The following is a 57860-nucleotide window of genomic DNA, read 5'->3' on the forward strand; positions in this document are numbered from 1 at the left end:
CTATCTATCTATCTATCTATCTATCTGTCTGTCTGTCTGTTTATCTATCTATCTATCTATCTATCTATCTATCTATCTATCTATCTATCTATCTATCTGTCTGTCTGTCTGTCTGTCTGTCTGTTTATCTATCTATCTATCTGTCTGTCTGTCTGTCTGTCTGTCTGTTTATCTATCTATCTATCTATCTATCTATCTGTCTGTCTGTCTGTCTGTCTGTCTATCTATCTATCTATCTATCTATCTGTCTGTCTGTTTATCTATCTATCTATCTATCTGTCTGTCTGTCTGTCTGTCTGTCTGTCTGTCTATCTATCTATCTATCTGTCTGTCTGTCTGTCTGTCTGTTTATCTATCTATCTATCTATCTATCTATCTATCTATCTATCTATCTATCTATCTGTCTTTCTGTCGGTCGGTCGGTCAGTCTGTCTGTTTGTCTATCTATCTATCTATCTATCTATCTATCTATCTATCTATCTGTCTGTCTGTCTGTCTGTCTGTTTATCTGTCTATTTATCTATCTGTCTGTCTGTCTGTCTATCTATCTATCTATCTATCTATCTATCTATCTGTCTGTCTGTCTGTCTGTCTGTCTGTCTGTCTGTCTGTCTATCTATCTATCATCTCTCTATCTATCTGTCTGTTTATCTATCTATCTATCTGTCAGTCTGTCTGTCTGTCTGTATGTCTATCTATCTATCTATCTATCTATCTATCTATCTATCTATCTATCTATCTGTCTGTGTGTCTGTTTATCTATCTATCTATCTATGCTGTAAAATTTGTTTTTTGAAGTTGAAAATAAAACAAAGATTATAGGAGTATGTTTTACCAAAAAAAAATACTATTTCAGTTTTTCTATTTCTAAATTTCATGTATAGTTCATTATGTTAATTGCCATTTTTTTAAAAATTATTTATGAAATTTACTAGTAATTTTTTAATAAAAATTTTTCAAAGTAAATCCTACATCATCCCCCCCCCCCCCCCCCCCAAATCTAATAAATAATGAATATTAAAAAGAAAATGTTGTTTCTTAGTGATTTCTTCTTTGATAATAGTCAGATATTCAATGAACCTGAAGGAAAGATCACAGGAAGAACTTAAAACACCTCGAACAGGAAGATTGAAAACCAGCAGATGCACCTGTTATAATGTGAATCTTTGTGTAACGTCGTACTTCATGATCATGTGTGTGGTGGAAATCAGGGCGCTTTTTGCATTTTGCAACACAGTAAAGGTGTGATTATGAAATGTGAGGCGAGGGTGCGCCTCACAACACTGTCAGTAGTGAAGGTGTTAGTTAATGCCACAGCAAGAAACATCTGCGGGGGAAAAAGTTCTATTTTTAAGAGATTTACTCAAGGAAAGGTACGGCATACGCTTCTTTCTCCAACACATCCTTCTTTTTTCTGCCTGTAAGATTCTCTGTGCCACCAGCAACTTCGAATCGGACCACCATTCAGAGTGTCACCTGTGATTCTGGCAGGCGGTTTGTCTCATCTCCGTCTCATTGTGAGAGTTCCAGCGCCTTCATTAGCAACTCGGCTCGTCACACTGCCTTTAAACGCTGATAATGTGATAATTAAAACAGCTGACGAGCACGAGCTGTCATCGCTGTGGCAACAAAAAGCCTCATTTACAGGTGGAAGAATAGCAATGCATCATCCAGGTTTACCATCCGCCTCCTATGGTATAGCTGATAAAAACCTGACAAAAAAAAAATACTGGGTGGTACCACGGTACAGCAGTTATCTCAGATGGAATAGTACTCTGATATATCCACTACTATTTAAAAGTTTGGGGTCAGTAAGAGCTCACCAATGCTGCATTTATTTGATCATAAATACAATAAAAACAGTAAAATATTTTTACAATATAAAATTGCTGTTTTCTACGTGAATATATAGTAAAATGTAATTTATTACTGTGATCAAAGCTGAATTTACAGCATCATTACTTCAATCTTCAGTGTCACATTATCCTTAAGGGGTTAGTTCACCCAAAAATGAAAATTCTGTCATTAATTATTCACCCTCATGTCGTTCCAACCCCGTAAGGCTTTTATTCATATATAAACATTGATCAGCGAACACAAATCAACCGAACCTGCTTGATGCGTGAGAACAAGCCTCTTGCTGAAGCTCAAACATGCTGCGTAACATCAGAATGAATCTCATTGGTTCTCGTGCATCAAGCAAACATGCTTGAGCTTTCGTTTACCACAACTGATGTGTGAGTTGATGAATGTTCATATGTGAATAAAAGCCTAAATTCAATCTGTTCATCATATAAACCAATCAAGTCTCTTCAGAAAATGTGGACTTAACCGCTCAATGCATATGGATTAGTTCTACAATCTCTTTATGAACTTTTTGAAGCATCAAAATGGTAGTTGCGTAGACTGTCAATGGAGGGACAGAAAGCTCTCAGATTTTATCAAAAAGTTATTCATTTGTGTTCTGAAGATGAATGAAAGTGTTATGGGTTTGGAATGGTATGAGGGTGAGTAATTAATAGGGCTGCACGATTTATCGCACGATACGAAAAATAACATTGAACTTAAAGAAGATTATGGCTTAAACGCGATTCTTAGTGTGATTATGAAATTGCAAAGGCTGCGATTATTTTTTTTATTTTTTTTTTTATGCGCAGCTTGTCAACGAACTATGGCTCCAAATGCTAATCCATCTGAAAGCACTGCGAGTTTGAGTCGCTTATAATGTACATTTGAAAAAGCAGCACGCGTCAAACATCTTTCCAGACATGAGAAGCATTTATTAACATCTTGTCCAACAAAAGACTACATTTAATAACATGTTTTTACTCCAAATTCACTTCATAACAACAGTTGAGCATCCTTCTGTGAGATGATGTGGCTTCTTACACAGAATAAGGCAGTCGTGTGATTATTAGTCATGTTTAAACAATCAAAGCTTTTCAATCTTCTGTTTATTCAGCTACAGCGATATAACGTGTGTTTTATTTTCTTCTGCGGCAGGGCATATTTAGAGTTTCTGCGGAAGAGCGCCCTCTGGCTTTCAGATGGAGCAGCATTTACTATTGATCACAGAGCCTTACAAGCTGCTCATAAAATAACAGCAGCCATTGCCAAATTGAGTGCAGTTTAATCACGATAAATCGTGCAGCCCTAGTAGGCCTAATTAATGACAGAATTTTCATTTTTGGGTGAACTGTCCCTTTAAGAAATCAATCTAATATGCTGATTTGCTGCTAAAGAAACATTTCTTATTATTATCAATGCTAAAAACAGTTGTGCTGCTTTTATGGAAACTGTGATACATTTTCTTTCAGGATTCTTTGCTGATTATCTTTTATAACATAATAAAAGTCTTTAATGTCATTTTTAATTAATTTAACGCATCCTTCTTGAATAAAAGTATTAATTTCTTTCAGAAAAAAATTAAAATAAAAAATCTTCCTGACCCTAAACTTTTGAATAGTAGTATGGTACCATGATATTTGCATGGTGCCATGCCAAAAAAAAATAAAATAAAATATATATATATATATATGATTCAAATGGTCAATAAAACACATCCTAAAGTCATTCCTGTTGGAATTCTTCCAAACTTTCTCCTCAGAGTGTAACAGGACCCATGTGGAGTGTGTGTGTGTGAATCACTATAAGAGTAGTAGGTGGCAGATAAATGCATTTCCCTTCTCTCTCCATCTCTTTCTTTCAACTACACAATGATTTATTACCTGAAAAGACCAGAGAACTAATTAGTGGAGTAATTAATTAATTTAAATTTGCATATTTGCATTTGCAATTAGTGCAGTCAACTGATTAGTCTGAAATGAGGAGTTTGACTCATCAGATGCTGGTGTGAACTGGACCAGAACGTGCAGAATGCCAGCTGAGGCGTTTTGGGGGGCAGAGTGTGAACTTGTGTGTGTGTGTCCAAATGTTGCCGTTTTGGGGACTGCCCTCTGCTGCACGGAGAAATATTTACTGGAAAAGTAGTAGTTTGTCTGCTATATGATTTAAAGACGATGAAGCGTAAACTAAACACAGCTGCACTTCTAACAGTCTTCTCGCAAGACTGCACTACAGAGATTCAGAGCTGTCATACACTGTGGGCCTGAGTTACTGTAGCACTTAACGCAACAATATCTAACACCAACAAAACCATGCTGCTACAATGTTTTATCTGTAAAATATGTGATATTTGTGCATGCTTTCATTCAAAATGCATTTTTCACCATGGAGTAAATCATTCGTTATAAGGAAGACCATGCAGGGTCTTTCAGTGAATATTTCTTAAGAAATAGTCAAAAAACACTTGCCTACAAAAATGTGATGAACAATTTCCACTATTGTTTAATGAAAAAAAAAATGCAGTTTGTTGAATAGGCTCAATAGCGGGGCAATGAAAACTGTTTTGCCATTGCTTCTTAAAAAAAAAAGTCATTAAACAGCAAAAATGTAAAATATAAAATAATACATGGTAATAAATAATAATTGTTGAATAAATAATGGTTTCATATGGAATTTATAACATTTAAAATAGTAAAACAATTATGGATGTCTAAACAATATGCCATTGCTTCTTAAAAAATCATTAAACAGCAATATATATATGTGTGTGTGTGTGTGTGTGTGTGTGTGTGTGTGTGTGTGTGTATAATGGTTTTTATATGGCAATAAATAATGTCAAGAAATATAATTTTACTTTTATTTTTTAATATTTTTAATAATATTTCTAATAACTGTTGAATAGATAATGGTTTCATAAGGAATTTATAACATTTAAAATATTATATAATATTATATATAAATAATGTTTTTATATCGCAATAAATATTTTTATTTTTTCATTAATTTTTATTTTTATTATTGTTGAATAAATAATGATTTCATAAGGAAATATAACATATTTGTAACATAAAATATTAAAACAATTATGGAAGACAAAACAATATGCCATTGCTTCTTAAAAAAGTCATTAAACAGAAAAAATGTAAAATATAACAATATATATATATATATATATATATATATCAAATATTTTTATAATAAATTTTTTTATTATTTTAAAAAAATATTTATAATAATTGTTGAATAAATAATGGTTTCATAAGGAATTTGTAACATTTATCATAGTAAAACAATTATGGAAGACAAAACAATACATTAAATAGCAAGAATAGCCAAAGGTAATATTTTAAAAAATGTGCATAAAAAAATAAATAAAACAAAACAAAATAAAAAACATACTGTATGAAACCATCATATTTGGCCAATGACACATAAAACACATATGACAACTTGTCCCAATGTGACAATGATAAAAAAAAAATGAAGACTTCTTTTGAGAACAAAGTTTGTTCAGCATTTCAGTTCAAATCTGTCTTCATTATATGATTCTTGTCTCTCAGTGTGGTTTTATAGTGTTCACATGTTTACCTAAATCCTGCAAAAATATGATTTCTTGAGAGAGCCATTGTGACAACTTGCCCTTATAGGGTGAATTCAGTTTGATTGGGACACTTTTTGCCATTGAGATGACTGGGAAAAAGTGTCCCAATCAACCAGAATTCACCCCTAATTATCTAAATATCACAGTTGATACCAAAGCAAGGGTTTGATATATTGCACAGTACATCATGACAGCACAATGAATTAATTCTTTGCTCTGTTTACCAACGGAATGCTTCTTAACATTTCTATGCACACAGGCTGTTATTCATATGTAGGTGCAGAGATTTGATGTAATATCTGAGCATTTATTATCCACCAGACGACTCTAACATGCATATGTGAAGACATCTCAACTGATTTGCTCTTGCCTGCAGCATCCGTCGCCCTATAATCAAATACACGCTTCACTTTAAAGTCTAAATCATTTAGTCGTTTCTACACTAGTATTGCCGCAGCAGTACTGGCATTAATCTCTTTTTTTTTTTACCCGGAGTTTTTTGACGGTAAATGAGAGCCTCCCGGTGCCCATTACCGTGCGCACCAGATGATGAGAGCGGAATGAAGGTCCCTAGAGACTGCATCATGTGACCAACAAAACGTCAGTGGCAGATGGCATGGGTACCAGCGCTGGTGCCTGGCATGGGTGTCATTTCTCTGTGAAAGAGAGAGAGAGAGGGAGAGGGAGATTAAAGGAATTCTTACAGCTCCACATCAAGCACATGGGAGGCAGCTCTGAACGTCGCAAGGAATTTGAACATGCAAGCTGAACACTGAACGAAACAGGTGAGCCGTGGAAAATCAGTCTGCTTTAGAGCATCAGTTTTGGCATGATTGTGTTATTGTTGTGGTTATTGTTAAAAAAAACGCTTAGCTTCAGGCTTTGCTAGCGTTATTTGTGTTGGTACAACAAGCAATGTGCCTAATGACATGGTTTTGAGCTTATCGTTCTTGCTGTTTTTTAAAATTGTTGTTTGTCTGAGTAGGACAGTACAGGGAGTAACATCGCCAGTTTAACCAATTAGAAATGAGCTACAGGACTGAAATCTCTATCAAACATGACCACCACCCTCCTGAGCTGACAATAGAAGCTGTAAATCTTTGTGGAGAACAACAATTTTGAGTTCATTTCACATCTTGTTAGTCATTTGATTTGTGATCATGTTAATGGATGTTAAAATGACAAAACGTGTGTCAAGTCTGAATCAGCAGGTTATCGTTTGATTTGACATATAACACCCACACAAGATTTATCGATATGCTTAAAAATAAAAACTAGAAATATCTTTCATGAGCAGAATGCGTACATTGTAACATTTTTGCACTGGAAACCTACACAAAGATTGAACAAAAACAAAATAAACATCACGCAGGCCTATAGAGTGACAAACATTCAAAAACTAACGTTTTTAGCCTTTTATATTTGTTAACAGTTTTGAATGAAAATGTTGATCATTTTAAAGCACATTTTGGGATGGCATAATTTAATCTGATTAACGTTAATGCACAAAATAGAAAATATGGGATAGATTGTACAAATGCCGCTCTTTTTACTTGCCGACACTTATTTACACCGTTTAAGGATAAGTTGTACATTTGTAAACTAATTTGTAGCAGACAAATGTCAAAGTTTAAAACATTTGAAACATTTTACATGCACGTTAGACCAACATAGTCTCGTTATGGCTTTAGCAAATTAAGTAAAAAAAACAATAGCAGCTTCAAAATTCACCACAGACCATAAATAGGCCTACAAAAGCACCATAAAAACAACAACTAAGAAACATATAAATTCTTTAGTAACCCATGGGCAGTTAGGCTTCCGGGTAATTGACGTCATGACTGTTTTATTTTGTTGTTAATTTTTTTGTTGTTATACAGGGACGATGCTAACCGTACCATTTGAAGACCCAGACATGATGCGCGAGTCTCAGTTTGGTGCGACATTCACGCGTCAAGAAGACGCCCGGACACTCAGTAGCGCCGAGCTCAAGGAGGCAGAGGACGACAACACGGACAGGGAAGAGGAGGAGAGAGAGGACGACGACGAGAACGGTCTCCCGAAGAAGAAAGGCGCGCGTAAAAAGAAATTCTCTGAGGGACGCGGCGAACGAGTTAAAATGCGCCGCCAAGAAGCGAACGCGCGCGAGCGCAGCCGCATGCACGGCCTCAATGACGCGCTCGAGAGCCTGCGCAAAGTCGTGCCGTGCTACTCCAAAACGCAAAAACTCTCCAAAATCGAGACTTTGAGGCTGGCTAAGAATTACATATGGGCTCTGTCTGAGACTCTGAGCGCGGGAAAGAGGCCCGACCTGCTCGCGTTCGTGCAGACCTTGTGCAAGGGCTTGTCGCAGCCCACCACCAACTTGGTTGCGGGTTGCTTGCAGCTGAACGCCAGAAATTTCCTCACAGATCACAACGGGGACGTGTCGTTCTCGAGCAGGCCTCATCAGTATGATTCTCTGTATCCGTATCCGAACGCTGAGATGGCCACGCCCACCGGCCTCAGCTCTGGGACCCGGGACAGCGTCAAGCCGTTCCGACCGTACAACTATTACGCGTCCTATGAGTCCTACTACGACAGCGCCTCTCCAGAGAGTAGCAGCCCTCGTTTTGACGGCCAAATGAGTCCCCCGAATAATTACAACGGGATTTTCTCACTTAAAAAACACGAGGACCAAGTCGAGTACAGTAAGAACTGCCATTATGGGATGAGATACTGTAACGTTCCCGGTCGGGGCTCCATGTACCGCGTTTCCCCAGACAGCCATTTTCCTTATGACTTACATCCCCGCGGCCAATCGTTCCAGAGCCAGGACGAATTAAATACGGGTTTCCATAATTAAAAGCGAACATAGGGGTTGGACGCCAGATACACTAATCTGTTAATTAATTAGTGCTTGTTGCTGATTGTTTTGCTTTGTTTTTGGCACGTTTGATTTCATCATACGATGTTTGAAAAATACTGTAAAATCAATTCTATTTATTTCAGACTGCATAGTTTGCTCATGCATTGACGCAGGCTGTGGTAGGCCTATTACAATCAATTAATAAAAATAAAACAATTCTCGTCTCGTATACTGTGGAAATGGATTTATTTGCGTGTTACATGAAACACAAAATCATGATAGCAATAATGGAACTATGCAACACAGTATATGACATATTATCGTGCAGACATGTAAATAACCTTATTGTGTGAATTTTATTATTTATAGACATCTGTGTCTTTGAACTATACTCACTCTTTTGACTGATTCCGCTTAATGTCAACAAAAAAACTATTGTGATTTTGCAATGTGGAAATGTTTTTCCTATTTATTTTGTTTATTCACAGAGGAACATCGGGTCTTGTGAATGATGTGAAGTTGAGGGGCTCATTTCGATCGGCTTGTCGAAAAATAAATCTTGAATGTGATCAACTGTGTTTGCTCTTTCTTGAGGAAGTCACCTAAAAATGAACATTAATATATAGCATTAATACCAGACGTGTTTGAGACAACATACATTAAAATACTATTATTTATATTCAGATGAATAAATAAATACGGCACCAGACTATAATCTCGACATTTGCGTCTTAAATGTATTATTTAGGCTATCAGATTCATATCTGATAAAACAGAAAATAAAAACGAATGTAGAACGTAAAAATGAAATCAGTTAAAAAATGTGAAGAACGCTTTTTTTTATTTTATTTTTTTATAATGTGGTTGTTTAAATATTGCTTGGTAAATACAAGAAAAATGCATTATGCACAACTAAATAACTGTATTAAAATTATTAGTTTATATATTGCAATACACCGCACGAATGAGTCTGACAGCTGACAGTCTGATCGAAAAACACTTATATTTGTTGTTTGTAATCTTTCTTTTGCTTGTTTTGTTTTGTTTTTTAAGTGAGGGTTAAGCAAAAAACTTGAAATAATAAATATTCAATTAGCAATTGTTTGGATTTGACCTTATGTTTATTCATATTTGGACATATAAGTGCTCCACTGGGGTTTCAGCATGAACACTTTGAATTCATTATGACCTTTTACAAGCTTGTTAATAATGTATGTCATCCAAATAACGAACTTTAATGCAATTTATTATTATTTAGATGATTTATTTATGTATTATTGTTATTATCTTCATTATTGTAGATATTAGATAAAACATCTAATGAATTTACACGCTTACAGCTTTCCTACAGATTTTTTCAGATCAACAAGATGTAGGAAAACACATGTCGCAGGATGACAGTTGCTGTAGATTGATTTAAAATTGAAACTACATTTTTTTTATTAAATTTTTAGTATATATATTTTAAATTATTATTAAATATTTTTCAAACACATTTTCAAACAAAGTTTGCTTCGCAGTTTGTAAAACGAGAGGAAATTCGAGATCACTGAAACAAGATCAGTGATTAATTCTGTGATTCTTCTGTTACTTCATTATTATTATCAACATCATCATCTTTATTATTATTATATGATTATAGCATTTTTCTTTTTCTTTTTGAGAGTCAATCGAATAGTTCTTGAGGTCGGACAGAATTGACTGAATGCAGACAGACTTTGACCGACTGTTACACAAATCGGGTTTTACGTATCCGACGATTAAAATATTTAATATTTTAAAACCGCAATTGCAAATTTGTTATTTTATTTTTTTACATAAATAAAATTTAAAATCCCATTTATCTGAAACCGAGCATTTGGAAAATATTGTCTGTCTTACAGTCTAATCTCGATAAATTTGTCAGTGAGATTTACAGCAATTTAAAGTTTCTATATATCTAACAGGTTAATCAGATACACATGTGAAAATTAAACATGACGCGTTATACATTTGTTATAAACATATTTTAATTCAGTCAGGCATAAAAGTAGCACTAGACTGTGCTGAAGCAGCGAAAGAGACATTTGCAGCTAGATAAAAGTAAACATCGTTTGTATATTTGGTTGGAAAATAAAATAAAAAATAAATCAAATCAAATCAAATTCGTTAATATTCATAAAATTGCTGTGAAGGAAAATAAAAACCCATGCTGGTTTTTGCTCCTCTGTGACATCATCTTGTCCTGCTCTGTTGCGGTTAGTGTGAAAATGTGTCTCTGTGTTTGGCATGTGAATCTCTGGAGCTGGAAACCTCCAGGCCAATGACACCATCCTTCCTCTCACACTCATCCTCTCCTTCAGTCAGCCTCTGACAGCTGCTCCCTGACAGGAGGAGTGTGTGTGCAAGTGAAAGAAAGAGAGAGAGAGGTCTGCAGGCAAACAGTCTCGGGGGTGAAGGTCTGAATGCTTGGCATGCATTTGCTCTCCTTTGACTGAGAGGTTAACCATGAATGTGCCCAGTCTCTCTCTCTCTCTCATAGGAGACTATAGAGGTAAAGTATAGCAGCATATGGCATATTCTGTGTGGGTGGCAGAGCTGGGGGCGTCAGTCTGGCTTTTATATGGACACAGTTTTCACATTCATATCTGTTTTTTATGAGTCCATGCGACCCATATTAAAATGCTATTCATAATGTATGCAACACATGCATATATGCATATACATAAACACATACAATCAACTTACTCTAAGTGAATCAATTAACGAGTGGCTCATAATTGCACCCCATGGCTTAATTGTCAATATGTCACAAGTAAATATGAATTGCATTTACAATAAATTATACCACTTCATGAAAATATACAATATGAGATGCAAGGTGAGATAGGCAAACAGATAGATAGATAGATACATAGATAGATAGATAGACAGATAGTAGGGATGTAACAGTTCGGTACGTACCTCGGTTTTAAAGTCACGGTTTGGTATGGGTTCGGTAAAAACTAAACATAAAATTGCTTTTTTATTATTAAAATGTGTGTTTTTCTTTTTAACAAATGTGCCTCTGTGTTTAAATAAATTAATTTATAATTAAAATTTTATTAAGGAAAAAAAAATCTATCTTAGCTAATGCTGTAAACTATAGGGAGCCCTTACTTGCACATTACTATAATATTAATTAACAACACAGCCCAAATTATTAAATTCAGTTTCTATTTATTTTTAGATATAATAATAAATTGATTTTTTATACATAATCAATTTATTTTTAGATATAATAATCAAAAAATTGTAAATTGTAAAGATTTTGCATTAATCTAAATCTAACTATAAAGGTAATGTTCTACTCCAATTCATTTTTGAAATATAATCATTTACACAGTGGCTGTCATAACTTGTGTTCATAACAAATTTATTTAAACATACATTATATAATCACGACATTACTAACAAGTTAAGTAGCTAAATATAAAGAATAGGCTAATATACTAGTGCATATACGAAACTTTCCTTTCTAGAGTTCATTTATCTAGCGAACTAACATGCTGTCGACACTAAATGCCTGAGGTAAATATAATGCTACGTGAGATATTATTCTCAAGCTGTTTTATTGATGTCTTTCCGCAGTTTAAACACTGGTTGAGAGATTACATGTAAACATACCGATCAACCGTCTCTTCTTCTTCTGCGCGTTTTACTGGTAGCAAACAGCGTTGCATTACCGCGCGCGCCCCCTTCTGGATTGGAGTGTGGATCGCCTGTGACTGACTATTCGTCGTCTGACTGTTTAAACCGAACCGTGACGCCCGTACCGTACAGGGGTGCGTTTCCCGAACAACGATGTAACTCGCTGCTTCACTACCATAGTATGATGCATCATTGAACAAATAAACTAGCTAGTCACCTAAACCCTATTGTTGCAAACCTGTCGTTCAGCCACGTTGGTGAATTACGTCACGCAGGTGGTGAGTAATAACTTCTTTAAATGAGTCCTTTTGACATTGAATTAATGCTAGATTTTTTGCTATAAATTACGGACATGGCATCAGAGGACTAATTCTCATTTTCCTCAGTTATTTTGCTTTATTTCCAGATTTAATCATATGCTTGTTCTTACGTACTAGAGGACGTACGCACATGCGCACTCTTCAAAAACGGTGCTTTAAATCTCTTGACAAACTAACAGGCTTGGGAGGGTTACTTTAAAAATGTATTCCGTTACAGTTACAAATTACTTCATAAAAAAGTATTCAGTAACGTAAATAACGTAACGTAAATTAATTGCATTTTTAAATTTAATTTTAATTATTACTTCTCAATTTCTGCAAGTTTTTAAAACACGTTCCATACTTTTGAATGGGTCTCAACAATAAAAATATTTTAAAAATCTGATAAATTATCTATTGCAATATTATTATCATTGTTGTTGTTTAGAGCTTAAAAATATAAAAGTCACATCAGATCATAACCAAACTGAACAAGCTCGGATCAAACATTTCTGTTCATGTTTGTTCTGCTTTAATTTTAATGTTTAGCATTTTGGTTACTTTTAAAAACTATTAAAACTAAGCAATCATGTCTAATTTCCACAACTTGGGGATACAAGGGATATATATATATATATTGGGAATATATATATATATATATATGTGTGTGTGTGCGTGTGTGTGTGACTATTCAGACATCTAGTGGCTACAGTATGGTATTACAGATTATTGTTTTAGTCCTTTGATAAAGAAAGTGTTTTCGTAGCTGGAAGGCAGAGTTTGCACTGTACAACCATGTCGTTTGCATTTTCTTCTTTGAAAACAAAATAGCAGCGAAATTTCCATGAATTGAAAGCGTTTTTCCCCGCGGGCAGCATCGTTTCAACTAGCAGCAGTGATTCAATCTGTGTCTGAGGTGATTGTAGACGGGTGTTATTTGCACTTGCACCAGCGGGTGGCTCACGTGAGTCATCACTGGCACCAGGAACCAGGAAATACTGTATAATCAAGCAGCACTTAATATGTGTTATTATGGCAAAATAATGATTTATTTAGTTTTAAATGAAACGATTGTAATCCTGATAGTATCCCCCCTTTTTTCACAATGTAACTGTAATCTGATTACTACGTTTTTTGACGTAACTGTAACGAATTACAGTTACTGGATTTTGGTATCCTGATTACGTAACGCCGTTACATGTATTCCGTTACTCCCCAACCCTGTAAACTAAAATATGTAAATTACACTTGTATATATTCGAAATAAAAGATACACATTGTACTTAATGTTAGCTTACTTATTTTGCTCAAGATAACGATTTATTAAGTCCACATGTCATAAAAAACAAGAAACTATGCTTCTAACCAAAGGTCGCTAGCTGTCGTTCCAACCACACAAGTTTGCGATGCAGTTTGCGAATGTTCGTTTGAACTAGGGTTTCGGGAAACACCAAATTGTTGAACTATGTAAGTAACGACGGAACTTGCGATGTTAGTTGGCTAACGATGCTTAAGGGAAATGCACCCCTTGAGTGGGACAAATACATGTAGCCTACTGTTAACTTACACCTCTAATAGATAGTACATTTCACAAAAAAATACTAAGAAACGCAAAGTAGCCTAACACATTGAATTAAACATGATATCTGAAGTAGAAAAACTGAAGTAGGCCATTTACTTGTAAAACGTACTCCAATAATCAGATAGCCTAGATAGATAGATAGATATCAGTAGCCTATGTGTGTAAATGTATATATGTTAAAACACTGTGTTGTCAAATGTTCGGACATGTTCTAATTTGTTACACTGTTTATTTAAGTTTAAGTTATGTTATAATATTTTCTTCTATTATTTTGATGTTTTTATTATTCTATGTAGGCTATATTTATTCCAAGCTTTGACAATATTGTATTATTTACAGTCATGCCAATAAATTGAATAGATAGATAGATAGATCACTGAGGATGAAAACATTTGTGAGATAAAAAAAAAAAATTTAAATGGTTATTTTACTGAATATAATGAAATGAAAAGACATCGAATTCCAGTTCTGATAAATAGCAATTATTTAAATGGACAAACAGTGTCTTGAATGGTTAAAGGGCACAATCCCTCTGAGTCTGGCATTGCCTAAAATAAATAGCCTGTTAGAAATAATCTTGGTGATTAAAAGTGAAAAATGCTCTGCCCCCACAATGGTGATTTACCACCTTAAACTTTGGCTGCAGAAGTGAATAATAATTCCCAGAGAGAGAGTGAGAGAGAGAGTGCGAAAGAGAGGGAAAAAAGGACAGCTCTAGTCACATCGTCAACCCTCCCCAAATTTCCAGCCTTCCCCGGGACACAGATGGCCTGGGACACAAAACTCTCCCTATTAAATTCCTAATAATCATTTCTCTTGTGGAATGGTGTGAGAGACTGAGGAGGGGAGGGGGTGAGGCCGAGGGATCTGCTGTTTTAATTAGATGCTTTAAGGAGCAGAGGCGGTGTGGGAAGCAGTGCATTCTGGGAGTGATGGGTGCAGGGCTGCCATAAAATGACACCACAGCAGAAGCCAGGAGCTCATTTGCATGTCAGATTGGCATCAGATTGGCACGAGGCCTGGGCACGGGGAAACACTTCTGAACTCAGCAGTCAGAGGTCTGAAGAGGAGAGAAAGACTGCAATTATGTTCCAGAGTGTGAGAGATATTCGGAGAAATGAGAACAAAATTACGTAACAGTAATGCATTAAATGGCATACGCAGACTCTGTAAACGGTCATTCCAAAATAAATATTTATACAAATCTTTGATTAATGTGATTGTTTTGCTCTCATACAATGCCTACACAAATTTGCTGCTTGTATATATATATATATATATATGTGTGTGTGTGTGTGTGTGTGTGTGTTATATATATCAAAACACATAAATACAAATATTATTATTCATATTTATATCAATATTAAAAAAAATCAATAATTTTAAATTTAGATAATATTTATATCAATAATAACAATATTACAAAAATTCTAAATACAAAAATATTACAATTTTATAGAATATTTTAATACCATATATTTTTTTGTTAAAATTTAATAGATAAAATCACACTGGCATACATTCTGACAAGAATCATGTATATAATGAAATATTTTTTTTTCAGCTCATTTAAATAAATTCATATTTGACATACACTTTCATATATATATATATATATATATATATATGAAAGTGACATATATATATATATATACACACACACGCACACACATAAAGTACTTATAATAGCCCTTTACCTACACAGTGAGCTTGATTGGATTTCATTAATGTGTGTGATAGCATTTACACTCTACACGGGGCTAACTTTACAGATCTATTTTCATACAGTATTAAGTCTTAATTTCATTGGAATGAACATGATACAGCCATTGATTAAACATGTATGAGTTCCTGTCATTTATATAAATCATAAGTTTATTGGAGCCCCAGAAAGACTAATAAGAGACATATTTAACTTCCATTAGTAAAAAGTGATGGCAGATCATTTATAATAACGTGCTCCTTGCTGAGAGGCTCAAAGCTATTAAAGAGTTCATCTCGAGGAACTTCATATTCTATTGACACTTGTCCAAAGTCACATTTTACAGACAACAGACAAAGCTACTGTGTAAAAGGCTTTAACAGACCATGCCTAAGGGACAATACAGCAGTTCATAGTGTGCTTTTCCTCTTCTTGCCATCAGCAATTTGAAATAAAAGTGATTTTAAAGTCTCGGCACAGAGAATAATCCTACATTAAATGTACATTAAACTGAGCAGCTTTCCATGTGTCAGATGTCTCCATGTCTGTGCTGTTTGTCTGTGAGCTAATGGGACACGTTCCAACTGCCATTACCCAGAAACACACCTGCTGTTCACAACTGATACCAAAATCTAAAATAAATCAGGCCGTGGAGTTGATGGGAAAATAAAATCTAAACTGTTCGAGTGTGAAACCTCTGCCAGCATCACAATCATTTCAAACTGTTCAAACGAAACTGCCTAAACTCTCAGAAAAAAAGGTACCAAAGCTGTCTCTTGGGCGGTATAGTCTTTCAAAAAAGAGTGCATTTTAGTAACCTAAAGAGGCTATATGTAGAATTCAGAAACCCTTGTTATTAGTGACACCGGTGGCTGTTAAGTGAACTGCAGCCAGCAACTTACTGCTTGCACTCGCACTCGCACTCATGCACATGTAACGTATGAGAGACTGCACATGATTAAAGGCCCCGAATCGATATACAGCAAAGTTCTTCTTTTGTTCCAGACTCCGTCGCTCCGTCCGCGCTGCTGGAGCGACGTGTAGATTAATGTGCTGTGTGATAACAAAATAATCACACAACAAAAATGACAGCGGTGAGAAAACAGAAGTTAAGAAAACATCTGATCACAGCGATGTGGATATGTTTTCAACAGCTCTGCAATTCACCGGCATCATGTCGACAGATGAGGTAATTAAAATTACACAGTTATGATAGTTTAAATATAAATATCTGAGACTATACAGACTATAGATCTGGCTATGTGAGATTATAGTTTAAAATGAATCCATTTTCTTTGCATGACACATTGATATGCATGACACGACTGAATGGCTTTTTCGGCACTATCCTCAACATTGCATTAGTTTAATGTGACATAGAGCGGGGGATCTCGTGAGCATAAACATCACATCCTTTTGATTTTCCTGGCAAAAACGTCCTTCACATAAAAAATACATCTACAGAAGTTTCATAGAAAAAGTAGGAAGACGAGGGAGGTCTCGTTTTTAAAGTTTAGTTACAAATTGCTCACGCATTGGCAATAAAAAAGCGATTAATAGGCTACATGAAAATTCTTAAAGGGTTAGTTCACCCAAAAATGAAAATTATGTCATTAATTACTCACCATCATGTTGTTCCACACCCGTAAAACCTTCGTTCATCTTCAGAACACAAATTAAGATATTTTTGATAAAATCCGATGGCTCAGTGAGGCCTCCATTGCCAGGAAGATAATTATCACTTTCAGATGCCCAGAAAGCTACTAAAGACATATTTAAAACAGTTCATGTGAGTACAGTGGTTCAACCTTAATGTTATGAATTGACAAAAATACTTTGTGTGTGCCAAAAAAAAATAAAAAAAAAATAGCGACTTTATTTAACAATATCTAGTGATAAGCGATTTCAAAACACTGCTTCATGAAGCTTCGAAGCTTTACGAATCTTTTGTTTGGAATCAGTGGTTCGGAGTGTGTATTAAACTGCCAAAGTCACATGATTTCAGTAAACGAGGCTTCGTTACGTCATAAGTGTTTCGAAATTTCAGTGGTTCACCACTGGGGGGTGTGACTTTGGCAGTTTGATACACGCTCCGAACCACTGATTAGAAACAAAAGATTCGTAAAGCTTCGAAGCTTCATGAAGCAGCGTTTTGAAATCGGCCATTACTAGATGTTGTTAAATAAAGTTATTTTGTTTTTTTGGTGCACAAAAAGTATTCTCGTCGCTTCATAACATTAAGGTTAAACCACTGTAGTCACATGAACTGTTTTAAATATGTCTTTAGTAGCTTTCTGGGCATCTGAAAGTGTTAATTATCTTGCTGGCAATGGAGGCCTCACTGAGCCATCGGATTTCATCAAAAATATCTTCATTTGTTTTCCAAAGATGAACGAAGGTCTCACGGGTGTGGAACGATATGAGGGTACGTATTAAATGACAGATTTTTCATTTTTGGGTGAACTAACCCTTTAAGTATAGCCCCTTTAACAGTTCATATTAGTAACTACAGTGGATATTAGTGCCTAAATGGTATATAGGCTATTAGTAGGCCTAGTGAAAGGGTTCTTTTTTTTTCTGAGAGCATAATAATGCAAACCATTTCTGTATTATTGTATATTGTCTGCTAATTTTGCATAACCAGGACCACTTAGAATTGATTTGGAAAATATAAACATACAGTTAATATTTTAATGGCAGTAAAAATTTTAATGTGTTGGTTACATAAGGTAGACAAAAACCTTGAAAACAATCCATGCATTCATTTCATGGCCTCTGAGTAAACAACACATCGGCAGGCTGAATTCATGAAGACTGGGGCATTTGCCCCGAAGGCTGCGAGTAATTTTTTCAAGGTGGAGGTGTACTTGACCCAGGGCTCCCGGAGCTTCAACACCAGATGTGTGATTGTGTGTTTACACTGCTGTTCGTTGAACTATGAACTGTTGAAGCGGCTCATTCAAAGTCATTTGCAGTTTTGTATTGCATGCTTCTTCTCACATGATGATCATACAATGCGTCTTGCATTAAGAGTATTTCTACATAGAGCTGTAAAAATATCATAAGATGCTGTATGGCATGGCTTCAAAACAAAATTCACAATTTTTTTGATGAAACCATCCAGGTAATTACAATGAAGGCGGAGCTTTGTGACTCGCTTCGTACTGGGCATCTTTTGATGTACATCTAGTATGCAAATTTATTCTGCACTATTGGGTTTTTACAAGCAAATGCAATGTTTACATTTCACACAAATTCAACAACAATGAATCGCAGGGCTGTTTTACACCATTTACATTTATTCACTTAGTAGCTTACATTTAAAATGACTGTGATTTGTAATAAGGAGAACATGGGAAATGCTGAAAAACAAAGTTAGAAATCTAGAAGTATACGAGCTAGTATAGAAATGAAAGTGTGACAAAACAGCAGTACAAAGCAGGTGCTATTTTAGTACCATTGATATACTGTTATAGTTTTTGTTTATATAATATGAAATAGATTTTATTTTTAATGTTTTCATTTTAATTTGAAAGTTTTAGAAGCCTAATTTTGTGGTGTTTTTGTCATTTGTATTATTTTTATATCTATAAATGTCTATATAGTTTTTAGTTTTAGTTTAATTATTTTAGTACTTCAGCTTCATCTTTAGTTTAAGTTTTTTTTTTAATATTTTATTTTATTTCAGTTAATGTTTATTTTATTTTAAGTAATGATTTTTTTTTTTTTTAATTTTTATTATTATTGTTTTAGTTTCAAGTAACATTAATAGCCCTGGTAAAATGTGCATTTATTATTATTAATTATTATTTATTTTAGTTCCAAAGTTTCTAAAAGAAAAGTTTGTTATCATTTGCTTATTTATAAGACCCACTGATGTGGAAAGAAAAATAATTTGGGTTTGAAATTACATGAGGGTGAATACAGTAAATGACAGATTTTTCATGATGCACTATTGCTTTAAGTACACATGTGGCCTAATAAACAGTACACTGATTTTTTGACAGTCACATTTCACCTCCTGTCCTCCTGTCCTGCACGCCGTTCTGTTGTTCAGCTCATGATGTTCCTCTGTTCCACCTGTCCACCGGGACAGCCCTGTTCTCCAGGACTCCGCCCCTGTCTCTTCCTGCCCTGCGATTGGATGGAAGTGAGCTATCTGACTGCAGAGGGGGGAAAAAACTTGGTTCTCATCCAACAAAGTGTCATTGGGGACACGCATGGCCTGCTGGAGGCAGAGACTCGGGCGCTAATGGGGCCCGCAGCGGCACCTGGGGATTTTGCAGAGAGGGCTGGAGGAGGAATTCAGAATGCCTCGATAACCAGAAGGACTGTTTCCTTCTTCCACTTTTTTATTACCTTACTTCGAAATGCCATGGTGTGGTAGTCTGCAATCTGTCATGTTTGTTTGTCATTAGCTGTTGGTTGACAGCTTGGTTTTGGATAGATGGATAGATAGATAGATAGATAGATAGATAGATAGATAGATAGATAGATAGATATCATATAACATAAACCCCGATTATATTGGTTTGAAATATTTTATGCAGATGGCATAATGAACCTGAACTCAGCTTTACGTATTTACAGCTTCTTTTTCTCTGTAAACTTCTTTTGACAAACTTGTGAAGAGGATCTCATATATGAAGCACATATGTTCACCTAAACAGGATAAGACTATATTTACACGAGCAAAGAAAAACATTTATTATTTCATTAAAAGCTTGTTTGAAAAAAATCAGTATGAGGGAGAGAATGAGAGAGAGAGAGTGAGAGAAGTGGTAAACAGGCAGGGCAGGTGTTGACGATGCTAATGAAACGGATGACAGATGGCGAGTTTCTCCGTCGCTCACTGTGCGGATAATGGATGAAGGTAATCAAATTCCTCTGTGGCTCTGTGACTTTCCTCACAACTTTCCCATCAATAGTGCCATCAAACGCCAGCGCCGCACCTCACGGCTGTCACACACTCTGTGTAGCTGTAAGAACCCTGTAAAACTCGACGCAGCCTTTAATGCAAAGATCTTTTAAAAAGTAAAGGTCCGTTCAAACGGGACCTATTTTTGCATCTGTTTTACCTTGTAAGCATGTGCTAGACATATATTTGATCATTGTTTGTGACACACCTTGCTGTCTTTTTAGCGTCTCACATCATGAGCGCTGTGTTTTTAAAGACAGTAAGAACCTCCATTCTGTTGTTTTTAAACACAAGAAGCTGCATCTGACAAAAAAACTCTAGAGTCCTCCTTTACATTAATGTGCATAAACACAGAAAGATGCATGGTACACTCTAAAAAATGCTGGGTTAAAAACAACCCAAGTTGGTTTGAAAGTGGACAAACCCAGCAATTGGATGGTTTTAACTCAGCGGTTGGGTTAAATGTTTGCCCAACCTGCTGGGTAGTTTTATTTAACTCAACTGTTGTTTAAAAATGACTGTATTGTTGCTTAAAATGAACACAAAATATGTTGGAAATTAACATTTATTACTAATAAATGAACATTTGTTAATAAGTTTAATGAAAAATAATTAAACAATAAACATTTATTATATTGCTTATTAATAAATGTTCACCTTTAGATTATTATTGTTGCCTCTAGTAATTATGTGTCTGATTTTAATTTCCAACCTATTTTGGGTTCATTTTAAGCCAGCCATATAGTCATTTTTAAACAATAGTTGAGTTAAATAAAACTACCCAGCAGGTTGGGCAAACATTTAACTCAACCTCGGGTTAAAACAACCCAATCGCTGGGTTTATCCATTTTTAACCCAACTTGGGTTGTTTTTAACCCAGCATTTTTTTAGAGTGTAGCATATAAAAAAAGAGAGATATAACAAAATAGATAGAGATATAGAAAATATATAGTTTAATTATGAAGCAAAACACTTTGCAGGACCCATAAAAAAAGCTGGGTTAAAAACAACCCAAGCTGGGTTGAAAATTGACAAACCCAGCGATTGGGTTGTTTTAACCCAGTGGTTGGGGTAAATGTTTGTTCAACGTGCTGGGCAGTTTTATTTAACCCAACTATTGTTTAAAAATGACTATATGGCTGGCTTAAAATGAACCCAAAATAGGTTGGAATTTAAAAATCAGACACATAGTTATAGAGGCAACTATAATAATCAAAAGGTGAACATTTATTAATAAGCATTTAATTATTATTCATTAAACTTAATAATAAATGTTCATTTATTAAACATATTTAATAATTTCAAACATACTTTGGGGTTCATTTTAAGCAAGCAATACAGTAACTTTTAAACAATAGTTAAGTTAAATAAAACTACCCAGCAGGTTGGGCAAACATTTAACCCAACCGCTGGGTTAAAACAACCCAATTGCTGGGTTTGTCCATTTTCAACCAAACTTGGGTTGTTTCAGCCCAAATTTGGATCAAATATGGACAAACCCAAACGTTGGGTTAATTTTTAAAATTTAATTTTTAACCCAGCAGTTGGGTTTGTCCATGTTTGATCCAAATTTGGGTTGAAACAACCAAGCATTTTTATAGAGATCATAGAGACCAGTCAGGGATTAGTCAAAAGATTGCATTCAGTGAAGAATTTGTCTTAATTATGCAGCAGCCATTTAATAAAAGCAATAAGACACTCTTTATTATGAATATTATAGTCACTCCAGAGTATCTTACTGACAAAATCTGCTGATGCAGGCTGCATCCGAAATTTGTAAAATGCTTTGTAGGCAGTATATCAAGCTGAAAATTTCATTTTTTTCCTTTAATTTATGATTCCACATCTTCTGAGAAAACATTGTAGAGAATTAACATAAAAACATAAAAATAGAAAAAGAATTGGAAACCTGTCTCCAAATCCCACAGAAATGCTGCCTGTTTAGTCATTGACTGACTAGGCAGCACGACAGCTGCCTTTGGTTTCAGACACAGCCAAATTTCACAATAAAGAACAGCCTCTTGTAACTTATTGCTTAATTATACTGATTTGAAATTTGATTACAGGTTTTAAGATTTGCTGACATGTGTAGAGAAAAACACTCCTCTAAAGTGCCACTTATCGACAAAAAAACAAACAAACAATATAAGCAAAAAATTTGGTTTCCATAGGCCTAATGCTGACATAAAATACATGAATAAAATCTATTTTTCAAAAAAAGGCAGCAACAACATATGAACACATACATGGGGAAGAATTAGTGAGTGAGACATTTTCACAGGTCTGTCTTTTAAAACAGATTTTCTCTTGTCAATCTTGCTTAGAGTAACAAGGTGCTAATTACGGCAGATGAATTTCCAGGGCGCCAAAACATATTGGATCTAAAAAGTGTAATTCCTTGTGTGGGAGGGGATGGTGTCAAATTGTGCATTTGTTTCATTTTTTTTTCAATGTATTTTTTCATTCCTTTCTTTGTTTTCTAATCCTGTTCTTTTGTGCTGGAATAAATTAAATCTTTGGTTAAAATGTAGTCTAGCAACTCTATAGGCCCCGAGAGAAAAACATAAACATGTAATTATTAGCAATAGTCATTATGGGTTTAGTGCATTGAACAAAGCCCCAACTAAAATATTAAACTATTTGTGCTCTGAGCATGTTTTAAATAGATGAGAATAAAAAGTGAATAAAAATAAATAATAAGAATAAAACAATAAAAACAATAAGAACAATAAAAAAAACAAAAAATATCTATCTATCTATCTATCTATCTATCTATCTATCTATCTATCTATCTATCATAGATATGACCGAACAGGACTTGCTACCTGTAGTTCACACAGTTCACACTGTACAGTGTGAATTGAACCGCAACAACTACTTGGCACGTCATACAACCCGCAGATGCATCTTGTGTTTTTCATGGTGGATTCTGGTGATTCACATAAAGGGGGGTGGAGGTGTAAAATCATCCGAAAGTTTTGGGTACAGTCGCTCGCTGTCTTCCACCAGACCGGAGGTGTTACCGTTAGTTTTGTGGTCTGTATGCAGTTCAAGTTCTACGCTCTCTACTTGGGTAAAAATAAAAATCTGTAATCAGATTTTGTGTAATCAGACAAGTGTTGTGGATGTCTTTGGAATTGGAATTATCTTGTCCTTTTAACAGTTAAGGGGTTTTCCCATTACTGACAAAGCTAGTCAAAGCATTTGTCAGTTGCGTCTTGTTCTGTGTTCACAACATTCAATCTTTTCAATGTAAAAGTCTTCGCTACTGACTGACACACTCATAAAGACAGTCTTTGCTTCCATCTAATGGCGTAATAATGTAACTTCTGTTGCTGTTCATGGTCAGGGACTATTTTTTCCAGCGGAAGGAAGGCTTTTAGTGAAAGTTTACTTCATGAAAGTTGCATTGATACATATTTTTGGCTTTAATATTTGTATTGTGTGGAAACCGTTTCATAAAAGCAACAAGGTATGAGAGGCTGTGCTGTATCGTGAATAAGTCACAGCTGAAGGGCGTTGTTAGGCACAACGCAAAGTGGAGTGCCTGCAACCCCTTCAGCCGTGACTTATTCACGATACAGCACAGCCTCTTGTACCTTATTGCTTATTTGTGGCTTGTAGTGTTATATGGTTGTCAGTTGCAAACTCTCATATCTCAACCCCTTATGAACATTTACTGTGGTTTTACTACATGGTTATTGTAGTTAAACCATGGTAACCACAAATTAACCAAGGTTTTGCTACACTAACGACAGTTTAACTCCATGGTATTTGTAGTAAAACTGGTTATATAAATGGTAATTCAAAATGATCTATACCTCAGTAGAACTTACATACGCTTACATTATTCATATCTATATTCTGAAGGTTTTTACAGAGGGCTCTATTCACATACATAAAATGATGGTGATTTTTTTCTGGCTGTTGACAGTATTTTCTGATTTATGGAGAGATATCTAAAAACCTCTCTGTAAAAACTAATTTAACTCTAAAATGTCAACATAATGAAACAAGAATTTTGAACCTGGTACTTTATCCAATGTTCAGATTCCTTTTCTGGAAATGTATGCAAATTAGTGCATATTCAATTAGATAATGCATAATTTACACGTTTAAACATAACATTTCAGAAAACTTGTAATACAAAACAATTGTCTTAATGTATTGCGATTAATCAACTGGAGAAGTATGGTGATATCTAGTTACAGTTTTTACCCTATTCACCTGTGGTGTCTTGCCTTAAAGAGATAGTTCACCCAAAAATGAAAATTCTGTCATAATTTACTCACCCTAATGTTGTTTCAAACCAGTAAGACTTTTGTTCATCTTCAGAATACAAATGAAGATCTTTCTGATGAAATTTGAGAGCTTTCTGTTCCTCCATACACAGCTACACAACTTTGACACTTCATATAAACACTCATCAACTCACACATCAGTTGTGGTAAACAGAAGCTCAAGTGCTTGATGTGCGAAAACCAATAAGGTTCATGTGTGACGCAGCACGTTTGAACTTCCGCAAGAGGTTTGTTCTTGTGTGTGAACCAGGTTCAGTTGAGCTTTTATGCTTGCTGATCAATGTTTATATTGCATAAAAGCCTAAATTCAATCTGTTCATCATATAAAGCGATTGAGTCTGTTCAGAAAATTTGTTTTATGATCTCTTTATGAACTTTTTGAAGTGGTAGTTGCGTAGCTGTCAATGGAGGGACAGAAATTTCTCAGATTACATCAAAAAAGATCTTCATTTGTGTTCAGAAGATGAATGAAAGTCTTAGGTTTGGAACGACATGAGGGAAAGTAATGAAGAATTTTCATTTTTGGGTGAACTAACCCTTTAAGAGTTAATGCCATCCAGGGCCATTGTCATAGGAATGTGAACCTGGTTTCATTATTTATGCATTTTAATGGCCTCTTTGTGCGTTGCAAACAAACTTATACGCTAATGGAAGCAAGAGCATATGGTTTTACATGCATAAAAAACCAATCACATTTGCACATAAGAGTGCCCATCCACGCATACACCCTCCGATGTTAATGTATAGATAGTTTGATGATCGCGATGGCGCCGGTTGATCCGCGTACGGCTCAGAGAGCTCTGATATCCTCGGGCACCGCTGCCAAGCTGCCAGTCGGTATCGTCACACCTTGCTGCCTTTAAAGATTGCCCTGCAGAGACAGCAGGGAACGCTGAACAGCCGGGCAGCCCTGGAGAGTTACGAGGTGGGAGCCATGCCAAGACGTGCCCACCAGAGAGAGAGAAAGAGGGGGTGAGGGAGGTATCCATCCACAGCTATCGTGAAGGACATAGAGGGGGAATTTTAACAGAACCGACACGGATCCTACATGTACCTGCACAGCCAATCAATTCTCAGAGTCTTAGCGACGATGCTGCGTGAGATATATGCGCAAACATGCAGGCCCGCGCCGCCGTAATCCACAGAAATGGCATTGGAAGACAGAATGTAAATGAGGCTGTTATTGCACAGTCGCGTTCATCAAACTGAGCTGGAGAGACTTCAATGGCCCTGATGAATATGCATGCAAATTTGTTAATTAAGTTAATTATTCTGCTGAAAATTCATTTGTCTTCCCAAGGACATTTCTGCAATGATTTTAACATGTTTCTACCATTAGTCATGCACAGTGCAGTTTAAAATCACTTTGTCCACTCTATTTATTTATTTATTTCTCGAAAAGTTTCACTCCCAGTGGGGGACAGTGTGCAAAACCTCCGAGGTCGGCAGGGGTTATGCATATGTGTGCATGTGTTTAAGAAAAGCAGGTTGGTGGTAGCATAAGTTTAAGAGGTCACTGGATGGCCAGTGTCATTTCCAGATAACTGGAATTACCGATTACTTGAGTTACGTAATCAGATTACTTTTTCAAGTAACTAGTAAAGTAATGCATTACTTTTTCAATTTACAACAAAATATCTAAGTTACTTTTTCAAATAAGTTACGCAAGTTACTTTTTCACATTTATTGACTGACAGTCTCCTGTTCCCATGCTGAGAGAAATAAAGCACAGAGGTGTTGTGTGTGCTGAACATGATGGTTATTGTAGTTCTAGACTAAATGTGAACATGCATTTACTCATCTCACTTGCACAAAAATATTCAGTATTTCTCAAAATGAATAAAAACAGTGAAATGGAATCTTAGAATTTTACGCATTAACTATATTAAATTACACCAATACTTTATGCATTTAATCTCACTTTATTAATTTCACCTTTGGTGTGAAAGGGCCTTTACATTCGCCAAAAATAGAACTTTTTTGTTGTTATTAAAAACAAACAAGCAAGCCCAGCCCAGGTGAGAAAAAGTAACGCTAAAGTATTGTAATGTGTTACTTTTCATAAAAAGTAACTAAGTAACACAATTAGTTACTTTTTTTAGGGAGTAATGCATTATTGTAATGCATTTTAAAAGTAACTTTCCCCAACACTGGTGATTTCGAAAAACAAAAAAGCTTATATCTTGATCCATAGAAGAAAGAGCATGAAGTACGTAAGGTGCGTCCCAATTTGCATGCTTGCGCACTATTCTATGCCATTTTGTACAAGTAGTGTGAGTAGAGTGAAAATTCCAATTCTTTAAATACTTGAATGATCCAATTAATTCACAGAAAAAATGAATTGTGGAATGTTGGACATCTCATGCACTCAACTGCCGCAGCTTTAAAGGGATAGTTAACCCAAAAATTAATTACTCACCCTCATGTCGTTCCACACCCGTAAGACCTTCGTTCATTTTCGGAACACAAATTAAGAAATTTTTAATAAAATCCGATGACTCAGTAAGGCCTGCATCACACTCCCTTTTTCAATGCCCAGAAAGCTACTAAAAACATATTTAAAACAGTTCATGTGACTACAGTAGTTGAACCTTAATATTATAAAACAACGAGAATACTTTTTGTGCGCCAAAAATAACAAAATAGCGACTTATTCCACAGTATCTAGTGATGGGCGATTTCAAAACACTGCTTCATGAAGCTTCAAAGCTTAATGAATCTTTTGTTTCGAATCAGTGGTTCGGAGCATGTATCAAACTTCCAAAATGTCATGTGTACTATTGAAGTTTTAAAACACTTATGACGTAACAAAGCCTTGTTTACTGAAATCATGTGATGTTGGTGCTCTGAACCACTGATTTGAAACAAAAGATTCATTAAGCTTCGAAGCTTCATGAAGCAGTGTTTTGAAATCACTCATCACTAGATGTTGTGGAATAAAGTTGCTATTTTGTTATTTTTGGCGTAATTTAACTCACCATATTGTGTTTTTAGTTTTGGAAGTATAATGATTCAAAGCGATTTAGATTGTTTATTCTTATCATGTAAGATATGAGAGTCAACGAATGAAAGTTTAGAGAGTTTCAGTAGGCTAACAGTACTAGATTAAACTACTATATTTAATGTTGAATATGTATAATGTATAATAACGCAATGGGACAACATTTGTGGGTCCTAATGTCAAATGTCTGATTTATCAGTAAAAAAGGCTTACATTATTCATATGTAGGCTATAGTATATTTCTGTATTTTCAGGTTTAGAATCATGAATATTTTTATTCTGGTGTCATCATTGTTTTACTGCTTTAAGAAGTTCTCTTAGGTTTCAATTCTAATTTCATGTTAAAATTCAGTTTTATTGTTCAGTGACACCTAGTCAATTGTTAATTAAGATTCAATAAAATCTTGAAATATTGTAAATTCATTATTAAGCTGTATGTACAACAACATTATTGAAAATTGTTAATGTTTTGGAATTAAATATGTTATTTGAATTTCAGTTTCATTTTTTAATTTTGTTCAAAATATCATGATACGTATCGTTTCGGGAACCCAGTATCGCGATACGTAGGCCTATCAAATAGTAAGCTGAGTGTATCTTTACACCCCTACCACGTAGTGTACATGAGTAAATTATGGGGTAATTTTAATTTTTGGGTGAACTATCCCATACTATTAGTATATGAATTTTCCTGTTCCTGATGATGTTTAACTCTTTTCCCCGCCAGCGTTTTTTAAAAAAGTTGCCTGGCACCCCCAGCGTTTTTTTTTAAAGTTGCATTTTGATAATTTTGATCATTTCATGGCCCCCAGGATATGTTGTTGTATGAATATTTGCACGTGCAATAGATCAAAATAGCCTCTGCTTTTAAAAAAACGTTTTGTTCCAGCTTCATGCATTTTTTTTTTTTTATCAATATTTGAATGTGGGTAAGTTTCATAAAAAAAGCAACATTTTGGACAAAAATCACAATCACATTTTTTTTTTTTTTCAAAGACTACAACGTACATAAGTAATGCTTGTATCACTTGTTGCTGCTCTATTTTGCCTGTATTTTGACCCAGAGATTCTCTACTCTTTCAGAAGATGCGTAATAGCGCCCCAACCGTATAACTGTGAAAATATGTCTCATAAATGACGGAAAATTCAGTAAATGGCGTGGAAAGAGTTAAGCTGTGTCCGAAATCGAATACGTCCCTACTATATAGCATGTAAAAAACAGTACGCCAACAGAGTAGTATGTCCGATTGCATAGTATTCGAAAAACAGTAGCCGAAAAGTCCCCGGATGACCTACTACTTCAGGCGAGATTCTGAAGTGTGCATTTCATGATGCACTGATGATTCTGATTTATGAATGGAGGTGAAGCGACGTAACTGACGCTGGTAAGTCACGTGATAATGACAACATGGCGCATGTAGTACGTCCAGATTACATTCATACTATCCACATACTATATAGAATGTACTTTTTTAAAGTTCAAATTCAAATGTAGTACCTGCTCAGTACGCGATTTCGGACGCACCGTTAATGACCCCGGGAACCTCTGTAGCCCCATTTAGCCATTTGTTAGCAACCACCTTTTACAAGACAAGTGAAAGCTTTTAAAAAACCACAAGAGGGTATTATGTATTTTATTCGTAGAATTAAACCTGTGAAAATATCTTGAGCTTGTTGAATGACAAAATAACCTTATAAAATTCATACACTACTACACTACACGGCTGAGTACATAGTGCATAAGTACATAGTGTATACCAGTGTTTAATGTGTCATTTGGAACACAACTGTATTTTAACTAACTCATAGTTTTCAATGTCTTCTTTCAATGTAAGTATTTGGGGTATATATATATATATATATATATATATATATAATGCATGAAGAAAAATATATATACAAAAAATACATTATATTATTATATGTGAAAAAAAAACAACAATTATAAATAGATTTAAAAATATGTTTACAGAGTCCTTATTGTATATGAGAGGGAAAGAGGTGCATATGCCTCAGGCAAACCTCGGAGGACATCAGGGTTAATTGAGAGCAGATTGGAGTGAAACACAGTGTTCAAATCATCCTTGATCAAACCAAAAACATGAGTCACACTGCACAGCTACTCGACAGGGTCAGAGAGCAGAACTATGGAATATAGGCTCAAACTATATTCATTTCTTCATGATTTTTTAATACCTATCATGATGTTCTGCACAACAGCAGCAACTCTTTATTTACATGATTTTAATTTAACTGCCAGGACAGAGAATTAGAGACTCATCTTACTAAAACAAAACTCTTCTGTTCTAAATATCAAAGGAATTATTCTCTGCTCACTCAAAGGTCTTGCTTATGAAACGATGCATTTTAATAACCAGGTGTGGCATCGATTGAAGCCGATAGACATCTGTTCTCTAAAGGATTTTTATACTAATCTCTTCCTCATTATAACCAGAACAGTCTAATTTATTAGCGCTTGCTAAGGCGTACTTAGGGTGGATTTGAACAAACCCCTAACGGTCCAGGACTTAAAACTCACACTGCACCATTTATGCTATGGATATTAAATATACCACATGTTTTACTGTTCTAAATGTTCGGACTTACAATTTTCTCCTGGTAAATATATAAACAGTGTTGTATATTATGTTCTATAAAATATAATTATGTTATTCTTTTCAGAATATGAAAATAAGATTTTTTTAATATTATATTTATATTATATTATACTTCTTAACATATCATTCATAATTAGACTTTTATATTATTATATTTTTATTATATTATTATATTTAGTAAATAATACGTATAATAATATAAAAAAATCATTTTTTATATCTATATATTTCTTATACATATATACATATATATATATGTATGTATGTATGTATGTATGTAGAAATTATATTAGCTATATAATATAAGTATGTGTTTATAAGTATTTGCAGAATATAAGAATAGGATTTTTATATTATATTTTTTTATTTTTTTATTTTTATAATTTCATTTTTATATCCATATATTTCTATATTTTTTATTATAAGACATATATATATATATATATATATATATACACACACACATACATACATAAATTATAATATTTATATAATATAACATAATTTTAATTTTTATATTATATTATAATTCTTAAGATATCATTCATAATAAGACTTTTATATTATATTTATATTATTATAAATATATAATACATATAATAATGTCAATGTCATATATATATATATATATATATATATATATACAGAAATTATATTATTTATATAATATAACAATTTTTATGGTATTATTTGCAGAATATGAGAATAAAGTTTTTAAAAATCGTATAAGAAAGCTACTTGTCACACTTTTTACTCCAGTGAACATCTCATCAAACTTAATGGTGGAACATGTTGTCACACTGTATGGGGTAAGTTGTCATAATGGGATCCTGCCATTAAATATCATGCAGTAGTATAGGTCGTGAAACATGAAGAAACATGAAAAATAAATAAATAAATAAATAAATAAATAAATAAATAAAAATAAAAAGCCATCAAACCCTTGTTTTTGCTAAGAGATATTATAATTTATCAATTCTATAAAATTTTCAATTTGTCAAATGTGACATTTTGCCCAGACCTAACATTTATGAAAAATAACATCAAGGAAGGAAGACAGGAATTTGCTTGTTATCTAAACTATAGACTTTCAGGAAACAAGGGCATTAAAAGGCAGTAAAAGAAACAAAAAATCAAACTCTGTTAAATAAAGACAGGAGGAAAGCAGGTAAGAACAAGAAGGTCTAATGAGACTCTATTGAGCAGAAAACAACATCTGTTTGGCTCCTGGCTATAATCTGAGCACACATTTGCCAGAGAGGTACAGTATGGTAAAGGACCGCGTCTTTCAAGAAACTTGTAAACAGATGCAGTGAACAGGTTTGTCTGTTCTCAACTTTTCCGACGATGAGAAACCATTTCCGTTCAAAGCTGAGAAGATTTCAAAGGTCTTTGATGGAAATAACATTATTTTGCACGCTGCATAGGTGAATAGCAGGTGCCTCTGCTTCTACATGAAGCTCTGAAAACACTGAGGAATGTAAAATATAACTCATGCTGTTATTTCTGTTATGAGCAAGAGCTCAATCACAGTTGTCCATGTTTGGTGAAACAGCACGATCAAGGACATTTAGCGAGGCATGTCAGAGCTATAAACAGACTGTCACTTTAACACTGCTGAAATGTCAAAGCAGACGTGTTGTCAGACTAGTGCTGGGTATTAGTACAGTATGCACATATCGTCTTATGGAAAGAGAAAAGATTATACACTTCCATTCAAAATTTTGAGATCGGTAAGATTTTTTAATGTTTTTAAAAGAAGTCTCTTATGCTTACAAAGGCTACATTTATACAGTGAAAACAGTAACATTATGTCCATTTAAAATAACTGTTTTCTATCTAAATATATATGCTAAAGGATTAATTCACTTCAGAATTAAAATTTCCTGATAATTTACTCACCCCCATGTCATCCAAGATGTTTATGTCTTTCTTCAGTCGAAAAGAAATTAAGGTTTTTGAGGAAAACATTCCAGGATTTTTCTGCATATAGTGGACTTCAACAGAGTTCAATGGGAAGGTGGAAGTACCACGGTAGGGCGAAAAACTCCATCTCATTTTCTCCTCCAACTTCAAAATCATTCGAAATCATTGTTTTACCTTTTTTGTAGGCATTTGACTTAGTCTTTGAATGTTTGTTTTGTAAATGCTTGCTCGGTACTTCCGCCTACATAATGCGTGACCTTTCCAATGTGATTACGTAATGCGTGGCACATCGCAGAGCAGTGCAAGACGAGCATTTGTGGTTAAAAAGTATATAATTATTATTTTTTTTAGAAAATGGCCGATCGTTTCGCTAGATAAGACCCTTATTCCTTGGTTGGGATCGTGTAGAGCCTTTTAAGCTGCGCTGAAACTGCAATTTGGACCTTCAACCCGTTGGTAACTGTTGAAGTTCACTATATGGAGAAAAATCCTGGAATGTTTTTCTCAAAAACCTTCATTTCTTTTCGAAAGACATAAACATCTTGGATGACATGGGGGTGAGTAAATTATCAGGAAATTTTAATTCTGAAGTGAACTAATCCTTTAACATATAATTTATTCCTGTGATCAAAGCTGAATTTTCAGCATCATTACTCCAGTCTTCAGTGTCACATGATGCTCAAGAAACATTTATGATTATTATCAATGTGGAACAGTTCTGCTGCTTCATATTTTTGTGGAAACCGTAATAGATAAGGCCTTAGTGAAATTATGACAGCTTTTATAAACGTGCCTTAGAAAAAAAACATTACTGGTGTACATCCTGAGACAAAACAAAGGCACTGATATATTTTAAGATTTGTCAGTGCAAGATACTTTCAGTTAAAACAGCTCAAACATGCAGTTTAGTCTGGGGCTAGGTTTAAGCCTTGTATGTGAAACCAGGCGATAATGTTCTGGTACAAAGACTTCATATACATATTCAGCTTGATTTGAATTTGTGGTAAATCACTCAAGTCTGTGTCTAGGAGAGCAATTGACTGCCGTCTGTTAGAGGTTTGTGGTTTGGGAGTTTTATGAGTCAGATCAGGACAGAGACGGTGTGGGAAACTGAGTTGTGCTGAATGAGATATATCAGGCTATATTAGACGGATATCACACATAATCACGTTAGGTGTTATATTAAAGATGCCTTGGAGTATATCTGTGATATTCAGAATGCAGAGACACATTCATATGAAATACTCCATTGATCATATCTGAAGCAGAGAGCTGTCAGTCATGCTCTTGTCATCTGGGCTGGACGGTTTACTGGCAAATAATCCAAACTACATTTATTCACTGTGAATTGAAATGATTCCAGGCGTCTGCAGCAGGGGGTCCACCAGTTATTGCTTGATTTCAAACTATTTTTTTTTTTTTTTTGGTAACAAAAAATATCCATTAAACAAAAATACAATATTAACTTTGATGTTAAGAAGCTAAAGTTCAGCTAAATTACACAATAAAATGTAAAGATCTTGCTCAAGTTCAGCCTCATGTAATTCAAAGCATGACTTCCTTTTTTCTGTGGTATACAATGTCCAAGATGCTCTGTTTTGATACAGTCAAAGTGAATGGTAACCATAAGAGTGAAGCAGGATTTTTAAGGCAAGATTTACAGTGAATAACTTTTGGCCTGTTTTTCATACAAACCTATATATGACTTCAGATTTAGTGCACAAGTATTTTAATGGTGCTTTTATGTTGCTTTCTGTCTCTGCTGCTATTCTTTTAACATTTCTGCAAAATTAATTATGAAAAAAGAAGTGTGTCCAAATGGTATTGGACAAAATAACACTGTAATAAAACTTACATTTGAAGAATGTAAGTCAAAATGCCAAATGTCTCACTTGTTGACCACTATTGCCACCTTCTGGATACTAAAAGGAATTAACCACAGTTATTTTGCATACCAGAGACCTACTAAAACCTTCTCATAAGACATTTCTTTCTTTTTTTAGTTTTTTCTTTTTTTACTCAATAGTGGAAAATGATCCATTTCAATATTCTGCTGTCACACTTGGTTTTCCATCTGCTTTTTTTTCTCTGTTCCTCTTTCAGAAAATGTTTGACACATTACAGTCACGTAAATAAGCACTTCTCCAAACTCAACAAACTCAAGCATACACATATTACTGTAATACTTGTAATTCATTGACACTCTTTTCTATTTTCCAGACCTATTATGTTATTCAAAATACATTACATTCATAAAGACAGTTACTTCAATACACATATGATAAATATGTTTTCATTTGAGTTTTGGGGGACTTAAAGGCAAATATGTGTAGGTGGTGTAACTATCCAGAAAAAAAAATCTTGGGGAAAAAAAAGACTAAGAAGTTTGGTATAATGGCTATTTTGTGATATCTTCTTTAAAAAAAAATAAGCAGTGAAGCCATTTTGTTTTTGAATAACCAACATTCAGAAAGCCATTTTGTGACCATATGACAAGAAAACCATAAAACATGCATTGCATGCTATCTGTGTCAAGTATTTTTATAGATATTTTATGATTTTAAGGTTAATTCAAACTGTTTTATGTCAACATAAAAAAAAAAAAATAAATAAAAAAAATTATAAAGCAACATTTACATTGCATTTCTAAGAATTTGGTCCATGCTTAAGTTTTAATCTGTGACATTCAGGTAACACTTTACAAGTGTTTAGGTTTTATTTGTTAACATTAGTTAACATGAACCAACAATGAAAAATACTTCTAAGCGTTTAATAATCTCAGTTAATGTTAATTTCAACCTTTACTAATACATATAATACTTATATTTAACATGAACTAAAAAAAAACAGTGTATTTTTATTAACTAACATTAGCAAAGATTAATAAATAGGCTACTGCAAAAATTGTCCTGCTCATTGTTAGTTAATGTTTGATCGCATACTTTTTATACTAAACTATATAGTGGGCAAAAAAAAAGTAGGCCTATGTGACAAAAGAATATGTCAGAATTCACAGTACTCATATGAGTAGGCAAAAAGTACCCAGATGAGCTACCACTTCCGGCGAGATTCTGAAGAGTGCATACTATGGACACTTTACTATCCCATGAGGCCACGGGAGAGGATTTTGTGAATGGCAGTGAAGTGACGCAACTGACGCTGGTAGGTCACGTGATAATGACAACATGGCGGATGTAGTGCATCCAGAATGCATTCAATAGAGCAATATTTGTTAAATACACACGTTTCAAACCTTTTCACTTCTCATTCAGTAGTTTATGTACTGCATAATATGTATGAGAATAAAGTTCAACATAAGCCTATAATATTTATAAGTTAGGTCTATATTTTTTCAGTTTTATTTTGATAAACATGACACAATGTAACATTAAGATTACAAAGAGTTTTTAGCTGTTATAATGCTGATAGCCCACACTAAATAAAGTGTTCACCCAAAAATTTAAATTTTGTCATCATTTACTCACCCCCCAAACTAAAAAGAAGATATTTTGAAGAATGTTGGTAATCAACAGTTGATGGTAGCCATTGACTTCCATAGTAGGAAAAAATACTATGGAAGTCATTGGCTACCGTCAACTGTCTGGCTACCAACATTCTTCAAAATATCTTCTTTTGTGTTCAACAGAAGAAAGAAACTCATATAGGTTTGGAACAACTTGAGGGTGAGTAAATGATGACAGAATTTATATTTTTTTGGGAGAACTATTCCTTTAAGAACTGTTCGTTGAAAGTTTCTTTGGGGAACCAAAAATGGTTCTTCTGTGGCATCACTGCAAACCCCCCTTTTGGAAGTGTATCATGACGTGGCATTGGCACCATCTCAAGTCGGACAAAAAATCTAACCAGCATGCGCCTCATGAAGTCGAACACACCTCATGATATCATGACACTTGACCTTGACTTCAGAGATGAAACTGCCCTGAGAAGCTGCTCTGATTGCTGAACGTTTGAGTGCTGAACCTCTGTGGGAGCCGACGAAAGCCTCTGGTCCATGGCAGGAAGCTCCTGAACTTCTTCCCTCCAAAGATGTGGACGAGCGGGTTCAGACAGCAGTGGGAATACGCTAGAATATGCGTGATACTGTAGGTGTTCTCCCCAGCGTTTTCCCACACTGTCTGCCTGAATGCAGGGACGCCTAAAGACTTCAAGGAAAAGAGGAAGAGGAAGATGTTATATGGCGCCCAGCAGATGAAGAATCCCACGGCGATGCTTAGGGTGATACATGCAGCATGGTTTCTGCTTCTGATGCGGCTCTGATGGATTGTAAATCCCATTCGGGTGTAGCAGAACGCGATAACCAAGAATGGCAGCAGGAAAAACAGAATTATCTGAGTGAAATATCCAAATAACTCCATAAAAATTGAGTTGTAAATGTGAATGCAAAAGACACCATTAGAACTGTCCTTCGTATCAGAGAAGATCATTTCAGGCAGGCTGAAGCCCACCGAGATCAACCACACCGCAGCAGATGAGACGTGCGTGTACAGTCTGCTACGACTGCCTACAGACGAAGCGAACACCGGATACACGACCGCCACATATCGATGGACAGTCATAACTGTGAGGAACATCATGTAACTGTAAAGGCCCAAGAAGATGAACCAGCTGAACAGCCTGCAGGCCATTTTCCCAAAGATCCATCCCCAGATGTGAGTAATGGTCCAGGGCACCAATGTGAAGGTGAAGATGAAGTTGGACACTGTCAGATGGAGGAGCAAGCAGTCAGCAGAGCTGCTCAAACCCACCTTCTTCAAGACCACCCAAAGCAAAAAGCTATTTCCTGGTAGACTGATGCAGATGATGAGACTGTAGCAAATGGCATTGATCATCGCCAGTGAAAAATTCTCTTCCTCTAATGTAATCAAAGGATAATCCACATATGTGTAGTTCATGTCATAATCATAGCTGGAATTAAAGTCCTTGTGGAAAGTCTCTCCATACATCATATCGTCTGTACACTGTAAAAAAAGTTTTTATTGAAGTTGTAAATAAAGATTATTGGAGTACAATACTATTTCAGTCTTTGTAGTTCAATTTCGCACTGTGTTATTTGTCATTTCATTGTAATTATTTGTGAAATTTACAAGCAATTTCTTAGTGAAAATTGTATAAAGGGTTAGTTCACCCAAAAATGAAATTCCTGTCATTAATTACTCACCATCATGTCGTTCCACACCCGTAATACCTTTGCTCAACTTCAGAACATAAATTAAGATATTTTTGATGAAATCTGAGAGGTTTCTGGTCCCCAAAAGAAAGCAACGTAATTGCCACATTCAAGGTCCAGAAAGGTAGTAAAGACATTGTTAAAATAGTCCATGTGACTACAGTGGTTCAACCTTAAAGTTTCTGTCGAAATTACGTCAACACATTGAATAATGCTGCGCATTCTAAGGCACTTCATTGGGCCTTTAATGTTATGAAGTGATGAGAATACTTTTTGTGCATAAAAACAAAACATTAATAACGACTTTATTACGCTTTACTATGCTGTTGATGTAGTAAACACAGTGCAGCACTTCCGGGTTCTACGTCAGAACGCCGACTCCTTATTGGCCGGCTCCTGCGTCAGCATCACACGCATGTGAAAGGGTAGAGAAGAAATTGTTGAATAAAGTTGTTATTTTTGTTTTGTTTTTGTGCACAAAAAGTATTCTCATCGCTTCATAACATTAAGGTTGTACCACTGTAGTCACGTTGACTACTTTAACGATGTCTTTACTACTTTTCTGGACCTTGAATGTAGTAATTACGTTGCTTACTCTCGGGGATCAGAAACCTCTCGTATTTCATCAAAAATATCTTAATTTGTGTTCCGAAGATGAACGAAGGTCTTACGGGTGTGGAACGGCATGAGGGTGAGCAATTAATGACAGAAATTTCATTTCATTTTGGGTGACCTAACCCTTTAAAGGCCATTTCTTTCGGGGTAAAGTGACAATAATAATGTAACTAATAAAATATTATGCAAAAAGATCATATCAAAAACCATATACAAATGGTCATTATTCACTTATTTATTCACTAATGAACTGTATGTAATGTTAATGCTGTTTTTTTTTTTTACAAGAATCAAAAAAATTATACGTTTTGTAGAATCTTTACACAATTCTCTTCCATGCACTGACTATTTATAATGATCAAAAAGCACTATAAAATACAACTAAATTGCAAATCTTTTAAAGCCATCCGGAACAGAAAATATACACTGATTTTGTGAAAAATACAAACTAAGTACTTATACAAAGCTATAGATTGTCTTCAGAGGATTTGTTGTGGTACTCCAATGCTGTGGTACTTCTGAGAAACTAAATAATGACAGAATTTTTTAAATGAACATTTTCTTTAAAGCTATTGGAAATACAAGCAAAGAGAGAATGAAATAAAGTTGTAAAACAAGAAATACCTCGATTGTTGTGGTGATTGATCCTTAAAATATATGACTTGTCTGTCATAGAGACACTGAAGAAATCAATGTTCTGCATGTTTCACCCTTCAGTCACATGAGCGCCCAGCCCACTCTTTACCACCAAACGCATTAACACACATCTTCTTTAACAGATAAATTCATCTTAAAGTAAATCCCTGAACACAGTAGGGATAACACAAATAATTTCCACTACAATTCTTTACATTTCTAATAGAAAGAGTGCAAAAGTTTGTTTTGCTTTTTCAAATAATATAAAAATGTAAATAAATTTAAATAAACATTAATACACATCCATAAGAGTTTCGCTCTTTCAAATATGATAAAAAAAGATTATTTTTAATAAAATATGTAAATATATATTTTTTATTATTAAATATACATATTAATTATTATTATAATCATTATAATTAAATATTTAATAAAATAATAATTAGTTTCAATAATAATTTGTTAGTTTTAATAATCATATATATATATATATATATATATATACAGATTACTTAATGGTTATACCAAATTCAACAAATTTGAATATATTTTACTTCTCTAAAGTCATTTTAGGGGGGGAAAAAGTTACACATAACTAAATGTACTAAAATGTTTCTCTGGGTATAAATAGATCCAATGTTGTATAAATGTTCGCATTCTGCATTTTTACAGCGTTACCAGCTCTGTGGCGTTTGTTTGTCTCACTACACAGTTTTCAATAGCTTCTTCATTCATGTACGGATGAATCCTGGAGTCGCTGGGATCCGTGGGTCCTCTGTAGGGCCCCGAATGCCTGAGTTCAGGAGAGCAGAACAAAAAGCTGGACAAGAGATTTCTGTACTTCCCTCTGAGAATATACAGAGCTGGGTTCATGCAGCAGTGAGAAAATGCCAGAATTCTGCAGACAACAAACGTGACATGCAGATGATAATGTTTGCAGGCATCAAATTCATAAATGGACATCAACACGATGATGATATGATACGGCCCCCAGCATATAAAGAAAGCTATAACAATACACAGCACCAATATCACAGTCCTGTGTTTCTGCCTGGTCGACGTTGACATGAGAGTTAGAATGATTTTGGTATAACAGAAAACAATGATGGCAAATGGTATGAGGAACAGCAGAATGAGTTGTGAATAATATCCCACTTTATCATCTTCCGTATTTGTGCTTTTACAAGCATAGGTGTGGATATGCTCATTTTGTGCCTTTGAGGCTATTGAATCTCTCAGACAAGCAATCAAACTTATGATCCATGCACCAACACAGGCAGCTTTTGAACATTTGAGCCTTCGACTTCGTGTTAGCCAATAACTTCTCACTACCACAACAACAAAACGGTCAAGGGTCATGGCTGTAAGAAGAATAAGACTTCCGTAGATTCCCACAAAATAGGCACCAATCATGATCTTGCAGGCGACGTCACCAAAAACCCAGTGATGAAGAAACTCCACACACCAGAAAGGCAGCGTCAGTGTGAACAGAAGATCGAAAAGGGCTAAACAGAACATGAAAAGGTTAGTGGCCCTTTTCAGGTCTTCGTAGCAGGTGAGTGCACAAATGAGGAAGCCATTTCCAAGGATGCTGAGGCAGAAAACCACGGCGTAGCAGACGGCTGTGGTCAGTTTATAGTCATCAACTTCACACATTTTGATTAAGTTATCTTCAGTATCGTTGTAATCATAATAGTCCTCATAGCTGCTGGTTGAGTTGGACAGCTCCATCTAGCATAAATATAAATGAGCATGCAGTTCACACCGTGCAATTTTTTATTTCAAAAACTTCAAATCAAACTATTACAGTCATGCATAACATGACACAGTCATGTGCAACTGTTTCTTGCACCTTCAGTATATCAAGAATGAAAGAACACGAAATGCCTACCTCAAGGTCTGATTGAAGAGGTTGTATAACTGTTAAATGAAAATGGTCTAAGTGACAATAGAGATCACACTTCTGTACATGTAGTCATTTCCTTTTGCTAACGCAAGCAGTTTCACAATGAGTGGCTGGGCATTGAAGCATGAGTCTTCTGGGAAGTTTTAAACCCTTTTGGGACATTGGTCTACAGATCTTAATAGATATTAATAAACATTAAAAAAAATGATGTAAATAAAAAGATTATTGGAGTAAGAAAATTCCATTTCAGTCTTTCTATTTCAAAATTTTACATTTAATTCAATGTGTTACATGCCATTTCTATACTATTTATTAAATTTACTAGTAACTTCAAGGTGAAAATTGTTTAAATTTAAATGTACGTTTATATTAATTTAGCAGAATTTTAGTAATTCCAGTTCCTTAACAATTATTTTCCTTTAAGGATATACATTCTTGGGGTGAAATGCAATTGCATTGCTTCTTTTTCAGATTGTGATAATTTCAGTAACAGTTCTTGCAAAAGGTATGTTTACAGACTTTTAATGACTTTTCATAGTCTTTTTAGAGGCAGCATGAATGCAATCCAATAAACTTTTATATTAATATTTAAATAAGTATTAAAATGCAATTGCATTGCTTCTTTTTACATTAATATAATTTCAATAATATAAATTGGCCTCAGACAATTATTAAAGGGGACTTCTAATGCACCTTTCACAAGATGTAATATAAGTCTCTGGTGTCCCCAGAATGTGTCTGTGAAGTTTCAGCTCAAAATACCCCACAGATCATTTATTATAGCTTGTCAAATTTTCCCCTTTTTGTGTGTCCCTTTAAATGCAAATGAGCTGCTGCTCCCCCCGCTTTTTTTTGGAGCTTTAACTGCTTGCACTTCAGTTGCTCAACAACAACAAAGCTGGAGAATCTCACGCAGCCAAAATGAGGATTGTCAGTAACGGTGTTCAGCCTTACATTGTTCAAACCGGAGTCGACACTGATGGAGAGACTCAGGAAGAAGTTACAACATTTAGAATACATCTGGACGTTTCTGAATGGTTAGTGGATAAATTTATGTAGTTGCTGTTAAGTTGATTCAACTCATCGACTAGCATGAGCCGTCATGTTAATCTTTTGTGCAAATCCAGCGTTGAATTGATCATCATTTGTAAAGCAATCTGCCGTAAAATGATGGCATGGCAACAACACTCTACTACAACAACTCTTCCTCTTCTCTAAAGCAGCCCAACATGGTGTTCTCGGGGGCAGGGTTTATGTAAATTTTAGTTTAACCCGGGAAGAAGCTTGTTTAGTCCATACCAGCCATTTGTTGTAGACGTTAAAAAGCGATTTCTGTAAAATAAAATATCTCCCTTTGCATTGAACTTTGAGCTTCGTAACTTTGCAGATGTTGTTTATGCTCAAACAGCAACATTACACACTAACTAAAGTTTAAAAGGTGAAATCATAATCAACCACCCCTTTAAACAAAAAAATAACTGTGGAAATTCACTTATTTCATTAATAATGTTAAAAATACTATTGACAAAATGCCTATACTGCATCTTTGAGACATTGTCATATGAAGAACTAGTCACTAACTTGTCAGTTTTGTAGCCTATACATTATCTTGCCATTACCAGTGCCATGCTTAAATATATAAACGTGGTGTAGTTCAGGGTACATGTACACATCAACGAGGTACTAAAAACGGAAAACCAAAACCTGAGTGTTGGGGAAACCTATTTAAAAACAGCCTCATTTTGCAATTCTGTTTAAGGTCACTAATAGCCCAGACAACATTAGTCTAGACAACTTTTTAGCAACGCTGCATAGTATTTCCATATCAGAGCACACGCATTAAAGTACAGTAAGTTCCCTGAGTAAAGTTTACGCTCGTCATTTGTTTTTTCCTGTACTAATAACCAAAACCATACCAGGGGCCCACATTGAAGCAGCTAACCACATATGACTGCTAGTGTTAAAGCTGCGTTGAACTGAAACATCAGAGCTCCTGCACGTACAAGAAAAATAAGCTACAGTGTTGTCAGGTAAAATTAATTTGGTAACCCTTTATTTTAATGGTCCCTTTTGAACATTCTGTTGACTATAAGTAACTACATGTCTACTAACTCTCATTAGAGTATTAGTAAACTGTCTCCTTAAAGTTGCAGTCCGTAACTTTTTTGGTTAAAAATGATCCAAAATCAATTTTTGAGCAAGTACATAACCAGCCAGTGTTCAAACTATCTCCTTACCTTAGCCCGATTCACAACGGTAAGCTTGTAACAGTGGTGGACGAAGTACACAAATCAAGTACTTGAGTAAAAGTACAGATACGTGTCATAAAATATTACTAAGTGAAAGTTATAATATAAGTGAAAGTATTTAGTGCTCCTTTTCAATTTTACTTGAGTGAAAGTACAAAAGTATTTGATTTTTAATGTACTTAAGTAAAAAAGTACTGATTGATGAATGTTTATTTTGTAATTTTATATAGGCTACTTATATAATTTAATTTTATATTATATATTTTATATAATCCTATTGCTCAAAATGATTATGAATGATAATGAATTGTCAAATAGCCAGCAATAGTCAGTATGGATGGAAGATTAGTGGATGCAGATACATAATATGTAATGTGTGTTAACAAACAATATAAAAACAGACAAAACATATAGGGCTTAATACATAACATTTTTAAAAATTGCAACAGCAGCGGGGAACATGAACGTGCATGTGTTATTTTAATTAAAAGATAAAAGGATAAAATGAGAATCAAGATTTATTTTGTTTGTTTCAAATAGAGATCATGATTCTCCCATGATTCTGAATAGACAACTAAACAAAATTGCGTATAATTATTTACTAGAGGACAAAATATTAATTGCTGCAGTCTATTTAAAAATATTTAATTAATTCATTTAATGAAATGGGTTTGAATGAATGATTTAATGACTCACTCATAACTACTTCACTTGTTTCATTACTGGATGAATCAATGTTTTTGAACAAATCCTTTAAATGAATCATTCAATGTCAAATACATTTTAACAGACACTTGTCGCCTCCTAGTGTAATCGATACAACCGTTATTTGAAGCGGCAAGTTAGGCTACGTCCACACGAAGCCAGATCTTTACCCATCCGATCTTTTTTTTTCTTCCTCGCCTCAAGAAATATCTGCGTACACATGAAACCACTGAAACGACTCAAAACGATGTAGTATACATACCAGATCAGTATGTGGCGCTGTAATTCTGCAATAGAGATACACTAAAAACAAAGAATAAGACTTGGAGCATGTGCATAAACCTTGCGCGCTGTATACACACTTTAGTAATACTTAGAAATAAAGCTTTATTTTAATAAAGCTTTAGGTGCGGTAGCTTCTGCAGCACGAACACACGCATGTAGTACGCTATTATTGTTGTTGTTGCTGTTTTGTGCTGTTAGCGGTGACTGACTAGGGTTGACACGTGGGGTGATAACATCATCCTTTCACAACATATACGGATTGGCTGTACAAGGGCGCCGTTTTCAGATTTATCCACTCTGGGACCTGGTTTCAAAAAACAGCGGTTTTACCTTCCGAAAACGCCGGATCCGTGTGGATGAAACGCCCATAGACATTATAATAAACACTAGACGCCCTATTGGCCTCTGGACTGTACGTCAACGGCGTCGCCATATTGTGTGGGGCAACGTTCCCATAACACTCATAACCAGTGTTGCCAGACGTACGATAATTATCGTATTTGTACGATAATTTTGACCTTTGTACGATGTACGATCAATAATGAAAAAAATGTACGATAATTTCAGAATTTTGTTACACTTCAAATGATGGTCGTTATAATCAGCTTATACTCATTGATCTAGCTGTGGATCCTCTACGTCATGATTGTAAGGAGAACGTGAACGTTGTACGGCATGTCTTCCATCTCATCTCACGTTACGTCTTCTCGGCCAATCATCGTGGAGAATGACAGAATGACTCTCTCTCACGAGCACGAGTTAACATTCCTGCCGCAGCGCTTTTAGGTCAGTTGTTTCCCACTGAGGTACGCCTAGTTATTTATCTATTGTGGTAATTATTGTGGTAATTTGCAGGTCATGTCAAAAAGTTGTTGGTCTAGATAAATAGTTGTATTCTGTACGTTTGACTCGTCATGTCACCTTTATTTAGGCTATATAGTGCTTTTTACAATGCCGATTGTGTCAAAGTAGGCTATAGCTTTACAGAGATAGAGGGAACATCATTTTGGCTGTACAGCAGCTAAAATAGTGTGATTGTCCACCCTAAGTAAGTTCAGTATTGATTCATTCTGTTGTAAAAATCGTTAGTTAGTTCATTTACCTATACTAAAAACTCGTGTACGATCATTTTCTTCCAAATACGATAATTTTGAGCTTCTGGTACGATACTTGGACATTTCCAATCTGGCAACACTGCTCAAAACTGGAATTAAGAAAAATGCCTGCCTCGTGTGCTGCTTGGGGGTGTACAAATCGCTGCACAGTTGAAAAAAGGTCTCAGGGAATGACCTTTCACAGGTAAGACTGTGTTTTGTTTCTGGTTGTATTTGGTCATTATATAATTATATTGATAGTAGTTGGCCACCGGAGTCAGTCAGACTAAAATAGCTAGCGATGTCGCTGTGAAAGTTCAGACATGAGTTTACATGATTTCTAATATAGTTTTAGCTTATATATAATATCTTATTTTATAAACTAAATTTCCTGCATCTTTATTTTCTTAAAACCGACTTAAAACCGAATGACAAGTACTCGTTTCGGCTAGGTGACTGACATTTTGTGAATCTTACTGTAACGTTAGTTAGTTGGCTAGCTTCTCACACATTTAAGGTTTCCCAAAGACAACGAGTTGAGGAGACAGTGGGAAGTAGCTAGAAGGGAAGTTTCCCGATTAATCTACAAAGAATAGGTTTGTCTTTTTAGATTATTTAATAGTTTGCCATTAAATGGTGATTTGTTTATATTTTTATTTCCTTTTTAGCCCGTTGCAACCAGAGCTACACAAGCCACAAGGAAAGCTGAGGAGAGCCTGTCAGTGCACTGTTCTTACCATTTCCAAGAGATTGATGGAAAATATATAGCCTGTTGTTGTTGTTATTATTATTATACCAATACTATATTATTATTGTACTAGTCACTATTTATTTTACTATTTTTATTATTGTCTATATTATTCTGCAATTGATATTACATTGTATTTGCGATTATTATTATTATACCAATACTATTATATTATACCACTTGAGATTATCAATCTTATGCTGTTATATTATTGTCTGTATTCTGTAAATGATACTACATATTCTTATTGTTATTATTATAGTATTATTATACTATATGCTATTATCAATATATTATTATGATATTATATTATTGTACTTATACTATTATATAATCGTTCTATTCATTACTATTTTATTTGCTGTACACTGTTTGTTTATTGACAAAATTATATACTTTATTATTGACTATATTACTATATACTACATAAACTATTTCTTATATATAGTGTATAACAAACTATTTACTATTCTCACTTTCTTATATTTACTATTTGCATTGCACTGTAGTCGTACCATGTCATATGTATTACCATAAAGGATCCATCAGTTATTGGTGTTGTTGTATGTTTTTGGAGTATCTTTCTGTTAATATCTGTAACATTTTAGTGCTATAAAAATACAGAAAGCAGCCTGTGTGATTTGTATTTGATGATTTGTTTAATTTTATCAATGGTGGTCAATTCCTAGCTCAAGAAAAGCTAAAATTGGGTTAAAGACAGAAAATGCCTTTTCCACATCAAACATTAAACATCAAACATTAAATTCCACATTAAATAATTTACAGATTAACAAAACGAAAGAAAAACTTTGCGACAAGTCTGTGCTGCTGAATTTATTTTTGTTGCAAGGTGCGGCGCTACACAAGTCAGGAAACCGAGATGAGAAAGCGCATCCTGTAGTTTCATTTACATTCTGTTTTCATAGTGAACGCACAAATAAAAGTAAACACTTTGTGGCTGCGAACATTGTCTTACTTTGTGATCAAAAATGATGGAGTAGGCCATTTAACAATGTTTGATCTCGCCGGCGCCACACACACACACACATTTTAGCATTGCAAACTTGATTTTGCAGCCTGATTATTATCAAAATAAAACAGTCAATCTAAACATCTAAACATCAAGTAGGCTAATCTAAACATCTTGGCCTAATTAACTGGTTCAGTCAAGAAGGGAAAAAAACAAGGACTCAAAAAATCAACCTATATGAATTAATTTATAAACAAAACTAATTTTATCCATTAACTCGCTCTATTTAATGTAAAAATTGCAATTCACTTTGTACAGTGTATTTATGGGTTTTTTTCTTCATTATTATTATTGTTATTTTATTTAAAGAAAATAGCCTCACCTATACTTTACATGGACAGTGATTAAAGTCTGTGTTTGTTTTAAAGCTGTATTGTTATTGCATTTTGCAGTTAGATGATGAAATAATCTGAGCATAAGCAATTCCACAAGATTCCACAGGGCCTGTTAGTTGCAGCATTTTATCTTTCTCCGCGGAAGATGTGAAGCGATGATGTGTTAAAATGTTATATACGCGCTCCTGTGAGTTTCTTGATTGCACAATAATTAATAAAAAATTTCACTTCTCTGATGTGTCTAACAACCTGTAAATTGCCCTGCAAACATGATTTTTTATTTAGTCTCAGAGAACATATCTTTTCCGTATAGGCAGACTTTCCTATGCATTGTTTAACGTTTTTGAGGGGCGCAGAAATACGTTAAACATCAAATAGCTATGTATTTGAAAATGTATGCAAATATATAGTATTTTATTAATGGTGCTTGCCAAAGGCAAAGCATCATTATTGTTATTGTGCATACTTATCCTTCTTCTTCTTCTTCTTCCACTAAAATTTCTGTGCGCTACTCCTCCCGCAGCATTTGTCATAGACCCATGAATGAGGTGTCAAATCGACCGAGGAGAGGTGTGCTGTGACTTTTCTAAGCGATCGGGTGTACGATGTTCGTCCGGCGGGCGAAAAATTGGTTGAAAAATCCCATAGATTTAACATTGCAATGAACTTTGACGAGTCATAGCTCCTAACGAGGATTTCGTAGAAACATGTGGGTTACCACGTTTGAAGAGGCTTGCAGGCTCTGTCAGACCATACCTCAAAATGGGGTGTAAGTTGTACCCCTGGGGCGCAAGAGCTGCCCAAAGTTGCCCCATACACATACTATGGTGAAGCCGTGCCCATGAAACTGTGTTTTTCCTACTATGGAAAATTACATAGGGATTTTGTATTGAACATAACTCTGGATCACAATGTCATCGAGACAAGGGGGTGGGCTCATTTTACTCAGGCAACCAATCAGTCTCTCAGGATCATTGTGAAGATATCAAGCCACGCCCTAGCAACCATATAGAGCACCATAGCAACAAGTTCCATAGACTTCCATTGCACCATTCACATTTTCTTCAGGAAATGTACATTCTAGTTATTATTATTATTATTATTATTTTAAGTCTTTCTTTTAATTAGCTCCCGAATTATATTTGTTATATCTGTGGAAGGAAAACAGTTACAGTGTTTGTTTTAACGGCACAAACCAGCACAAATCGAGCACAAACGAATGGCACCGGTTTGAAGCGATTTGAAAGACATGGGGTGGAGAATGATGTCACACGACCAAAAAAATAATGGGGATTATTATTTGGGGATTATTTCGTTTCATGGGGTGCCAACTTCACAGAGGTAACTAAGTACCTCAGTGGGAAACAACTGACTAAAAGCGCTGCGGCAGGAAAGTTAACTCGTGCTCGTGAGAGAGAGTCATTCTGTCATTCTCCACGATGATTGGCCGAGAAGACGTAACGTGAGATGAGATGGAAGACATGCCGTACAACGTTCACGTTCTCCTTACAATCATGACGTAGAGGATCCACAGCTAGATCAATGAGTATAAGCTGATTATAACGACCATCATTTGAAGTGTAACAAAATTCTGAAATTATCATACAAGTAAAGTACAGATACTTAAGTACAGTAACGAAGTAAAAATACTTCGCTACTGTCCACCACTGGCTTGTAATAATTTTTTCTAATTCGGGTGGTACTGGTAGGTTTCCGCGGGAAATTCGAGCATGCCATCAGGTCTGTTTACTTGAAGAACGAGTCCCAGTAGGCTATATCGCATGTAAGGATCTATACAGTCTATGGTGAGGATGCTGCAGGTGGCGGATCATTTATAGACTTTTCTCACAGCAGCTGCAATAATTAAACATCATTTTGATGGCGGATTATATATGACAAATGGACAATTAGAGATTAGGTAATGCTAATACACACTGTATACACATAGTCACGCAATGCTGATGTTGTTAACATTAACAATTTGAGAACAAAGTATAACAATAATAATAATTTGCACAGTTTGATGTGATATGACTGGTAGCACGATTTATTGTAGCCTAATGCTTTTTTTTCTCAGTTGGTCACAACAAAAGTGGTAGAATTGTTACTTGTTCAGATGACATTTTCCGGTGAAAATTCTTATTTTGGTCATACTTCCAAGACTACAGTCTGTGATTCTGAAGTACCTGTACAGTATCCAACGGTGTGGTGACTGACAGCCACACATTCTCCTCAAAACATTAGATTCATCCACGCTAAGGAGCAGTGCCGATGCACAGCCCACGTAAAGATGATAATTTGGCAAATAAATGCAATTGCAGGTTTCAAACAGAGATGGCGACAAAAAGACAAAACTTAAAGACTGCAGCTTTAATATCTGCCATCTCTTTAAGCCCTGGGTATACTTCATTTTTTTACGCGTACGCTAGTGTACGCACACAGTTTAACACACAGCCTTGCAAAACATACACAGGCGTTGTTGTAGAACACAGTTTTGAGCAATCTCTCGCCACAAGTTAGAACCCATGTAAATATCTTTGTATTCTTTCATGCTAGAGTTGTACAAATGAGGATACTTTCTAACCTCTCGCATATTGAATCGAATATTTTATTATACTGACTATAAGTAACTTTGTAACTACATGTCAACTTATTCTAACCCTAACTGTACCAGTCAACTAATACTCTATTAATTCTCTAATGAGGCGACAACTTTGTCAAAACGATCCCTATTCACATCGATCCGTGAAAATGACTAAAAACGCTGTTTTATGCTGCCAGGCCAGTAGATGGCGATGTTACTTTGCAAAGAAGCACTACACACCTATATTCACAAATTCGTGTTTTTGTAGTTTACACTTTTGTAGTTTAACAGTTGTCCTGTTAATGAATGGCCAAAACACATTAAAAATGATTTCCATTTTTAGATGAAAATGGTGTTCTGTTAATGCTGCCTTAGTCACATTGCTTTGCTGCATTTGCATCCCTGAAACAGCTGATTCTGCTTTTCAACCAGTGGCAGACGGGAAGTGTTGGGGAAATTTGTTTGAAAAATCATCATTTTTTCAATTCTTTTTGAGAATGGCAAAGACACAACATACTACACACAAAAGACATTGGACTATTAGTCTAGACAATTTATTAACAATGCTGCATAGTATTTCCATGTCAAAGCACACACGTCAAGGTAGAGTAAGTCCCCTGAGAAAAGTTTACACTCATTTGTTTTTCCTGGAATAATAACCAGAATGCATGCCAGGGGACCACACTGAATCAGCTAACCACATATGACTGCTAGTGTTAAATTTGTGGTGAACTGAACTATAGCTCAGAATCCCTGCATGTACGAGAAACAAGCTGCAATTATCTTTATTCTTTGTGACTCAACACATTGTAGACAGAAAAGGCCCAGGTACATTCTGCAGTGAAAGCTTTCAAAAGAATTCAGCTTATAAAGAACAGTATTGAACAATACATGCTAATGTTCAAGTTTAGCCTTTCCAAGTGTGTAGATATATCAATTTATGAACTTAATTCCAGGAGAATTTGATGCATTGACTTATTTCACTATTATTGTAAAAATTTTATTGAAAAAAATAATTTGTTTTTCAAAGTTGCTTGCCAAAAACACCCAAAGAAACCTGAGTTTAAGTCCATAGCTAACATGCAAACATTTTACATTGCATTAATTTAGTTTCAAAACAGAAATCACGCTATATTTGCATAATTTTAAGATCATGGGTTAGGGTTAGATTAGTCCTCACGAAATATGTTACCCATAGTGGCAGTACATCCTGACAGGTGTTTCCTGACAAGTGCACAATGTACCCATGTTATAATTGTTTTAATTTAATTTATACATATTTTACTCCAAAAAGCTTAGAAATGTGGTTGGGTGCAAAATATTTTTACTGTTTGTGGCTCATAAATGACATTTGTGACAGAAGTGCAGGGAAATATTTATTCCAAAAACATTAATAAATCAGAACTATATTGAAGTATAAATGATAATGATTCACTCAGTTTGAGACTGGTTCCAAGTGTAAAAGAGGAGAAACTGCAAATGTTTCAATTTCTTTTTAAACTGCATATTTATTTTAGTAAAGCTATTTAAAGTAAATCTAATTGGGAAAATGTGAATAATGTGAAACATGCATAATGACAAATGTAGTTAAGAACATGTGATCACAGCTAACATGTTTATTATATACACCCTTATATTATTTGTTCATCATTTGTTGCATCAAGTATTAATGTGTAAAAGAACGCAAATATATATTGCAAATGAATTTAACACAATAAATGTACATAAGCTCTTGTAAAATTGCATCAGATTTTTAGAGCTTTTTTTACATGCAATTTTAGTAATATAATTGATTGGAACATTTTTAAAAGTTTGTTCAATTACAGTACAGACACTTCACATTGCTTTCATTTTGTTGCTGAAAATCAGTTGTAAACTTATTGTTTTGGAGTTATTTTTAGGCATAGATGTCTAATACATTGATTTTTCTTCGCCGTTGGAGTAAATAAGCCTGCTGTTTCGATTCTGAGGCTCATTGTTCTTCTTACAGAAAGTCCATTAACATTTTTAGTGGTTTCTAAATTTTATCCCCATAAAAACATAAAACACAGGATTCAGGCAGCAGTGTGAGAAAGCCATCATCCGAGAGATGTAGATCCAATAGTCTATAGATTTACTGATGTCACACTCAATAAAAGGAGAGATTCCCCATGCAATAAGAGAGTCCAGAAATATGGCCACGTTGTATGGCCCCCATCCCAAGAAAAAAAACACCACTATGAAGAGGATGAGCTGCACTGTCTTCTTACGAGTGTGAGATGTTGGTCGAAGCAGCCGTGCCAGGATCACAGTGTAGCAAAATGTAATGATCACAAATGCAACAACGAAAATGAAATTTTGCAGGTATATAGTTTCAAGCTTCCAATTAATTTCACCATCAAAATCACAAAGCTGCAGAACATTGGTGCTGTTATTTTGATCCTCTATTATTAGTTCAACAGGGCTGTACACTACAGAGTTGAACATGGCTTGTGGGACGGCAGCGAAAAGACTGATGATCCAGATGACAACTGATGTTACGTAGCAGTGCAGGCTCTTCCTAGACATGACCACCGACAAGGGGTGAACCACGGCCATGTAGCGGTGGACAGTCAAAACTGTCAGGAAGATGATGCTGCTGTAATATCCCGTGTAGAACACATAGTTAACTGCTTTGCAAGCAAAATCTCCAAGAGTCCAGCCATACATGTAGTAGTAGGCCCAGAAAGGCAGGCCAAAGGTGAAAATCAGATCAGAGAGAGCCAGATTTAACAGAAATGTGTTGGTGAGGGATTTCAGATTTTCATACTTCACAAGGACATACAGGACCAATGAGTTTCCCACACAGCTGAACAGAACAACGATGATAAAAATGACTGGAGTGACGGCTCTTCCAAACTGGTCAACTTTTGTCTTGGTACAGACTTCATCTCCTATGATTCCACTGGTCGAACTGTAATCAGGATAATCATACTCTTCAGTGGTAGATGTTCCAAGCTGACTTTCAATTATTGATTGGTTTGTCATCTTGATGCATAAATGAAAAAAAAAAGGGATATTTAATACAACATGGACCTGAAGAATAAAGAAATATTTTGTCAACTTTTGTCTTGATACAGACTTTGTCTTCTATGCTTCCATTGAAATAATCAAGATAATAGTCTTCAGCAGTAGATATTTCAGGCTGACTTTCAGTTATTGATTGGCGTGTCATCTTGATGCATAAGTGAAAAAAAAAAAAAAAAATGTATATTTAATGCTATGGGATATTTAATAAACTAAGGTGATAACAGACCCTCTAAAAAGGTGTAAAACATGGACCTGAAGAATAAAGAAATATTTTGTTATATCACTAACCTTTATGAAATTCTTCTGAGAAAAGTTTAATGGAATCGGGTGATGGCAAGCTGATCGAGTGTAGAAACCTAAAAACTACGAAACTTTCTAAATATGTGATTGTTCCTATTAGAGTATCAGTAAAGAGTAGGCTTACAACCCACCTAATAAATTATGCTCAGATACCCCACAAACACAAAACTCAACAGGTTCATGCCCTATTTTTGTTCCTGTAGTTATAGCATAAATTTGCAAAATTTGCTATTTGTCAAAACATTGAAATGAATCACGAAACATGGGGGAAAAAAATCATTCACATTGAGTTGGCCTATATTAAATATAGATTATGTTGAACATATTAAAATAATACATAAAATGACTCTAAAGAAGAAATTGATAAAACTTACATTTAATGATTACTGGTTTTGATCTTTCTCCTGGTGTAAAATATGTATGTGGCTATCATCGCCGTTGCTGGTTGCAGCACCAAGGAAAGTTGTCAGAAACTTGATGCAGCAGCTTCTTTTATTCAACAAACTCAAAAACTTTACAAAACACTCAAAGAATCTTGAAAGCAGGAACTAAACAACCAACGTATCAATGGCAAGGACAGACAGAGAACTGAAAGAAACACAGAGTTTAAATACAAGGGCATACAGATGAGCTGATTAGATAATTAATTAAACACACCTGAACTAAACCAAACAGGTGAGGAACGAAGGAGAACTGAACTGAACTAATAAACAGATTAGAAGATAACAGAAAGTCAAACATAAACAGAACTCAAAACGCGACAGTACTCTCCTTCCGGAAGGCGTGTCCTCACTCCGTAATAACTTCATAGGGTTGGGGGTGGCTGGCAGTTTCCTCCTCGGACTAAGCCACCCCTTGTTGGCCTCCAGGGAAGTACCGGTGAAACAAGGAGCCAAAGCTCCACTAGTTCTGGAAGCCAGAAAGATGCTGGCAGTTCAGGGGGCCAGGGCGGAGCCGACAGTTAAGGGATGGCCTCCTTGGCCGTGGATGGTTAGTCTTCACAAGATGTATTATACGTAGTAGTACATCTCAACATGTTTTTCATGCTATGTGCCCATGTTATAATTGTTTTATTTTTATTTATTTATTTGTGCATATTTTACTCTAAAAATTTGAAGGAAAGCTTAGAAACGTGAATTCTGGACCCCTGAATTGGATCATAGAACCACTGTAAGTTTGAGAAACTGGCAGCCATGTGGTTGGGTGCAATTTATTTTTACTGTTTGTGGCTCATAAATGACATTTGTGACAGAAGTGCAGGGAAATATTGATTGCACATGTTTTCAAAAACAAGAACAAATCAGAACTATACTGAAGGATAAATGATAATGATTCACTCAGTTTGAGTTTGTAGAAGTTTTAAGTGTAAAAGAGGAAACATTGCATACTTTGTGCAATTTCTTTTTTAAAACTTTTAATTTTTTTAGTAAAGCTATTTAAAGTTATTAAATGTAATTGGAAAAATGTGAATAATTTGAAACATGCATAATGACAAATGCAGTTAATTGCATGTGATCACAGCTAACATGTTTACTATATACACTCCATATTATTTGTACATTGTTGCATCAAGTATGAATGTATAAAAGAAAGCAAATTAATTTAACACAGTATATAAAATACTCTTGTAAAAAGGCAAAAGGCAGATTTTTAGAGATTTTTTTTTACATGCTATTTTAGTAATATTATAAGTTGGAACATTTTTCAAAGGTTTGTTCAATTACAGTACAGACACTTTACATTGCATTTATTTTGTTGCTGAAAATCAGTTGTAAACTTATTGTTTTGGAGTTATTTTTAAGCATAGTGAGCTAATACATTGATTTTTCTTCGCCGTTGGAGTAAATAAGCCTGCTGCTTCGATTCTGAGGCTCATTGTTCTTCTTACGGAAAGTCCATTAACATTTTCTTTAAGTGGTTTCTGAATTTTATCCCCATAAAAACATAAAACACAGGATTCAGGCAGCAGTGTGAGAAAGCCATCATCCGAGAGATGTAGAGCCAATAGTCTATAGATTTACTGACGTCACACTCATTAAAAGGAGAGATTCCCCATGTAATAAGAGAGTCCAGAAATATGGCCACGTTGTATGGCCCCCATCCCAAGAAAAAAAACACCACTATGAAGAGGATGAGCTGCACTGTCTTCTTACGAGTGTGAGCTGTTGGTCGAAGCAGCCGTACCAGGATCACAGTGTAGCAAAAAGCAATGATCACAAATGCAACAATGAAAAAGAAATTTTGCAAGTATATAGTTTTAAGCTTCCAATTAATTTCACCATCAAAATCACAAAGCTGCAGAACATTGGTGCTGTCAGTTTGACCCTCTATCATTACTTCAACAGGGCTGTACACTACAGAGTTGAACATGGCTTGTGGGACGGCAGCGAAAAGACTGATGATCCAGATGACAACTGATGTTACGTAGCAGTGCAGGCTCTTCCTAGACATGACCACCGACAAGGGGTGAACCACGGCCATGTAGCGGTGGACAGTCAAAACTGTCAGGAAGATGATGCTGCTGTAATATCCTGTGTAGAACACATAGTTAACTGCTTTGCAAGCAAAATCTCCAAGAGTCCAGCCATACATGTAGTAGTAGGCCCAGAAAGGCAAGCCAAATGTGAAAATCAGATCAGAGAGAGCCAGATTTAACAGATATGTGTTGGTGAGGGATTTCAGATTTTCATACTTCACAAGGACATACAGGACCAATGAGTTTCCCACACAGCTGAACAGAACAACGATGATAAAAATGACCGGAGTGACGACTCTTCCAAACTGGTCAACTTTTGTCTTGGTACAGACTGCATCTCCTATGATTCCACTGGTCGAACTGTAATCAGGATAATCATACTCTTCAGTGGTAGATGTTTCAGGCTGACTTTCAGTTATTGATTGGTGTGTCATCTTGATGCATAAATGAAAAAAAGGATATTTAATACAATATGGATCTGAAGAATAAAGAAATATTTTGTCAACTTTTGTCTTGATACAGACTTTGTCTTCTATGCTTCCATTGAAATGATCAAGATAATAGTCTTCAGCAGTAGATATTTCAGGCTGACTTTCAGTTATTGATTGGCGTGTCATCTTGATGCATAAGTGAAAAAAATGTATATTTAATGCTATGGGATATTTAATAAACTAAGGTGATAATAGACCCTCTAGAAAGGTGTAAAACATGGACCTGAAGAATAAAGAAATATTTTGTTATATCACTAACCTTTATGAAATTCTTCTGAGAAAAGTTTAATGGAATCGGGTGATGGCAAGCTGATCGAGTGTAGAAACCTAAAAACTATGAAACTTTCTAAATATGTGATTGTTCCTATTAGAGTATCAGTAAAGAGTAGGCTTACAACCCACCTAATAAATTATGCTCAGATACCCCACAAACACAAAACCCAACAGGTTCATGCCCTATTTTTGTTCCTGTAGTTATAGCATAAATTTGCAAAATTTGCTATTTGTCAAAACATTGAAATGAATCACGAAACATGGGGGAAAAAAGTCATTCACATTGAGTTGGCCTATATTAAATATAGATTATGTTGAACATATTAAAATAATACATAAAATGACTCTAAAGAAGAAATTGATAAAACTTACATTTAATGATTACTGGTTTTGATCTTTCTCCTGGTGTAAAATATGTATGTGGCTATCATCGCCGTTGCTGGTTGCAGCACCAAGGAAAGTTGTCAGAAACTTGATGCAGCAGCTTCTTTTATTCAACAAACTCAAAAACTTTACAAAACACTCGAAGAATCTTGAAAGCAGGAACTAAACAACCAACGTATCTATGCTGACTTCGAGTCAGGCAGAGTTGAGTATTTCTTTAACAGCTCCCCTGAGGCTTTTTAAGTGTTGAACCAGATCCCCCTAGTATAGTGACAGGTGATAGAAACATATGTTTCTTTTTGCGAGTATTCCCTTTGATCTCTGCCCTTTTATTTTTAATAATTAGTTGAATTAATAACATTTATTTAGTGTTCTTAATTTGACAGTTTTATTTTTATTTACGTACAGTATTTAATATTTTAAATTAACTTTTATTTTTATATTTTATTGTTTTATTGGTCAACTTTTGTCTTGAAACAGAGTTCGTCTGCTATGCTTCCATTGGTAAAACTGTAATCAGGATAATCATAGTCTTCACTGGTAGATGTTTCAGGCTGACTTTCAGTTATTGATTGGGTTATCATCTTGATGTATAAATGTATCAATCCGATATTTAATACAAAAATAAGGTGATGATAGACCCTCTAGAAAGGTGTAAAACATGGACCTGAAGAATAAAGAAATCTTTTGTTTTTCTTGTCTGTTTCACAAGTCTGTAGATAAAAATTTGCCACTAATGTAAAATGTAAAAGGTACCATGTGAAGACAGTGTAACTTATCACAATGAGTCAAATATTATTTAACCAATTTGAGAAATAATTAATGATAATTATCGCAAATATTCATTAATATGCACTTCAGAAATATGGAGAGAACGTAACGTTAATGCAATGATAACATTTCTGATACAATATTATATAGAAAGATAATATTTCAGTAAGTCACATTCTGTTTTCTACCTGATGAGTTATATCACTTACCTTTATGAAATTTTTCAGAGAAAACGTTAATGGAAACAGGTGATGGCAGGCTGAGTGAGTGTAGAAACCTAAAAACTATGAAACTTTCTGAAAAGGTTTGTTCCTATTAAGAGAATCAGTAAAAAGTACAACCCACCCAATAAATGATGCTCAGATCCCCCATCCTCAAACACAAACCCAAAAGGGTCATGCCCTATTTTTGTAGCTATAGCCTAAATTTATT

At 34.9% G+C, this 57860-nt stretch overlaps 4 protein-coding genes and 2 long non-coding RNA genes across 7 annotated transcripts in view; 2 read left to right on the plus strand and 4 right to left on the minus strand.

The window, feature by feature from the left end:
• Positions 1 to 8863, plus strand: part of LOC127497596 (neurogenic differentiation factor 6-B) — a 113139-nt gene extending 104276 nt beyond the window's left edge. The window contains exons 1-2 of one of the 2 annotated variants that reach the window (XM_051866163.1): positions 6049 to 6231; positions 7327 to 8863. In XM_051866163.1, coding sequence (XP_051722123.1) covers positions 7332 to 8291 — 960 coding nt within the window. In that variant the 5' untranslated portion in view covers positions 6049 to 6231; positions 7327 to 7331 and the 3' untranslated portion in view covers positions 8292 to 8863. Of the gene's footprint in view, positions 1 to 6048; positions 6232 to 7326 lie in introns of those variants that run through there. The other variant, XM_051866171.1, reaches the window with a different exon arrangement.
• On the minus strand, positions 5105 to 12077 carry LOC127497606 (uncharacterized). The gene is made up of 3 exons (XR_007925588.1): positions 11940 to 12077; positions 5936 to 6102; positions 5105 to 5833 (listed from the first exon to the last, which is right to left on the minus strand). It is a non-coding gene; the product is annotated as an uncharacterized LOC127497606 (long non-coding RNA).
• Positions 12078 to 35646: 23569 nt separating this feature from the next.
• xcr1b.3 (chemokine (C motif) receptor 1b, duplicate 3) lies at positions 35647 to 38883 on the minus strand. Its single transcript, XM_051869960.1, has 2 exons — positions 38738 to 38883; positions 35647 to 37289 (listed from the first exon to the last, which is right to left on the minus strand). Exon 2 carries the CDS (start codon positions 37275 to 37277, stop codon positions 36234 to 36236), a length of 1044 nt encoding a protein of 347 aa, XP_051725920.1. The 5' UTR covers positions 37278 to 37289; positions 38738 to 38883; the 3' UTR covers positions 35647 to 36233.
• xcr1b.2 (chemokine (C motif) receptor 1b, duplicate 2) lies at positions 38334 to 40835 on the minus strand. The gene is made up of 2 exons (XM_051869955.1): positions 40641 to 40835; positions 38334 to 40480 (listed from the first exon to the last, which is right to left on the minus strand). Exon 2 carries the CDS (start codon positions 40478 to 40480, stop codon positions 39416 to 39418), a length of 1065 nt encoding a protein of 354 aa, XP_051725915.1. The 5' UTR covers positions 40641 to 40835; the 3' UTR covers positions 38334 to 39415.
• An 870-nt stretch (positions 40836 to 41705) lies between these two features.
• LOC127499568 (uncharacterized) lies at positions 41706 to 46366 on the plus strand. The gene is made up of 2 exons (XR_007926146.1): positions 41706 to 45193; positions 45657 to 46366. It is a non-coding gene; the product is annotated as an uncharacterized LOC127499568 (long non-coding RNA).
• Positions 46367 to 50928: 4562 nt separating this feature from the next.
• Positions 50929 to 53611, minus strand: LOC127505162 (chemokine XC receptor 1-like). The gene is made up of 3 exons (XM_051880521.1): positions 53408 to 53611; positions 52786 to 52878; positions 50929 to 52691 (listed from the first exon to the last, which is right to left on the minus strand). Exons 2-3 carry the CDS (start codon positions 52876 to 52878, stop codon positions 51693 to 51695), a joined length of 1092 nt encoding a protein of 363 aa, XP_051736481.1. The 5' UTR covers positions 53408 to 53611; the 3' UTR covers positions 50929 to 51692.
• Between the last annotated feature and the right edge of the window lie 4249 nt (positions 53612 to 57860).

The sequence above is a fragment of the Ctenopharyngodon idella genome, chromosome 2, assembly GCF_019924925.1.
Source record: "Ctenopharyngodon idella isolate HZGC_01 chromosome 2, HZGC01, whole genome shotgun sequence".
NCBI lineage: Eukaryota > Metazoa > Chordata > Actinopteri > Cypriniformes > Xenocyprididae > Ctenopharyngodon > Ctenopharyngodon idella.

What these genes read in the sequence shown, in the direction of transcription:
- xcr1b.3 (XM_051869960.1), bottom strand. Translation starts at nt 37,277, where the DNA reads ATGATGTATGGAGAGACTTTCCACAAGGACTTTAATTCCAGCTATGAT.
- xcr1b.2 (XM_051869955.1), bottom strand. Translation starts at nt 40,480, where the DNA reads ATGGAGCTGTCCAACTCAACCAGCAGCTATGAGGACTATTATGATTAC.
- LOC127505162 (XM_051880521.1), bottom strand. Translation starts at nt 52,878, where the DNA reads ATGACACGCCAATCAATAACTGAAAGTCAGCCTGAAATATCTACTGCT. An exon ending in ATGGAAGCATAGAAGACAAA is followed by an intron (nt 52,692 to 52,785) that starts GTCTGTATCAAG and finishes TTATGCATCAAG; the next exon opens with ATGACAAACCAATCAATAAT.